Source organism: Microtus pennsylvanicus, chromosome 19 (assembly GCF_037038515.1).
Source record: "Microtus pennsylvanicus isolate mMicPen1 chromosome 19, mMicPen1.hap1, whole genome shotgun sequence".
NCBI lineage: Eukaryota > Metazoa > Chordata > Mammalia > Rodentia > Cricetidae > Microtus > Microtus pennsylvanicus.
Genome location: NC_134597.1, coordinates 516,214 through 583,876, shown reverse-complemented (window position 1 = coordinate 583,876; position 67,663 = coordinate 516,214). Strand labels below are relative to the sequence as shown.

At 40.8% G+C, this 67,663-nt stretch overlaps 2 protein-coding genes across 4 annotated transcripts; one reads left to right on the top strand and one right to left on the bottom strand.

Annotated features, from left to right (window-relative positions):
- Window positions 1-14,759: 14,759 nt before the first annotated feature.
- On the bottom strand, window positions 14,760-43,197 carry LOC142838469 (signal-regulatory protein beta-1-like). Of its 2 annotated transcripts, none has more exons than XM_075953945.1 (6): window positions 43,054-43,197; window positions 32,681-33,031; window positions 27,023-27,340; window positions 26,250-26,582; window positions 21,344-21,458; window positions 14,760-15,337 (listed from the first exon to the last, which is right to left on the bottom strand). In XM_075953945.1, the coding sequence occupies exons 1-5, from the start codon at window positions 43,124-43,126 to the stop codon at window positions 21,346-21,348; spliced, it is 1,188 nt and encodes a 395-aa protein (XP_075810060.1). In that variant the 5' UTR covers window positions 43,127-43,197; the 3' UTR covers window positions 14,760-15,337; window positions 21,344-21,345. The 2 variants fall into 2 exon arrangements, with proteins under 2 accessions (XP_075810060.1, XP_075810061.1); XM_075953946.1 differs by having other exon boundaries at window positions 14,761-15,337; window positions 26,268-26,582.
- On the top strand, window positions 41,591-63,502 carry LOC142838470 (olfactory receptor 5G29-like). Of its 2 annotated transcripts, XM_075953948.1 has the most exons (3): window positions 41,591-41,684; window positions 47,068-47,163; window positions 62,101-63,502. In XM_075953948.1, exons 2-3 carry the CDS (start codon window positions 47,127-47,129, stop codon window positions 63,051-63,053), a joined length of 990 nt encoding a protein of 329 aa, XP_075810063.1. In that variant the 5' UTR covers window positions 41,591-41,684; window positions 47,068-47,126; the 3' UTR covers window positions 63,054-63,502. The 2 variants fall into 2 exon arrangements, with proteins under 2 accessions (XP_075810063.1, XP_075810062.1); XM_075953947.1 differs by having other exon boundaries at window positions 41,591-47,163.
- Window positions 63,503-67,663: the final 4,161 nt, after the last annotated feature.

The window sequence follows — 67,663 nt, the reverse complement described above, 5'->3', positions numbered from 1 at the left end:
CTTAGCTCTAAGAGGCTGACTACATTTAGAAGTCACCAAGCAAGGGAAGGGAAGCAATGCTCATGTGTTCCATGACTGCTCTGAAGGTTGTGTGGGTTTAACAAACAACTTCTATAGTCCACAGTGTGTGTATTCATAGAAAGAGAATCCTAAAAATAATTAGAACAGAAGAAATGCCTTCCAAGAGCACTGGATTCTCAGCAACCACATGGCAGCACACAATCATCTAAAACTCCACTTTTCGGTGATCTGATGTCCTCTTCTGGCCTCTGCAGGCACTAGGCATGAATGAAGTATGCATACACACATGGAGGCAAAACATCCATACAAAGAATAAATAATTAAAAAATGAAAAAATTAAAGTGAACTGCTAGCACAGTAACTTGAAGTGATTCAATTTTGGAGCCAGTAGTGAGCAAAGGAAGGCAGGGAAGTTTTCCAATGATGAATGGAATCTGCCTCTACATAAAGTATAATACTTCATGTATAGTGCTGAAGAATAAAAGGTAATTCTTACAAAGTCTATATGTAAAAATATCTTAAACCTTACATTTTTATTTATGTGTGTGTAGGTTATATCCCACAGTGCAGTCAGAGGGCAACAACTCACGATTGAATTCAGGTACTCAGGCTTGAAGGAAGGCGCCTTGACCTGCTGAGCCATTTCTCCAGTCCTTACGGTCCACCTTTATGGAGTGTATGACACTGAACTTTTGAGGAGAGAAAAGATGATGCTTACAGTGCAAGGGATGGCTTGTTTAAATGATATGTAGAAGGACAATTAGGAATGGGGAAAATGGCTGCGTTACTTGCTTAGGGCAAGGCTTGCTCTGCCTTCTACATTTTGCTGTTTTCTACCATATGAGGAACAGGTTCTGCCATGGTCCTCAGCAGCAGAGTACCTGGCAGTGCCCATCACGCACTTTGTCTAATTCAAATGAAAAAGTACCAAATCATTCCGTCAAGGGCTACTGGTAGAACACGGGAGAGCCAGTTCTCTGCTGGTCAGAGATTAAGCTGGGACGACCTGGGAACGGATACACCAAGCTACAAGATTCAGTTAACCCAAAGAAATATGTCAAGGAGTTAGAGAGAGACAGGTGGGTCTAGCATTGCCACTACAGAAAAGTGGTTAAAATTCGGCACCTTACTGTAAAGTAATTCTGAGTCGTCTCTGTAGTTCATTGATCTGGGTAACATAAAACCAGTAAGGGTTTAAAAATATATAAAAAATTAAAAAATAAAAACAGTATATGTGCTATTTACAGTCAGTAAAAAAAATATAAAAAAATAACTGTATATGTGCTATTTATAGCCAGTTTCTATTCTTGCTAAAAGAGACAGTACAAACCAAGGAGTCTTTCATTGGTTTTCTGTTTACATTCAAACATGACTTAAGAGCTATCCTTCAAAGAAAATAAACTCACTGGAATACTGTATTTGTAAAGTACAAGATCAAAGGGGCAAGGGTTTCTGAGTGGGTAAGGTTCTAGGAGTGGGGGGAGATGATGTGGATAAATACTCTATGCTAATATAAAAAAGTCTTATCTTCACTATATTAGAAACAAAACAAAATAAAACTAAAAATGTGAAATCAAGATTTTCTAGCTTTTCTTGTCAACACAACTCACTATGGTAAAAATTTCTTCTCAGTGTAAAGCTATCCTAAAATACTCTCAGGGTACCAAACATACTTCCTTTCTCTAAGGCTCAGAAGTCAGGACACCTGGACATGGCACGGCCTTGACATCACAGTGTGTCCTCTATCCTGTGCTCTCCAGCTTTTGACCTCCTTATGCCTTGAACTGTTCTAGCCCTAACATTTTTCCTGCTGAGTTCTAGCTGTACAGAGAAGGAATTTAAAGTTACCATTTGTTGTGGGAGGTCCTTCCGCTCCTTCAGCCAATAGCTGTTGAAGTACGAGCCCATTGAGCTGCAGGAGTGCCTTCTGCTCCTTCAGCCAATAGCTGTTGAGATACCAGCCCACTGGGGCGTGGTCTATTTATCTTTAAAAAAGAGCGGCAAGCCTAGGCCCACTCCACTCTCTTGGTTTCAGCGCTTGGTTCCTGCTCCTGCTCCTGCTCCGGTGACTAGGTTCCTTTCCTGACGGTTGGTGTTTCGTGAGTTTTACCCCCCTAAATAAATATCCCTTTAAATCATAATTGGTGTGGGATTGATTTGCGCATAAACCATTATTTTATAAAATGTACAGAAATATAATGCTAAACTGTAAAAACTTCATAAGTGGGATTCCAGGGGTGGGAAAGGGAGAGGAGGAGGAGAGATCTAGGTGTGGAAATTTTGACAGTAAACTCAAAAGTTGAATATGCCACACTGAGAAAAGGTAAAAGCCACATGGCAGAATGTAGGTTAATAGAAACTGGTTAATTCAAGTTACAAGAGCTACTTAGGTTTATACTTTAAGTTATAAGAACAAGTTGGGCCTAAGCTAAGGCAAAGCTTTCCTAATTAATAATAAGCCTCCATGTCATTATTTGCAGGCTGGTGATCCCAATGAGAAATACTGCTATAGGTGAGATTTTATAATCTGCTCTGTGGAGAGAAAAAATGATTCCCACTTCATAGAGAGGCTGTGTAAGAGGAAAACCACACAGGATACACGGTTGTGCAACAGAAACTAGACAGTGAAGTCAGCTCGAGGGAGGAACTCCTCATGGTGCGTTTTCAGCTGGACTCAGATGAACGCAGCAAGAAAAGGTCTTTCTCTTTGGAGCCTACGTTAGTCCTACAGGGTTCCTCATAACATCTTGAGGTTTTAGTGACTCACCATCTGGGACCTAACTTTAGTAAGATGTGCTTCAAACCCTCAACTCTGAAATCCAAGATGAAGCAGATTTTTGACTTCTTCCATCTCTGTTAAATCCTCAACTGACTCCAGAATAGTGCTCTGAGGTCAACCTAACACTGGAGTGGGATAATCTCTGATCTTGAAATGATTCTTACTGCCATCTTCTACTGATATAGTAGTAAACAGTACAAATACTGTTTTATGGAACACTTAGTAGTAAATTTATCTGTACCTAACAAAAAATAATTTCCTGATTTCCCTAGGAGAGCTGTTCAGTGAACTTTAATAAACATCTGCTCAACTGTGGGGGTTGTATTTTGTTGGTTATACTGAAGGGGGAATACGGTAGACAGTTTGTTGGGCATGGAAGATACCATCACATTGATGACCACCTCTGTTCAGCATGGAAAGCATCTATTCATCTCCCTTGTGTACAAAGGGAATGAGAGAAAGAGAGAGAGAGAGAGAGAGAGAGAGAGAGAGAGAGAGAGAGAGAGAGGATAAATGAATGTTCTGACCTACCAAGAGTATGAGCTGAAGATTAGCACAAGGTCAGCCATCCCCCTCAAACTTTGTTTTTGTTTTCTTCTCTCCTAGCCCTGCAGGGCTGCTTCTCTGAACCAGGCCTTTAGTTTGAGGTTGAAAACATGGACAGTCCTGTGTTGAGAAAGCCAGGGATAATTAATTTCCCAGTTGTTAACTAATCATAAGAGGCACAGACACAGGCGTCCTGTGCAGGCAGAAGTGCTTGTTGGTCCTGAAGTTATGCAGATAGACAGATTAGAGGAAGGAAGGCAAATGTCCATTGTGCAGAGTTCACCATTTGTCTTGTGTGGCTGCTCATTATTAGTGAGCACCTGTGTGACAGACACTGGGCAGCACACGGATCACACATACTGTAATTGTGAATATTACTTCCTCCCAAACATTCATCAAACCTTTGAGTATAGAAGGAAGAACGGTCATTTGTAGCTATTTCCCACTCCCATAAGGATTGGTGAGCATTCTCATTTCAAAGATAAGGAAACTGAGGTTGAGCGAAACATGAATCCCTTCCTCCAACATTGTTTCCTAGAGTTCATTTTCTGGGTCCTTGAGCTTCCTTTCCCTTCAACATAGAGTCTCCCCATTTCTGAAGCACCATCTCTTATCACTCCCATACATTCAGTGAACCCGACTTTAGAATTTTACAGGAATAAAAACTCTTTGGAGCCCAGAAGACGGAAAGAGGTTCCTGTTTTTAGAGGTCTCAGGTTCTCTCCAGGAGCTGCAGAACTCCTCCGGCATGGACAGATGAGTGCATGGCAGAACTGCTTTATGGCTGATCTCAGTGACTCACCATAGTGCTGGGAAAACAGCCTATAGGCCACTGAGTATTGAGACAGGTCCCTTGGGAGTTGCAGAGAGACATTCTGTGACAGTCACAGAAACGTTTTAATTGGGGTAAAGCTCCACAGGACTTGACCAGTCTATTGTGTTTTCCATGCTTATTACTGGAGAATACACAGCACGAGGTGTCAGGAGAGGGCTGAGCATGCCTACATTTTGACAAGAATGGTGTGAGGGACAGAGAGTAGGACTGTGAGTCCCACAGCTGGGGTTGAACTGCTCACAAATCAGCATCTCTTTGAGCACCAGTGCCATTCACTGTAGAAGGCATCATGCAGTGGGTGCTGATGGTGTCAGTGCTGGCTACCTTGATGCTCTGGTTACTGCCATTCATCTTTGGAACAACCTCAAACACTTAGTGGTTAAGCACTGTTTTCCTCTCTGTGTGCCTCAAATTTAACTTCAGGTATTCTGGACATAACTAAAGTTGGAAAGTGGTGTGGTAAGTCCTTCTGTATATGTGTTTCTTTTATTGGTTAATGAATAAAGAAGCTGGCTTGGCCTATGATAGGGCAGAGTAGAGCTAGGTAGGGAAAACTAAACTGAATGCTGGGAGAAAGAAGGCAGAGGTGTGAGATGCCATGTAGTCACCCAGGACAGACCAGTCGGAACCTTGCCGGTAAGCCATAGCCATGTAGCAGTACACAGATGAATAGAAATGGATTAAATTAGGATGTAAGAGCTAGCCAATAAGAAGCTAGAACTAATAGGCCAAGCAGCAATTTAATACATTTTATGTGTGGTTATTTCTGGAGTCTGGGTGGTCAGGAAATGAGCAAACAGCCTCCTACTGCAGGAAAGTATCAATATTTTTAGAATACTAGCACAGCAGATCCTCTCATGCAACCCAAATATTAGATAATGTAATCCAGCATCCAATTCTTGGCATTCTAATTGACAGATTACTATGATCAATTTAAAAATACATATTTGTCCTTAATCTTTTCTTTTATCATTCAAACTTTTGCTCCTAGAATTTACAATGATTACTGTTTGTTTCTACTGAATAACTGCATACATTGTATATTGTCAGAATCAATTGAAATTTATTTCCTGCCTTATATCTCTTTAAGGATATCAAAAATACATTTAAAATGTTCAAAAGTGTTAGGTGGACATGAACATTCACCTTTTTAAATAAATGTGTATTTGAAGCACAATTAGAACTTGAAGCCTGCCTCTAGGACAATACTTACCCATTGTGATTTGGAAATATTTACTTACATATCTTCTCTTAAATGGTGATTGGATAATCAGGTATTATTTTTGTTTTATTTTGTTTTTATTCTTGATATCACTCATAATCTGACACACAAGCACCCAATATCATTTTCTGTATAGTAACAGTAAAAGGAGGGGCACCAAGGGACCCATTTCCCCACAATCATAAGTTAAACATATGAAATATCCTTCTTCTCTGTCCCTCCTTTCTCATCTCCTGATCCACCGGGGGTTCCCGAGAATGCACTGTCAACCTGGGAACCTTAGTGTCCTTAAAGCTGATACTTCAAAGTTAGAATGAAGCCATTCCCCCTGACTCAGTTAAAGGCAAGGAAGGACTCTTCTACAATCAGGATAAAAAAAAAACAACCTGTAAATCTCTCTAAACTGAAATAATCCACCCTCTGACCCAGCTGTTCCCCAGAGTGCTTGTGACTTCTGGACCAGGTGATGGTTATACAAGGTCACTGACTCTAGCACTGTTTCAGCAGCTAAAATGGAAACAAATGGTGTATTTCCTATCAAAGACCTTATTGTAATAATCTTTCTACTAAAGTATGGATCTGTGTTTACCTAGAGGGAAGGGCCAAAACGCTAACTTTCTAATGTTAATGATGCTAAATCACCTTGAATTCGCTGGCTTGTCACAACGAAATCCATTATAATTTAGTTTTGAAGATCAGAAATGCAAATTCTGTTTCACTAGTGTGGCAAACTGTATATAACTGACCCCCATAAGGTCACAGGGAGTGGCATTTTTTAGGAGATGTGGCTTTGTTGGAGTCAGTGTGGCCTTGTTAAAGGAAGTGTGTCAGTGTGGAGGCGGAATTTGAGGTCTCATATATGCTCAGGTCACACCCAGTGTCTCAGTTCTCTTTCTTATGACTGCAGGATCAATATATAGCTCCTTCTCCACTGTCTGCTCATTCTCCAGCACCATGTTTGCCTGCACACTGCCATTTCTCAACATGATGCTGATTGACTAAGCCTCTGAAACTGTAAGCCAGACATTAAATGTTTCCTTTATAAAAGTTGCTGTGGTCATGGTGTCTCTTTACAGCAATAGGAACCCTAGCTAAGACAACTAGGCAACCATATAGGAATCACAGAGGTTTGCTGCTCAGGAGCCTTCTGTCTTTTCTTATATTTTTGAGAGCTTGCCTGGCGTTCGTTCCCATTTTCTTCTGTCAACTCATCACTCCAGCCCTGAACTTTCTCTATTACACACTGTTCCCTACTCTTGCTCTTCTACCTCCTTTTTATGCAGATCCTTGTCAGGTATGGGGCCTATACTATGCTATGTTATGCTGTGCTGTAAGAGTTTGGGGGCAGTAGGCCACATTGTTTGTGCAGTCAGGAAGATGAGAGATAAAGGCTGGTACTCAATTTTCTTTCCTTTTTCCAGTCTGTGACTGTACCTCTCCAATGGCTTTGCTCAACTGAAGGTTGTAATTTTCCTCTGTATTTAAAATCCTTCTGGCAAAACACTAACATATCCTTATTTGTATTTCCATGGTGATTCTAAATCTAATCAAGTTAAAAATGAATATTAATTTAAGAAGACTTTAATATCTTTTTTCTTCAATAGAGCATTCATTCAGAACAAAAACTTCAGATGTAAGAGAAGCATCAGATTTAAGAAAAGATTTTACTCATTTAAAGAACACTTCTTTTACTAAAGCTGCAGAACAGACAGCAGAATTCTTTTTTACATATATATGTGTGTGATGGATTTACATTTTGCTTGCACATGTGGGATTGCATGTGCACATATATACATGTGCATGTAGAAGTTAGAGATAGACATTGTATGTATGGGATTGCATGTGCACATATATACATGTGCGTGTAGAAGCTAGAGATAGACATTGTATGTATGGGATTGCATGTGCACATATATACATGTGCGTGTAGAAGCTAGAGATAGACATTGTATGTATGGGATTGCATGTGCACATATATACATGTGCATGTAGAAGCTAGAGATAGACATTGTATTTATGGGATTACGTGTGCACATATATACATGTGCGTGTAGAAGCTAGAGATAGACATTGTATTTATGGGATTACGTGTGCACATATATACATGTGCATGTAGAAGCTAGAGATAGACATTGGCATTTTCCTCAATCACACTCTACATTATTTACTGAGCCACAGTCTCTTGATAAGTCCAGGGCTCATAATTAGGCTAATCTAGCTAGCCAATTTGCCCATGGATTACCTGTCCCTTTCTCTTATGAGCTGCCATAGCAGGCTGGTCACCAAACACATACAGCATTTATATAAATTTTGGAGATCCAAATTCTGGTTTCATTTTTGCATGGCAAATGGTTCATCCACTGAAGAATCTATCCAATATTTCATTTCTTTTTGAAATAATGTCTAACTCTTTTGTCCAGCCTAGTCTTGAACTAGTCATCCCCTGTTTTAACTCCACTAGTGATAAGATTTAGAAGCACATGTCCTTATACTTAGCTACATATTTACCCCTTTAATGCTGTAGCTTAGACATTATGAAATCACAAGCAAGCTTTAGACATTCAGAGTCACTGAAATAATATCATGTACCTCTTTGACTATTATGAAACCAAACTTAAAGTTGAGAATAATCACTACAACAACAAAATCTTCAGAGAAAAAGGCAAGCAGATCTCTGTAAATTTAAGGTTAGCCTGATCACTTTCTAATGAACACCTAGGATTGCACAGTGAGGCCTTGTTGGGAGCTCACCAAAGCCAGCTGGACTGGGACTGAATAAGCATGGGATGAGACCAGACTCTCTGAATATGGCAGACAATGAAAGCTGATGAGAAGCCAAGGACAATGGCACTAGGTTTCGATCCTAATGCATGAACTGGCTTTGTGGGAGCCTAGCCTGTTAGGATGCTCACCTTCCTGGACCTGGATAGAAGTGGGAGGACCTTGGACTTCCCACAGGGCAGGGAATCTGGACTGCTCTTCAGTCTCTCAGTCTCAAAAGGGAGGGGGAATGGAATGGGGGGAGGGGGAGGGGACGATGTGTGGGAGGAGGGGGAGGGAAATGGGAAATGGGGAGGAGACGGAAATTTTTTTCAACAACTAAAAAAACAAACAAACAAAAAACCCAAACCAAACCAAACCAAATAAAACATAACAAAACAAACAAACCTTCAGAAAATTCATGGAGATTTACCAAACTGCTACTGAATAATACATAATGGGAAATTGAGGGAATATACAGATTTATTGACATTAAAGGACATGGAAATGAAACAGCCCGACTATTAGGAGACATGGTAAAAGGCAGCACTAAAAGGGATGTTTGTATCAATAAACTTCTCCACAACAAAAACAGAGGCAGGAATAAATCCATAACGATTGGCTGAATTGCAAGAAGAAGACATACATGGAGACAGGCAGAGGAAGGAGTATATGTGAACACAGAGGGAAAGGTGTTACCTACAAGGCAGCAAGAGATGCCTAAGAAGACAACCCAGCCAACATTGCCTTCCTAGGACTCCAGGCTAAAGAACTGGGAGGTCAAGGACATGTTTGACCATTGCTTTAGCTCTTAGCCTATGGTACATTACTATGGCAACCCTAGCAACACAGGTACCATTAAACTGAAAATGTGGAACCTTTCACTGTGGTAAGACTCATTGTGGAAAGGGAGGGAGCAGGATAGAGTACACAGGGAAGAACCACACTGAGGGAAGACGGACCTGAGCAGCTCTAGAGACAATAGACCATTGCCCACATTTAACACTTGTATCTCAGACCTCACAGCCTAAGTGGGTGAGCATAGAGTGCTGAGGATGGGGTACAGCAGCCCCATCAGTTGCTTCTCAGACAGCTCAGCCTCTGAGAGGGGTTCAGATGTGAGGGATTTTAATATAATTCCTCTGAAAAGGATTTTGTCAAATGAAGCTTTAAAATGTCATTCCTGCTTGAAGCATGATCTTGTTGGATACTTCTGGCTGCCTGCTGTAGCTGAGGAACTTATGGAACCAGTGCTCACAAGGTTCACACAGAGTGCCCTTGCCTCCCCTTCTGCTGAATTTTATGGACAGGATTGTGCTACAGGTAAGGAGGATGAATACTAAAGGGACATGTGTTGTGCCTGAGTCCCAGGACCCCCAAGAAGACCACATGGGGCCACACTTCCTAATGAAAAGGAAAGGTTTCGTTTGTTAAGTACGGGCTAGCACGGGTCCTCTGCCTCACAGCCCGACACAGCAGATGGAGGGAGAAGGACTCCGTCTATTTTTGTAATGAGTTTATAAAGACAAAAAATCACAAAACAATCACAAGGTTATAGTCTCAAAACACAAAATTACTTATTGTATATCACAATTGGCTAAAGGTGAGGTTAATATCAGCTGTTAGTTCCTGATAAGCTATTAGTATCTAAAAGAGATAGCAACAGCCCCCCTCTCCTGGTTACATTCTCCAGACATCTGCTGAACCTGTGCTAACTACAGGGGCTGCTTGAAATATTGCCCAGCTGATAGGGGAAGTTGGGTCGGGGAATGGACTGCAGTCAGAAACTTTATGTAACATAGGTTTCTCTATTATCTAATACTTCTCATAAAGTGGGATCCTACAGCCTTCATCTTATTCCGGGGGCTGGCGGTGGCTTTCAGCTCTTCTACAGCCTTCAGCTTATCCTGGGGACTGGGGTGTAGTTCCTGGTCCCAAAAGGGCCCAGCACAGAAATGGAATCTTTCTCAGCCTTCCACACTCTCACCTGTGAACATCAGGAGAGTCAGCAGCAGGACACCATGAGGAGTCTCAGGCCAGGAGTCAGGGTCAGACATCCTGAGATCTGAGGAGTCTGCTCTGTCTGAAGTCTGTGCAGTAAGAGAACCTATTTTCCTTTGAAGAGAAGAGATGTCTTGGTTCTCTTGGCACACAGTGAATTTGTTGGTGTGAACAGGAACCAAGCTGATTATTTAGGAGTATTAATGAGGTGGTGTTTGGCCATGACCCAAGCACTCCAAACTTATATAAAATACATGATCTCAAATGGCTAATTCTTTGTTTTACAAGATGTGCTCAATAACTTATATATGAACTTGACACAAGCTAGTGTTTTCCAGGAAAAAAATCTCAGCTGGAAAAGTCTCTGTAATATTATCTTGTTGATAAGACTGTATTGCATTTTCTTGATTGAGAGTTGATGTGAGAGGGTCCAGCTCTTTGTGGACAGGTTGCCAAGAAATCAGGCTGAGCAAGTGATAGGTAGCAAGCCAGTAAGCAGCTTTCTCCTTGGCTTCTTCTTCAGTTCCTGTAGTTCTAGGCTTTTGCTCTGAATATTTTCCACAGTTTCCACCGATGACAAACTGCAATATAGAGGTGTAAGCCAAATAATGTACTTTACAAATGGGTTTTGTCATTATGTTCATGTAATGACAATTCATTCACATCTCCACTTGAAACTGTTAAAAGCCATTTGTCAATTCTACTGCACCTTTGTTAATAAAATCACCCCCTATGTCTATTGTCCCAGTTTAAATTCTGTTTCTGTGATAAAATTACCTGATAAAAACAACGTAGCAAAGAAAGTTTTTTTTTTTTTATCTCTCTGTTCCACCTTACAATCTGTCACTGCAGGGAAGCCAAAGTGGCAGGCATTTGAAACAACTCGTTACATAGTGTCATAGTCAAGTGCAGAGAGATAATGAATGCATATCTGGCACATCTCAGCCTACTTTCTGTATTCTTCTTATGCCTTCCAGGACCCAAGCATGGGATGGTGAACCCCACAGTGGGACGGATCTTCCCACATCAACTAATGTCATCAAAACAGTCTCCCACAGACATGACCACAGGTCAACCTGATCTAGAAACTCCTTGTGATTCCTCAGGTGATTCAAGATAGTTTCACATTTACAATGAACACCATCTTATCTCACTTATGATGCACACAAAGCATTTAGAGATTCATTAACTAATTTCTTTTTGTCCTCATTCAAAGGTATGCCAACTTTAAAAAGAGAAGTTTGTGTAACTCACATTTTCAGTGGTTGAAAGTCCAGGACCATGGTGTAAGTTCCTTCTTTGCTATGTAACACATGGCATGCTGAGGTGCATGCAGAGGGAAGTAAATGGTTCATTAAATATGAAGCCAGGCAGAGAAAGCTCAGGGACAGTCTTAGGATTTTCCAATAACACTCTTAAGATTCAATTGGTATCACTCAAGACACAACATGTGATCAATTCCAAGGGCCTAATGGACTTCATAATAATATTTCAAAAGGCCCACAATCTCCTCCCACCACCCACGAAACAAGAATGGAGATTCTAGTACAGGAACCTCAGCATCAAGGGATAGGTTAGGTCTATAGCAAGGACCCACTCACTTATGTGCTGCCAACAGTATAATCTAAGAAAGAATTACATTCTGTGTCTAAGAGAAGTCTTCTCATTGGGACAGTAAATACAAAGGAAAATGATTCATACAACAGACATTTTCCCTTTTTTTTCTGAATCACACACCGGCATTTGTTTCATTTGCTGTCTTTATAATGTGCACATTATTTACTTTAATTTCTAATATATTGTTAATTCAACCAGTAACTCTAAGTTCCCCCTGGCCTTAGATACAGTCACATTTCCCTTATATAGGACAATTTCAAACTGTGGTCACACATAAGACTTAAAAGTTTAGTCTATTGTGATCAGTCACATGCATTTAATCAAAGCACCCTCGGCTGAAAACTCACAAAGCAGATTGAGTCTCTTTTCTCTGAGTGAGCTCTGTTTTTAATCTCTGTCCTGGTAATGTGTTGTATTTGAATGGGTAGATTACAGTTCCTACATCATGACAACAGAGAAAAGTGTTTGTGATCTTTGGGACCAGGACACTTCCTCCTTCCTGTTTAAGAAATGGACTGGAAAAAGTCTAAGTTTTCTAGAGGTAAGAGTCTTTCTCTTGCCGACTTTGCTCCTTCCTATGAATCTTTCTATCTCAGGTTCTCCCAAGACTATTTGCCTTTCTTACCTAGGAGCCTCGGGGACAGGGGGTTGGGTCAGGAGCTACCAAAATATTGGAGATGCTAGACTTTCTATTTGCCATTCTCCAACTTTTTCTTTATTTCCTTATGTCCTATTGTACCTTATTTAATGACAACAGAGGAATTTATCAAACTTTACAAATTATTTGGATTCCTTTGTCTTTATCTCATTTTTAATATTCTTGTTCTGTTTTGCAATACAACCTAGGATGCCATGTTACCTTAACTTGATGTACTTGTTGAGGCTTCTGGTCAGAATTTTCTTAATTTGGATGACCGATAGTTTTGAGAAGTTAGGAAGGCATACAAGAGCATGTTCTTTTAGAATCTCCTCTATGTTTTCCTCATGACTAGAATGAGGTTGTGGTTCATGAGGAAATCTACCAGATCTCAGAAAGCAAAACAAAGGTGAATGTGACTGCCATAATATTCACATGTTGGTGTTAATTGTGACTGTTGATGAACTGTTGATCACTTAATACCTTGTAAGTTTTAACCATCATAAAATACTATAACTCCTCTACAACTATCTTAATATTCCTTCCATGATGCATTTTTGAATCAAGTCACAGTGAGCTGCCAGTACTTAAGAGTGGGGAGCTGTGTTCCTCCAATTCAGGGAGGAGTATGTGCATAAATAATCTGGAACTCTTTTGCAAAAAGACATTTGCTTCCTCTTGTTTGCTAATTTATTTAACCACTCATATGTGTCAGTATTGACTTTTACATGTATTTGATGTTATATTGCTGATTTATTTTGCTTTGTTGCTGAACATTGGCTGCTGAGAACTCTAACTGTTGCTTCTTAGCAACATGCCCTATACTGAACTAGCTGGAGGATACAAGAGATGTGAAGAAATGTTTTATATTTAAGTGCAACATTTAAGAAATCCCAGTAGAGTTAATGACATACTCATTTATTTACAGGATCACTTAATGTTTATTATATCGGTACCTGTGTTCTGGCCACTGAGGCAGGGTAGCTCTATCATGAGGAATGAGATAAAGCACACATGTCATTGTTGACTTAGTCCACAGACCAACATGTCTATTGAAAATGTTCAGTGCCATTAGTGACCAATCATAACCCTTCTTTCAGGATTTTCTGGTGAAGATCTGACCACTTTAGATTTGTTAATCTCTAATGCTGATTATCAATTTGACTTGTTCTATAATAACCTAGGAAATGATTCTCTGGGTATGTTTCTGAAGAATTCTACAGATTAGATTACTGCTTGGGTATGCCCATGAAAGATAATTTGATTAGGTTAGTTGAGGGGGGAAGATCAATCCTAAAAGTAGTTGGCAGCATTATCTTGAATACATGACTAATAAAACGGAGGAAGATGAACAGGTGTACTTACCACTCTCTTCTTTTTGACCATAGACAGTGATCTGAGTGGCTTGTACTGCCACATGGGGCCATGGTTGCCCATGTCTGGGCTGCTGTCAAGAGCCATGTCTGACTCTATGGCTCTACAGCAGCCAGTGTCTGAGTTGATGTGTATGGCTCCTGTTACCACCTGAGGATGGTACCATGAGGATGAGACCATGTTGGGCAAACCTACTGTTGTGGTTACATTGATCTGGGTGGTGTGTAGTTAATTAATATTTTGCAGGGTTTTCTTCTCAGGACGGGGGAGTTCTGCAAGGGTGATGGGCAGATATGGAGAGACTGAGAAGTGATCAGGATTAAGGTACATGATGTGAAATTCTTATATAATCAATCATGAATTATGCTAAAAAAGAAAAGAGGTTGAAACTGAACAGGATGTTTAGGGCAAAAGGACCTCTAAGAAATAACTAGTTTCTTCTTTGTCTAGAAGCCCCATATGGCCTTAGATCTCTTGGAAGCCTTGTTCTTTTCAAAGGCCAGAGATAACGAAAGTGTTTAGAGGCTCTGATCCTTATCTCATTCCCAAGTAATTTTAGGGTTACCATTTCAGGAAGATGTTAGAGTAGCTATAAAGGCTTACTAAAAAAAACTCATGGTTAAGAGAATAGAAACTGTGGCCTGGGTGGAGACCCAGTGTTCCAGGTGGGCAGGGTCCATCACCTAAGCATAGAACCCTCTAAAACCACAACAAAGGGATAAGGAGAATAATTTTTCCTTGAGAGGCATCATGGTGCAGCATAATTCAATCCCTGGACTCTGGAAGCAGAGACAAGAAAATCTTAATGAGCCTTGTCTACATAGCAATATATAGGACTCTCAAGGCTATTTAGTAAGATTCTATGTCAAAACTTTTTCTCATTAGTTTATATACTACCCATTTCATTGCTAGAATTCTCCCTACCCAGTGCAGTCCCTACATGCTATGTTGAGGTCCAGTTGGGTCTGTGTATCTCATGGTGACCAGATCAGACAAGAACAACTTTTCATTTTTTTTCTTTTGTCTCTTCCATTTGGATTTTGGATGCTCACTGAATCTAAGTATAACGTTTTGGTACTTGAAGCTCCTTTGCTTTTTCTAGAAATGCCCCCTTTATAAATGTGGCAGTTTTTTCATCATATGTCTGACCTCCATGGCTTCTTAAACAGTTTGAATATATTTCTCCCTTTACTCCTCCATTGTCTTCCTCTGTGAGATTGCTGAGTTGTATACTTGCCTGAACTTAGAACATTCCCTCATAACTTGAACAGATTATCTTTGGACTTTAACTTGAGTACATTTTAAATTTCTTTTATTAATGAGATTAAGAACCCCCCACCCCAATAGAATCCAATAACCAAAGCATTACAGCTCTGAGCTATCAATGCTAATGCAGAGGAACAACAGGGAATTCTGAGTTAGAGATGTCTTTGTAATGAAGATATTTGTGCAGATTTCCACAGCTTTTCACCACAGTCTCAGTCTCTCTAAGAAAGGTGATGTCAGATATTCAGAGTCCAATGTGGCAGAAGATGAAGAGAAGATCTGTGGAAAATGACATATTATTCATTACTCCTTTTACCACTTATGCATTGTATCTTAGTGCTGCAATATCCCTGGTACTGCTCTTCTTCTGTCCTGAGTGGATGAGATGCCCATGTCACAAAAGTGTCATCCAAGCCCAGTCTCTGAGTTGTATGGTCCTTTTGAGTCTATTCCTTATGATCACGGAGAGAACAAAGCAGAAACAGTCCTTGTTACAGGTCTCTGGAACTTCTAAAAATTGATCCATAATGTAGATTACAGTTTCCCACGGACCTTTCCTTCTGCTTTCTATGGTGACCTCCAACAGGAGCAGTGGGACCAATACCCCACATCCTACCTCAGGGCCCATGTCATTCACATCCTTTAGGCCTCTTTGGACACCTTTATTGACCCTGAGTAAATTCTTACTGTAGGAGCTTGGGATGTCTCAAAGGGTTCTAAGAGTCTCCTGAGAATACTCAGCAACATGTCATTAGCACAGATCCTAAATCTGTTTGACAAATATCTTGGCCGTCCTACTAACCCTACCTGTTCTATGTTAGTTCATAGACTGATATTACCCTGGTGCTTTGAATAAAAAAATATTCTTGCAGATTGCCGGGAGGAGGTGAGCAGTAGTGAGGGTGGCCACACCAGCCTGCTGAGGGGAAATGCTTAAACAGCAATGCTACAGGCCAGACAAGACCAGACCACAGGGAGGAGAAGTGTGAGCAGCAACTAGGTGAGCCAGGCTAGGCTGCTGGGAGGAGAAGCAGGATCAGTAGTGTGTTGAACTGGGACAGACCGCTGGGAAGAAAAGCAGGAGCAGCAATGCAGCGGGCCATGATGGTAGCAGTGGCCTCCAGACATTATCTGACCACTGGAGCTTCAGCTTCAACCCTGTCAACACCGGGAGGAATGATCATCTGAGCCTCAGGCCCATAGACACCTGGAGGAGAAATGACCAAGGGCTCTCCTCTGCCTACACCCGAAGAAGAATCAATGGAGCTACAGCCCCCAGCCATACCAATCGGAGGAAAATGGACCCTCATGAAACACAGGCTCTCTCTATTCTGATTGGAGAAAGAGATGGGTAGGCAACAGGGTAAGAATACACTCAGCGGCATAAAGAGTAAGAGAGCACCACCAGAAACTGGTTGTTTTACAACAGCAAGGCCTGAACATCCCAGTGCAGATGAAACAGAAAAAAATGACCTAAAAAATAACTTTATGAAGATGATTGGGGTTCTTAAAAAGGAAATAAAAAATGACCTTAAATAAATGGAGGAAAAGACAAACAAAAAATTGGAAGAAATCAACAAATTCCTTAAAGAAAACCAAGAAAAACAGTCAAACAAGTAAAAGAAACAGTTCATGACTTGGAAACTAAAATAGAGGGAAAACTAAAATAAACACAAACCAAGGGAAATTGGGAGATGGGAAATCTAGATAAATGATCAGGAACTACAGATGCAAGCATAAACAACAGAATACAAGAGACAAAAGAGAGAATCTCATGCCATGAAGACATGATAGAGGAAATAGATTCATCAGTCAAAGAAAATGCTAAATCCAATAAATTCTTAACACAAAATGTCCAGGAAATATTGGACACCATGAAAAGACTAAACCTAATAATAATAGGAATTAAAGAAGGAGAAGTCAAGCTCAAAGGCACAGAAAATATATCCAACAAAATCACAGGAGAAAACTTTCCCAACCTAAAGAAGGTCATGCCTATGAAAATACAAGAAGCTTACAGAACACCAAATAGACTGGACCAAAAAGAAAGTCCCCTCATCACACATAATAATCAAAACACTAAAATACAGATTAAAGAAAGAATATTAAGAGCTGCAAAGAAAAAAACTAAGTAACATATAAAGGCAGACCTATGAGAATTACACCCAACTGCTCAATAGAAACAAAAGCCAGAAGGTCCTAGTCAGGCTTATGCAGACACTAAGAGACCATGGGTGCCAGTCCAGACTACTATATCCAGCAAAGCTTTAATCAACATAGATGGAGAAAACAAGATATTTCATCACAAAATCAGATTAAGCAGTATCTATGCACAAATTCAGCCCTACAGACAGTACTAAAAGGAAAACTCCAATCCAAGGAAGTTAGCTACACCCATAAAACATAGGCACTAGATAACCTCACACCAGAAAATCCCAAAGAAGAGAAACACACACTACCACCACCAACAACAACAACAAAACAGAAACTAGCAATCCCTGGTTATTGATATCCCTTAATTTTAATAGACTCAACTCACTATAAAAGGATACATACTACCAGATTGGATGCAAAAATAGAATTCATCCTTCTGCTGTGTATAAGAAACATGCATCAGCTACAAAGACATTACCTCAGAGTAAAGGTTGGGAAAAGATTTTCCAAACAAACGGACCTAAGAAAGAAGCTGTTGTAGCTATCCTAATAGCTAACAAAATAGACTTCAAACTAAAACTAGTCAAATGAGATGAAGAAGTTCTTTTCATATACAACACAGGAAAAATCCATCAAAGATGAAGTTTCAATTCTGAACAGTTATGCCCCAAATACAAGGGTACCCTTATTTTTAAAAGGAACATTACTAATGCTTAAATCACACATCAAACTCCACACAATAAAAGTGGGAGACTTCAATATACCACTCTCACCACTGGACAGGTCTGCCAGACAGAAATTTGACAGAGAAATAAAGGATCTAACATATGTCATGACTCAAATGGGCTTAACAGACATCTACAGAACATTTCACCCAAACATAAAGGAATATACCTTCTTCTCAGCACCTCATGGATCTTTCTCTAAAAATGACCACATTCTCAGTAACAAAGCAAATATCAACAGATATTAAAAAAATGAAATAACCCACTGTGTCTTATTGGGCCTTCATGGCTTAAAGTTGGAATTCAACAAAAATACTAATTGCAGAAAGCACACAAACTCATGGAAACTTAACAATACTCAACTGAATCACCACTGGATGAAGAAAGAAATAAAGAAAGAAATTAAAGACTTTCTAAAATTCAATGAAAATGACCATATAACATATTCAAACTTATGTGATGAAAGCAGTGCTAAGAGGAGAATTCATAGCAATAAATGCTACATAAAGAAGCTGGAAAAATCCCACACTAGTGAATTAACAGAACACCTAAAAGCCCTAGAACAAAAAGAAGCAAACTCACCCAGAATTACTAGATGACAGGAAATAATCAAACTGAGAGCTGAAATCAACAAAATAAAAACAACAAAAACAATACAAAGAATCAATGAGACAAAGAGTTGGGTCTTCAAGAAAATCAAGATAATAGACAAAGCTTTATCCAAACTAATGAAAAGGCAGAGAGAGAGAGAATACCCAAATTAACAAAATCAGAAATTAAAAGGGGAACATAACAACAGACATGGAGGAACTCCAGAGAATCATCAGGTCATACTTCAAAAACCTGTACTCCACAAAACTGGAAAACTTAAAAGAAATGAAAACTTTTTGGATAAATATCACATACCAAAATTAAATCAAGACCAGTTATGCAAACTAAATAGACCTATAACCACTAAGGAAATAGAAACAGTTTTCAAAAGCCTCCCAAACAAAAAAAGCCCAGGACCAGATGAGTTCAGTGAAAAAATTCAGATTTTCAAAGAACTGACATCAATACTTAAACTTTCCAAACAATAGAAACAAAAGGTGCATTGCAAAACTCATTTTACAAGGTGACAGCTACCCTGATACCCAAACCATACAAAGATATAACTAAGAAAAAAATTACAGAACAATCTCCCTCATGAACATTGTTGCAAAAATACTCAATAAAATACTGGCAAATCGAATATGAGAACACATCAGAAAAATTATCCACCATGACCAAGTAGGCTTCAACCCAGAGACACAGGGACGGTTCAACAAATGAAAATCCCTCAATATAACCCACCATATAAACAAATTGAGAGGCAGGCAGATCTCTGTGAGTTTAAGGCCAGCCTGGTCTACAGAGTGAGTGCTAGGACAAGCTCCAAAGCTACAGAGAAACCCTGTCTCAAAATAAATAAATAAAATAAACAAACAAGCAAAATGAAAAAAAAAACCATATATCTCATTTGATGTTGATAAAGCCTTGGTCACAATTCAACACCCCTTTATAATAAAGGTCTTGGAAAGATCTGGGATACAAGGAACATACCTGAACATAATAAAGGCAATATATAAAAAATTAACAGCTAACTTTAAACTGAATGGAGAGAAACTCAAATTGATCCTACTGAAATCAGGAGCAAGACAAGGCCATCTACTCTCTCCATATCTATTAAATATAGTACTTGAAGTTCTAGCTAGAACAATAAGGCAAAAAAAAATGGAGATAAAGGGAACTCAAATTGGAAACAAAATCAAACTTTCACTCTTTGCTGATGATATGATAGTACCCATAAGTAACCCAAAAATACCACCAAGGAAATCCTACAATTGATAAACACCTTTAATCGTATATCAGGATATAAGTTTAACTAAAAAAAATCAACAGCCTTCCTATACACAGATGATAAGTTGTCTGAGAAAGAAATCAGAGAAACATCGCCTTTTACAATAGCCTCAAATGACATAACGTATCTTGAGGTCATTGTAACAAAACAAATGAAAGACCTACAGAATGGGAAAGGATCTTTTCCAACCTTACATCTGATGGAGGACTGATCTCCAAAATATGCAAAGAATTCAAGAAACTAGATATTAAAAGAACAAAAAATCCAATTAAAAATAGGGTACATACCTAAATAGAGAACGCTTAACAGAGGAATCTCAAAAAGCCAAAAGACACTTAAGGAAATGCTCAATATCTTTAGCCATCAGAGAAATGCAAACCAAAACAACTCTTATATACCATCTTACATCTGTGAGAATGGCCAAGATCAAAATGACTGATAACGACTTGTGCTGGAGAGGATGTGGAGTAAGGGCAATACTCTTCCGTTTCTGGTGGGAGTGCAAACTTGTACAGTTGCTTTGGAAATCAGTATGGCAATCTCTCAGAAAATTGGGAATCATTCTATTTCATTTGTACAATGGAGTACTACTCAGTGGTTAAAAAAAGACATCTTGAAATTTGTAGACAAATGGATAGAATTAGAAAAAAAAAACCATACTGAGTGAGATAATCCAGACACAGAAAGACAAATATAATATGTTCTCACTCACAAGTGGCTTTTAGACAAAAAGTAAAGAATAACCAGCCTACAATCTACAACCTCAGTGAACCTAGACAACAAGGAAAACTCTAAAAGAGAAATACATGGATCTGCCTAGAAAGGAGAAAAAGACAAGATTTCCTAAGCCAGCTGGGAGTGTGGGTAGGGGCAGAGGGTGAGGGTGAAAGGGAGAAAGGAGGAAGGAGAGTGGGGAATATTCCCCACTCCCCTTCCTTCATATATATATAAATAAAATATAAAAATATTTCAAAGTCAAGTGCCTATGCGCCTGAGATAGATAGTAAAGGAACAGATAACTCCAAGGTTACCATGTAGGGAAAATGGTAGAATAATACAAATTAAAAGAGTTCATGTAAAAAAAACTATTGGAATATGATCTAGCACACAAGTGGAGTTTAAAATGCACTGTTAGTGAGTATGTTATTAGAATTTTCTTTCCCTCAAAAAATATTCTCTATATTCTATGATATTTGAAAACTTGTTTTCTAGTCGGTGTTACTTTTTGGTGAGGTTTAGGTAGTACAGCCCTTTCAGAGAAAGTATGTCAAGGAGGTGAGCTTTGATATTAAAAAGACTTGTCACACTTCCAGTTTATTTTCTATATTCCTTGCTGTCCACCAAGGATGTGAGCTCTTAGCTCCCTGATCTGCTTTCCATGTTTCTCAGACTTGATGGACTCATATGCTGCTGTAACAGTAAGATCATATTACCCTTTTTTTCTATAAATTATTTTCATCGTGCTATGTTGTCACGTCAATAGATAGTAACTAATACCTGATACCCACTCCATCCCTCCTAACTTACAGTCAGGCCTTCTGCTTCTTGTACATGTAGATGGCAGAGGCACCAATCACCAGTAGCAGCTTGGGTCCAAGGATCACAGCTACAAGGATTTCAGCAGTATCTGATGTCTTCAGTTCTGGAAATCAAGTGGTAGGAGGAACATAGAGGGCACAAGGAATTTATCATCATAGACCTTTACCTGAGCTATTTGTGCATTCCCATGTCCATCAAAATTCTGAGGAATTTAAATCTCTGCCCTATCCCAGCTTCAATACTTCACAGAAGAAGATGCAGTACAGATATTTCTAGTTTCCCAATGGTCCTATCACAGGTTACTAAGTTGCCATTCTAGAGAGATTGGGTAAGAATTTGTACTCAATGCTACATAGCACTTGTTTTTATGAACAAAAGTTTCCATAAAGAAGTTGAACCTTCAAACTGTACCTTTTTAATTATTATTAACTATTTGGAATTTCATGAATTGGAGAGTTTGGCATGCTGCAAGTACAGAACCAAATTATCTGGGGCCATATTCAACCCTCTTAATAGCCATACCTTGCTTTCCTCTGTACTCGACACAACAGCTTTGTGAGAATTCAGATAATTTGAATGCACAAGCAGAATATTAGTTTTCCTTTAGAATGTGTTAACTTAGCAACTTCCACCAACCAAGATACCAAGGATGTCATCTGAAACCTCTAACAGGGTTCTCTGCTATGTTGTAACCCACCTCTTCCATATTTCTACCAATGCAATGCAAAAGTGTCTTAACTTATGGCTTCTCCTGCAAAAAATTGCTTAAAAGTTCTTCTACAATGGCCTTTAAGGTGACCTAAATCTGTGTTCCTGGGCCTTGATCACCCATATTTTGATCTAGAATGAACTATTGTGATTTAAGGATTATTATTTACTCTTCATTGTGGAAGCTGATCTATAGGTAGGCTCACAAGGTTAGTGGGATTCAGAGAAGCTCCTCACTGCTAGTCTTTAGGATGATCCCTGGGGCACTGTCCTTGGATGAGACAGGTTCAGTCTCTCAGTTGCTCAGCAATAGCTGTGACAGTACATGCACACAAAGATGGCCCCTTGGAAGAAAAATAGTTGATACAGTACCTTGTTTATAGAAAATCATCCTTAAAAAATCCAGATTTGTGGCATAATGGAGCCTGGTGAATTGGCAAACAGCCTACTCAAACCACTAGCTGAAAACATGCAGATGAAGGATCAAAACTCTATAGATGAGTCCATGAGAATAGATGTTACGGTTTGGTGCCTCAGCCATTAGACAGCCCATGTCCACCCCAGTGTAGATGCCTTCTAAAAATTTTTTTGTTTTTCAGGAAGTGGTGTTTTTAATTTAGAAATTAATCGAAGGTTAAAATTTGGTTTTAGGAATAGAAATAGGCTGATTAGGTTGTACATTGATTGTAATGATTGCCTAACATGTAAGGTTAGTTGGGTTCCTAGGTGCAATCCCTAGCACAGCACCAACTACAACAGCAGTAACAATAACAATAACAACAACAACAACAAACACTTTAGTAACCATTGCCTATAATACCAATACTAGCAGGGTGTAAATAAAAGAACCATATGTGTGAGTCTTACTAAGCCCAGGTTTCCTGTGACACTCTCTATAATAGGTAGTTGTAAATGTCCACTACCTCAAGCTAAACTTTCTTAGGAAGAACATTTCTGCTAAGGAATTGTATAGATATGGCTGACCTGTTAGTGTGTCTGTGGCAGATTACCTTGATTGTTACTTGAGATGGTAAAGACCACTATGAGTGTGCGTGGCACCATTTCATTAGACATAGGGTTCCACACCGTGTAAGAAGAGTGAAGAAAGTTAGGTGAGCATCACACAGCAAACAGATAATTATGTTTACATTTGTTTTTCTCCGCTTTTGACTGTGGGTGTGATGTTTGAGTTCTTGAATTGACTTTCCTTGTGTATCCTGGAATTGCAAGCTAAACAACACATTTCTTTACCTGAGTTTAAAATAAAACTATAACATTTCCTGAAAACACAAACAAACAATAATAAAGACAAAACAAACAAGCATGAAAATGGTCTTGATGTGGCCTTGGGAAGAAGCAGATACCCATCTTGATGCAGCAGAGTCGAATTATGAATTCTATTGCCTCTTCCCTCCTCTTCATCCCGAAAGAATTCTCAGTGGCCATCCCGTGGCTCAGCTCTCTGAGGAGTTGCTGTGTCTTTTGTTATCTCTGCACTATGATCCCATGGATCTCTCAGATACACATCCTGTTTCATACCTGTTTTTATATCTACAGTGATCTGCCTTCCTACATTCACCACAGAATATTTCCTTGGAATTCTGACATGGAAGAGTAGTCAGGATAATACACTTAAATAAGAGAATTTGGAATTTGATTACTAAACTGTCTGGCACTGAAGATCCCAACTGTAATGGCCATTGTTCCCAGGGCTTGTGGTAGAGGTATAATTATTTAAATTAAACTGGCAAGAAATAGTTATTTATAGAAAGATAATTCATTTGCTCCAAGCGTTGAAGTGAATTGCCTTGCACCTCAGTGAAATCAAAAAGACCAAATTAAATCAGGAACAAGCAGAATGAAGTAAATACTATTCTTAGAATAGCAAGAAAAGACTAAGTAAATATCACATCAAGAGAAAAGAATTTCAGCTGGGTAGTGGTGGTGCAAGCCTTTAATACTAGCACTTGGGAGGCAGAGGCAAGTAGATCTCTGTGAGTTCAAGGCTAGCCTGGTCTACAAGAGCTAGTTCCAGGACAGATTCCAAAGCTACAGAGAAACTCTATCTCAAAAAATCAAAAAAAAAAAAAAAAAAGAATAGAATCTCAACTTGGGCTCTAGGAAGGCAAGTTAAATAAAAGCATTTTTTTTTTCTACAATACAGTTTTTCCTAGTTGAGCAGCAATGTAGTTCACCTTTCTGAGACTTGACTAAGAAGGAACCACCTTTTCTTTTCCTGTTTTCATCTTTCTTTCAGGGCTTGCCAGAACCCAAGCTTGCTTTATCTGATACTATTGACTGCACTACTATTTTTTCTACAGCTCCCTCCCCATTTGTTGTTCACCATGTGATTAAATTTTGTGCTGGCTAGAATAGCATGGGATTTTTTTGTTTGACTGTTTAATTGTTTCTGGTTTTGTTTTCCCATTCTTTTCTACATTACCAAATTCTGAGAATCTTATGAGATTTAGAGTTTGCCTGCACTATGGATTTTATTATTTTTAAACTCCAATTAAATTCTCATTGGACTTCCTTTGAGTCCATTCTTAAATTAATGGCACTAAGAATCCCATGACAGGATCCCAATTTCCTATAGATCATTTGTTGACCCATAAGGTATTTCCCCAAATTTTTGTAGCAATTTTGAAGAGAGAACAGTAGAAAATCAATGAAATATAAGCTGAAAAAGTAGATATGATTACTGAAATAATTCTGTTTTGTAAAGGGTAAATGTTGGAAATCCTCCAGAAAGTCTGATGAAATAAAAGGTATATGACAAATTTTCCACATCAATACTGAGAGAGGAGCATTATCATAGTTACACGTACACTTAGACTTTAAAAGGACAATATGATCATCTAATAAATTTTATAGCAAAAGTTTGAAAACTCACATTAAATAGAAAAAAGTTCTAAACTTATTTGTTATTGGTCAAACTATGGAAGGTGATACTTTTTGAATAACTTAACTTTGTTGCACACAAAAAAGTCTATAAAGTATTTTGAAAAGACAGCTCATTTGAAATATTGTTAAGATTTATAGTTAATTTCATTGAATATGATGATGCTTTTGGATTTGAATGAAAAGATTCTTATTTACCTGAGCACTCACTGTGAACTGCACTTGTAAGTGTATGAGCATACATGACAGATCCATCAGAAGGTATAATTATGTAGCATCTATATATTTCCTACTCTAAGGGAGCTCGTATTTTCTAAACTTTACTGTTCTACTGGTGGTATAATGGTTATTTGGTTGACCTATCATTTATCCATCAGATAAAGCTCACAACAAGGGCTGTATGACAAGGAACCTGAGGTTTTAAAAGTCATGGGAGTTGATGGCCATGCCTGGTGTTTAATGAGTGGGAAATAAGACATACTTATATAAAGGTCCTCAAACCCTAAGTCCTAGAATAGTAACAAGTCAATGAGAGATACTTAACTAGAAAAAATTTGCCTTATGTACTATTTATGACCATGCTTCTAGGGGCCTTAGATTTCCCCTCATTACATAGACAAGATCACATGGTCTCAGGGTAAAAACTCAACATCCCTATTGCTTCTCCACCCCTAGATTCACTATCTATAAAACTTATGACTCATTAGGTAATTAATGAAGGGCAAAAGATGACAGAAAAATGGAAAGCTTCATGTAGTATGTGTGGATTCATGGTCTGTATACATAGATATTTGTCCTTTATAATAAAACAGGAGGAAATGAGGCTCCTGATATGATCACTCACAGTCAAGTGAGCTGCCAATTTACAGTAAAACTGCAGCTCCTCAGGAGGACTGTTGGAATTACATTCAAGAGGTAGCATAGGACACTGAGTGAGGACCCAGATATTCATGGAAAAGAGTAAAATGGAATGGAGACAGGGAAGGTACTGAAAAGGAAGAAGAAGATGAACATGAAATAACAAATGTTAGGGTAAAAAAGTCAACAGGTAAGATTCTAGGGTAGGATGATGCCTTCCTGTCCCACTTATTTAATATCTGTGAATGTTAACACATAAATGAATAGATGCATGAGACCCATGGGAGGTTGGCAATGAGAGCTTGCTTTAACTTTCTAGTTAGTTTGTAGATATTAGGATTATCACACAATAACCAAAATGCTACCTTTGACATTTGAAAAGAGGAAAAATTAGCAAACAGCCAAGAAGTTTGGGTAGAGAACTTACTAGACACGGTGCTAATACCTTGTTCCCTCTGACGTGCACTGACCATCACAGTATGAGTTTTTATTTCCAGTGGCTGTTGATCATGCTCAACTTGGCAGGTGAGTATTATGTCCTCCTCATGGGCAGATACATTCACTATGTGCCAGCTGGTCCAGTTGTAGGTCCCATCCTTGTTTACAGTGAATGTAGAAGGGTCTTCTATCTGGGATATATTTCCATTCACTAACCAAATCAACCGAAGCTTCGAAGGATAGAACTTATTCACCTGGCAGGTGACACCTATCAGATTCCATACCATTGATGGCTGCTCATTGATCTCCAGGGTGGGTGAAACTGAAACAATACAATCAGAAGCTGAAACTTCAAAGCCTAAGTAGAGAAAGACCCCAGAAGGGAAGCTGAAGTATGGAGGAACCATTCTCATTGCAAGTTCATCATGGGGACAGGTTGATTATTTGTGCCAGAGGAGAGCCCCCAAACATAGCTCCTGTCACACAGGTGCACAGGGTGTCACAATAAGTGAAGTAAATTAGCACAACTCCCAGGTGCACTGAAAAAGCAATAACAATAGTAAAATGGATGAAAATGCCAGGAATTAGTGTGTGGCTTCTAATCAGTACAACCGAAATTACTTCCGTTAAAATAAATACAGTTTCTGTTATGTGATGGTTGCAGTCTATGATTCTGTGTTGTATGCATGAATGCTTGCTGGGAACTATGGACCAAACTATTCTGAAAGGATAAGAGCTTGAGCTCGTTTCAGAGTCATTTACCTCGAATGATGTCAGATAATTTGGCAGTTCCACGAAGCGGGCCCTTTTTCAAGGTGTCATGGGCCACCTCACAGGTGATCTGAGAGTGGACATCCCCAGCACTCAGCACCACCTGTGCTGTGCTGGAGATACTGTAGGAGATGCTTTCTCCTTTGGGGTTCACAGTAGTTTGGAAGTGAGAGAGCTCATTTCTGTCTTTGAACCACTTCAATGTGATGTTCCGAGGGGAGAAACCATGGGACTTGCATGTGTAGTTCACTGTCTGCCCAGGAGCAACTCTGGCTGCAGGGCCCAAGACCACAGGAGGAGACGGTTTAGCTGCAAAGGAGCATGTAGACGAGGGTGGGATTGTGATGGTCACCACTGTTGACATAACATTGTGAGGAACCTTCATATACATTATCCCCATTGTCATTGTTTGTTGTGGGGCCTGGGATCAATACCAGAGCTTCAGCCATACTAAGAACCTGCTCTGCTCCGTGGTGATAACTGTGACACAGACATAGACATTAACTATTTATCCTCTTCGTTTCGTTGTTTGTTTGTTTGTTTTTTTGGACAGGATTTGTCCTTCTGTTGTGTCCTTTGTTCTTTGGTCTCCATAGTCTAGCAAAGATCCCCACCAGTTAATGAGGAAGGGCAAAGCCTGGTGGAATTCTCAGTCTGGACAAAGGAAGGCAATTATCAATGTATTTTATATTTTCTATCATTTGCTCTGCCGGCTTCCTCTGGAAATCTAGGGAAAGCATTTTTAGATTTACATTTATAGTAACTCAGGAAATAACATGACAGAAAGGCCACAAAGCTGGAACCCTTCCTACTTTTCCCAGTCATTTGTTTTTTCTTCTTTTACTTACACACTAATAGATCTCATCTGCGCCAAGCCTGAATGTAACACTGAGAGCTCACTAGTCTGGATCTCTAAATGGGCTTCAGTCAGACTTAGTTTGAGGTTGAAAACAGTGATTACCGTTCGTAGAAAAAGCTAAAGGTGGTTCATGTCCTCAGTGTTAATCATAAGAGACACAGACAGAAGCTTGTTGAAAAGACAGCAATGCTCCCTGGTTGAAAACATATATTTGAGTGGACTAGTGGGAGGAAGGCAGTGTGCTGTTTAGATGTCCTGTGCTGAGGTTAGTATGTGTGACAGGCTGCATTTGGAAATATCACACACATTTGTATTTCTATATATGTGGCTCCTCAAATGCACATCAAACCACGAGTGTAATCAAGTGTTGTTTGAAGTCAATCTACCTAAACATGAGCATGCCAGATGTCCCTCGAAGTTTGAGGGACCAGTCACTATTTATCAGGAGCTTCTGCCCATCTTGACATTGTTCAGTTTCCAGTGACCAACCCTTTGGTGGGATTAATACCAAATTGCATATGGGTGGACAATTTACACAGGCCAAATGACAAAACTCATCTCACCCCAATGGGTGATTAATTTGAATCTTGATCTTTATCTAATGAGCATCAATGTCCCCTTCCATAAAAACTGAACAAAAATATCACCATAAAAATGAAAATGAAGGTAGAATCCTTTGTGTAAGTATGTGTTTGCAAATCCTACATATCAAGGCAGCTGTTATTAGATGTGAGATCATATATTTATTCTTTGCCACTGTAAGCTATAGCAAAATCCATAAAGGCATAAAATGACATGCCTCTAGATTGTTCCTGCCCCTACTCTGAAAAACTTATGTAAGGAGCAGAGCCTCTATACTAGTAGTTCTCAACCTTTTTAATGCTGCAACTTTTAACATAGTTTCTTCCTCATGTGGTGGTGACCATCAACCATGAAATTATTTTTGTTACTGCTTCATAACTGTAATTTTACTACTTTTATAAATCATAATGCAAATATCTGAGATGAGACTGCTGTAAAAGTTCTTTTCAACCAGCAGATGGGTCTTGAACCACTGAGAAACACTGTTCTGTACCCTGACATCCTCCTCTTTCTTAGGGATCTTCTTACTAAGTTGGCCAGTGGCTTTTACAGCACAATCAGGACTGCAAGCACTTCCTCCAGAGGGGCTAATTATAGAGAGCAGACAGCCAGGAGATAGTTGAAGGACACAGCTCAACAATATACTGTGTCATTAAGGCAGAGTTCTCAGTGAAAGAGAGAAAAGTCAGACCTCAGAAATTGTTCTTCTGTAGTCCTGTGCAATATATGAGAGCTGCTCCCTGAGATTAGAGTTGAACAGCATTCTTCCCTGGTTGGATCTCCTCCCTGAGAAATATTCCAGGCACGTTACGTGGGCTTTTGGATATTGTGAGCAGTATGGTGGGCACTGCTATTCTGAAGCATGAGGGATGGTTCTGCCTCAGCTTGGTGATGTAACAGGTCCATCAAGGGACTAATGACAAATATCTCCTGTTGTTTTAAAAAATGTATCTGAGGAAATTTTAAACTCAAGCTGCATATTAGAACATTCTGGAGACATTTAATGTTTCAGATGGTCCCATATCAGACCAAATAAAGAAATGTGGATCTTAGATTTATCTCTGTTTCCCACATTATTCCAAAGAGAAAATGTGGCACACCATGCCCTTCTGTGTTCTATGAGCTGCCATACCATTCTTGAGCCAGGCAAGGGGCTGGAGATTGAAACACACAAAGACAGACAGAGGTGAGAGACAGAGACACAGGTCATCCTTGAAGCCAGAATGCCCAAGAATGCCCCCTTTATTGTGTCCAGAAGAAGTTTATATAGAGATAGCCACACCCCAGCCAAATGCACCAGAAACCACTCTCCTGCCATTAAGAACTCCTGGGGGTCTGGTGCTCAGAGCAGCTGTAGGTACTCAGATCAGGGGAAAACAAGTTGTTTCAGGATCTGGGGGTTCACAGCTCCCAACAAGAAAAGAGAAGCCAGGTTGAAAATCACTAACCCTCTACCCCCAAATTAGTTGATAACTAAGGCCTGGAGAGGGAAAGTAAGAATTCAAGGTCACATGACTTCTGAGTAACAAAGCTCACATTGATGAAACATTTCCTACAAGTCAGGAGTTTCTCTAAGTGTGTTATATGACTTCACTCCTTCAGTATAGCAGGCCTATATAGTGTGCTAGCAGGGAGAGTCTGCCAAGTGAGTTCTCCTCTGTGCAGGGTTGCTATGGGCACAAATGAGAGAGAAGAGTGCTGGAATGCATATTGGGATGCCTATGCAGACACTGTCTCTGTCCTCTCCCCTGCAGACCACTGTACTATAGCTGCCTTGGAATGTCACTGATAATCACTATCTAGAATGTATCTGTACCATTGACCAGGGAACATGGCTGTTGTCATCACAGAAAGTGATGACATTACCTCCTGATGCTAGTTTCTTAGTAATTCTCGGGGTAGTCATAGAAGCCTGAAAAAGTGAGTGCAGGTATCCATGTTCTACAGAAGGGGAAACTGTCATTCAAATCCAGTAAGTTATCCAAGTTGTACAATGATAATGCCACTTGGATTCTGGGGTGCTGCTTTGCCCTGTGATATACAGAGGGCCCAGCATCTCCCTCTAAAGGATCTGCGATCATCACCATGCCACAGATGAGGACCTGCTGTGTCTCAGAGGTCATTTCCCATGTCTCACTTTAATTTACCACAACATAGTAACTGTCCTCATTTCTGAGATTCTGACTCTGACTCTTCATCTCTAAGAATTTAACTTGAGGGATTCTAGCCAAATCCCTGTTCCAGGTAACTCCAGAAAGGAGGTTCTTTTCCAAGAGGCTCCTGCAGAACCTGCTTTTCTCCTTATTCCATGGATAGCCCACATTTTCAAGACTGGACACAAGAGGCAGCTATGTACTATGCTTCTGCCATTCAGAGAGAATAAACTATGTAGGAGGAATACCATGTATGCTGTGTTACTCTATGAGGCAGGGTGATTTAGTCAAACTTGACTCTTTCTCACCTGCTCACCACTCATGAGACCTCTTTGAACCTCAGAGTTTTCTTCTCTAAAGGGAAGACATGACCTCTCCCCTATAGAACACGTTTAGGTAGAAAACAAAATAACAGACATGCGGCACATAGCACACTGCTATTCCATTTCCCTCTTTCCATCTACTTTCTCATCAAGGGATTCCTGAGGGACAGTGACATGTCAGATAAATCTAGTATCAGTGGATGTCTATGGATTTCATATTGACTAATCCACTTGCTGGTTGTAGTTGTCCAGGCATTGCATTACCTATACATTAGTGTCTTCATTTATGGCCTCTATAGTTTCAGGGTAGTCACTCCTCTTGTCTTTCTCTATTGAGGGGTTGTGAGAAGACTTCTTATACCCAGGTAGGAAAATGGTAGCATCCTTATGAACTAATTCACCTTCAAACACAGCAGGTCTCCTTCAGAGGGCATGACCTTGTTGCCTAGGACTGTTGGTCTACAAGTTCCTTCACTGTAGCACTGCTTTAGTGGCAATGAATTGAGACAAATGAAGCATTCATGATCTGGGATCTTTATTAGTTTGTCTCTAGCTGCTGGACTGTGAAGCTTTGTTTACACAGGGAACAGTTCTCACTTTAATATGGAGTGATAGTATGGTTACCTTGGTGTAACTTTCCCACCACTACTATTAGCGACTGATGTGAGGAACATCTTGAAACCTTGGGGATCCGATGATAAATGGATATTATGGTTGAGTTTGAGAAATTCTGACTCAGCATTTCATATGTACCAGGCTGCTAAGTGGAGATGGTGTTCCTTGCTTGGACTGTAAGAATCTGGCCTGAAGTCAGCTGTACATTCAAGTCCAGATCCTAACATCAGCTGGCTGTGTGGACATGGGCAGGGCACTGGCAAACTGGGTTCACATCTCAAACAGGGATGGACTGGATGATCTTCATACTATAAAATTGCCAGAATCAAGACCAAGAAATAAGACTTCAGGCCTCTGTCATAAGTTCAAAGTGAATGTCCTGATGCCTATGCTGGTGATTGGAGATCATCTACATGGAGACTAACTCCGAGACTTAACTCTACATTGCTTAGAACCTTCAGTGCCTGTGCAAGTAGGATTCAAAATGTTTCCAGAGAGACGCAAGACAAAGTTGTAAACCAAGGGTGAGAGATTCCACAGTGAATGTGGGCACATACCAATGGATCTCAGTGTGCTGTGGACGAAGAGAAAATGAGAAAAGCACACCGTGCCAAGTACTTTTTACTTTTTGCCTTGACTTTATTTTCCTCTTGGGAGGGAGGATACTCACATCTTGGGGAAAGAGCTCATGCTTGCCTGCTTCTTGCTATCTGTTTTACATCTAGAATGAAACCTGGCATACACTAGGCCCAGGTTGTCTGGCAGAAAGAGAAGACTTAATTGGGTGAGGTAATACACTGTGGAGGCGGTAGGCCAGGTTTGTCCTGTCCCTGAACAAGGCATCAGCTGTCTTTATGTAGCCACTAGATGGGGACAGATCAAGAAGGGTAGCTATCGTAAGGCAGACAAGGGTATGGGTTCACCCCCATTTACCAGAAATGGCACCACTAGCACATAGCATGTCCTCTCCTCAGCTTCCTTGGCCCACAGCTGGGGAAAGTCACCCTATGAATGAGGGTCACTTACAGGCTTGCTTCTTGGTTGTTGATCACAGAATCTTGGACACATTTTGACCTTTTAGAGATATGAGGGGTGAGGAGGACAAGGCAGTACTTACCAAGGACAGACAGCACTGTGCCTCCCCCAGACAGAAACTCCTTGTCAGAGTCTGCTTTCTGGAACTTCACACAGTAGTAGGTACCAGCATCATCAGTTGTGACATTACTGATGCGGATGGAAAAGTCCAGGTTGGTTCTCTTTGTAGTATCTGTAACATTTGTGACTCTGGGAGACTTCTCTCCTGTGGAACTATATATTAGTTCCCGACTCCATCCTGTGCCCCTGAACCACATAATGGGCCCCAGAGGACGCAGAGAGGTCACAGTGCATCTCAGAGTGGCTGATTCTCCAGCACCGACAGAAACTGCTCTCTCAGGCTGAATCACCTTCAGGTCCTCTATAGCTGCTCCTGCAGGAGACATCAGTTAATACTCAGTCTCCTCTAGTCTGTCATCAAATACTGTTATAAACTAGACCTCAGCATGAAGTGATCACAGTTCCCCTCACTTGGGCCTCTTAGCAAACAAATGTAACAGATGAGGAAATGAGTCTCAGAGACAGAGTCTTTGGCAGTATTTTCATGAAACCCCAATTCTGTTTGAGATTCTCATGCCAGTATCAGCTTGGTTTTCATTTTCTGTGCACATGGCATGTTGCACTTCTTATATAATAATACTGTGTGTGATTACATGACTCTTTGAGAACAGTGAGATGTAAGCATTAAGTGTAAGGTATAGTTAGTGAGATGTACATTTGATTACAAGATTCTAGGTGAGGCCCCAAGTCAGGGGGGTTGCTTTATCAGGTGGAGTGATAATGCTGTAGATATTTCCCAACATGCAATAACATGCACATTAATTAGAGAAAGAAAACCCCGTTTTAAGTTACCAGTTTTTAAAATATGTATTATCATCACATTAATTAATTAATTTTATGTGTATTGGTATTTTTCTTCCACATAAGTCTGTGTACCAAACATATGCCAAGTGGTCAAGGAATCTAGAAGAGGGTGTCACAGACCTTGTAAGTTATACATAGTTATAAGCCACCATGTGGGTGCTCAGAGTTAAACCTGAGTCCCATGGAAGAATAGCAAGTGGTCTTAACCTCCAAACCATCTCCCTCTGACCCCAACATTATATTAAGTTCAAGAATGATATAACAGATTCCTACAAAGTTAATGGTTTGACACAACAGAAACATTTTATTTCACGCTTTGGAGGTCTAGTTTGGTGTGACATGGCAGCTATCAAGGGGTCACAGTGCCCCACCCTCCAGGAGGCCCTGTTTGTTCCCTTGCACATGATGTGGTCACCTGGGGACACTCTCTCTTGTCGCCTGTTTTCCCATCACAGCACCCTATTTACCCAGTTATTCTAAGTTCCATAGCTGACACTTCTGTCCCTTCTTGCCTGGACTTTAATGATCTTGTAGGACTACATTGTACTGCACTGTCCTATACTACTGGACCAAGACTGTGCAACATTCATTTGGGATATGAAAAGAGCAAAAGGAAAGTAAGGAAAAGTACTGAAGAAAGTGAAGAGTCTGAATAGCAAAATATAACACCAAACCGAGAGAGACTATGAGAAGAAACCAAATGATATTGAGGAGTCAACTCATGAGTCAACATACGAGGGGTTTATAATTTATTAGTCCAGTGGACAGGGTCCACAGAGGATTTAGCAGGTTACAAAAAAATCCCAAATCATGGAAATGTGTACCATAACATTACTCAGGCAGCCCTGCAGGGAAAGAGGTACAATAAAGAGAAGAAGTTGAAGAATTTGGAGTGTAGTGGCAAGATTATTGAGGAAAAAACTGCCGTATAAAACCTTCCTGGTTTATTAAAATATAAGAACTATAAATCCAACAGCTGACCTAATTTGATGTGAGATAAACTCAGAGAGATGCACACCAGCAGATGCTAGAATCCAACAGACAAAAGCGGTATAGTAAGAGAATGCTGAGAGCAGCCTAGAGCATGACTCATCTCATCCTGCAAAACGGTATGAACACAGCTCTTATCAGAAATGTTAGCATCCAGGAGGCAATGAGATAGTGTGTGTAGTCACAGTTTTAAAGGAGAAAACACATCCAGAATTTAAATGAACCCCAGGATTCCCTATATTGCAAAACTATGTGACCAACACAAGAGAGAAAACATGCTCTCCCTAGTTAAAAATCTGAGTTTATTACAATGATACCTGTTTGGAGATATTAATAACTGCCCTGCTGGAAGTAGTAGTAGGTTTCCCTTATGTTGAAATAAAGAATCCCAAAGAATAGTTCCAGTTTTAAAGACAATCCAACTCTGACTGTACTCTGAATTTTAAAATTTCATAAAGCCTCCTGAGCTCCAAAATTATACTTAGGCTGTTTGACAATGGTGACTCTAATCTTCTACCTTGTAGTTCTCATTGATAGCTTTAGGGAATACCATACACCTATAGCTGTTAGGAAGGTGGTAGACGGTCTGAGACCTCACATCACTGCCAGGTCTCGAACAAGAATATTTGATGTGGAAAATCTGCTTCCCTTGATACCTAAAACCAAAAGCAAAGGACAACTTTGTGAAATTAAAACCTTGTATAACGAGTAATGCTAAATCTAACAAACATGTTGATAGTCTTCGAATACTTACTGAATAAAAAAATGAAATATGGGAAAAATAATGGGAATAGGGGTAGAGTATATGAGCCTATATAATAATTTATATTTTGGCATAGCTATGTACAAAAATTACAAAAAAAATCTCAAAGTTCTACATTTTTTCAAACTGGAAATCCTAAATTCCTAGACCAAAATTTCTTTAGAAAATATCACAAAGATTAAAAAAGACCTAATTCGCTTTTGTACTAAGATAAGGCAAGTCCAGAATTTGAAAACTGTAACAACTCTCAAAATTTCTTGGACTGATTTATTGTATTTAAAAACAAAATTGTAATTTCAAATTTTATTGAGCAATGGTACCTAAAATGTAGAGTCAGAAATGCTTTTCCAATAGACTTACTTAAACATGACACATGAGTAGTAGCCATTCCTCTGTAACATTTCTTATTAGCAGTGAAGCTCTAACATAATTAATAGAAACTAAAATGAAATAATGTCTTTGATGCTTGCAAAGTAATTTGATTCTATAAAAATGGTAAATATAGGGAGATTTAAAAGTCAATGTCATAAGCCCCAGTACCCACCCCATCTTTCACAAAGAACTAAGGCAGTAGCCAACTGCTCCTTAGGCAACCAACTGTGAGAGAGAGAAGGAAGTCATCAAGTGAGTGACTAGGATCTTGTGTATCTGGGAGAAGAGCACAGAAAGCTAAACTAAGTCTTGATGTGCATGGAATCTGCTTTGCAGAGTGTATTTGAGAATCTCAGTTAACTCTGTTTGAATGGATGTAGATGATCACAGCTAGTAGAAGCATCCAGACTTTAGCTGATTTTAGATTCTACACAGCAGCTTTGCTTGGAAAAAACTCCATCTTCTCTGTCCCATCTCTAGAGTCCATGCTGCAGTGACTGTGTACTATCTAAGCAAGGGAGAGTTTCTGACTTCACACAGTTAGGGTTGTGGAAGGTAGATAGTTTCATACCCTTATCCGTGAGTCCACAGAAATCCCAGAACACTACCACAGGTGGCGCAGCCTCAATATTCAATATATCCAGGGGAACAGCAACAACAGCCACACTCAAGCCTGTCAAGTGCCACATGATGCAGAAGAAAAGCATTTCAGCAAAGAAGAGAAAAGTGAAGGATAGTGGATTCCTTTTGTCAACAGTCTCTGCCTCATAGTCAGGACCCAACAAATGCGTGATTTGCTCAGTGTGCATCTTCCCATGTGACTCAAACCCATTTGAAATAGCTAATTTATGTAGAAACCTTGTTTCCCATGTGAATGAATTTCCAAATAAAAACTGTTTGCATGTAAGGAGGAAGCTGAAGAGCACAGGAGCAGAGGCCCATAGACCCTGTCCTCATTTCACCAGCTAAAGCTCATGGAATAGAAGAAAGTCTCTGGGAGGAGTGATTGCTAATCCTATGACCTCAGTCAATCAGCCTGAATCCAAACCACAGCTCTAGACATTGCTGTCAGGGTTGTTTGTGCTTCTTCTTCTTCTTCTTCTTCTTCTTCTTCTTCTTCTTCTTCTTCTTCTTCTTCTTCTTCTTCTTCTTCTTCTTCTTCTTCTTCTTCTTCTTCTTCTTCTTCGTCTGTGGCAGTTTGACATGAGCATTAACCTGACATGTAGGCCCATATGAGGTAGAACAGTGGAGTACATTCTACAGTAGTTGGGACATGGCGAGTGCTCATGCTCATGACACTGAAAAGTAATTCCCCAGTTGATTTTTCTGGGTCATGGATCATTCACTGACACTTGGTATCTGCATAGTGTCGTGGACCTTGGTCCAGATTACGGAGCTGCATCTAACTCTAAATACAGATGTGGATTTGGTGATAATTATAGCTTGCTAAATTAGCTTCCTATCCATTTGAAAAAATACCCAACCAAGGGCAGTGGTACAAAGAAATAAATATTTACCTCTGTCTCCATGTTTCAGAGAGTTCAGGGATCACAGTGCTGACTGTCTCTATTGCTGTGGTCTCGGGGGGGGGGAGGGTAGAACCTCCTCATGAAGACAGAGTATAATGGGACAATATTGCTCACGTCCACCTTACCTTCTAACACCCAATCATCTCTTATAGCAGTGCCATCAGTTGAGAACAAAGGCTTTAATACATACATTTTTGGGTGTATTTCATACTCAAAGTATAACATTTGTACTAGAAAAGTCCACAATACTAAAGTAAATTCCTAAGATTAATTAGCCAATAAAAAACAAAGTTTCCCTAAATACCACATTTTAGAAATTTCAATCCATTGGCTACTCTATTGCATTGGAGACTGTAGGAAAACATGATCATGGTAGGGAGACAGCAATAATGCAAAGCAAGGCTAAAATGTGACTATAAAGACAGAGCAAGGACACACAATGTCTGTCAGTGAAATATTCACCTTTAATGCTATCATGTGTATTGGTGTTGTTCTTGTTCCAGTAACAGTGTATGGATTGAGAAAATTGTTTATTTTTATGTATTTAGGTATGTGTGTGTGTGTGTTTGAGAGACAAAAACAGAGATACATAGGAGATATGCATATAAAGAGAGTGAGGGAGAGAGTGAGAACAGTTAAAAAACAGTCATTGAATTAGAGAATGGGACTAGGGAAAAAGATGTAATTATATATTAATTTGAAAAAATTAAAAACAAAAAGTTTCAGGAAGTGCTAAAATCATCAGAAGGACCTATCAATTATTGCTAGTATCAGTTTCTAGTGAGGACATATTAAAAGTTTGACTTCTATTATTAGATGACACAATAATCAAAAAGGGAAGCCTGAGGGCTGATAAGCCCTGACCTGAAGCCATCAAGTTTTTCTCATGAACAAAGAAGGAACTGAGGACAAACAACCTTTGAGAATCATGAGCAGGGACCACTCACAGTGTCAATAATCCTTACCATGAGATGAAGGGGAAAAAAGCTCCCTGGAGAATATCAACAAGATTAGGGATGTGTGAGTACCTGGTATAGATGAACTGCTTACACTCTACATATCAAAGCCATAGCCCAGTACCTCATAATGTGACTATATTTAAACCAGGGTCTTTGAAGGAGTAAAAATCAATTTAGGTGGATCTTAACCCAATGTGACTGGTTTCATTTCAAGAAACAGAAGACCCACAGAGACAGAGTAAGATCCCGTGTGGAGAAGAGAAGGTATAATTTATAATAGAAGAGGCATCATGGAAGAAAGTATCTTAGTGGGCATCTTGACCCTGGATTTCCAGCCTCCAGAACTTTGACAAAATGAATGACTATTGTATTGATTACCAGTCTGTGGTACAATGTCATGGCAACCCTGCCAATAAAACACAAGCACTAGTAAGACAAAATAATAGTACAGCCTCTCAAAGCAGCAGCACTTGGTGAGAAGTTTGTGGTCAGATGAAGAAGGAACTGGAGGACAGAATGAGGAAACTTAGTGAGAAGGATGATGGCTGAGCATTGCCAGAGACACTTCCCTCTAACCATGGTACTGCGCTTGACTTAGGAAGTGAGCAGAGAGTGCCAAGTGTGGAGACAGGCCATCAACAGCTTTGGAACTGACATGCTGTGTCTGATAGGACTCAGAGTTACATGTGGGGTTCAACTAAAGTAAATTTGTTAGCTGTAATATTAGAAAAATTTAATTATTTTATAATTGAAAGACCCCCACTCAATATAAACAGCAGCTAGCAGCAGTAACGCCATTCTTGCAAGGCTTGAACTTTTGAGCAAACATACACAAAAACCAGGGCAGGGAAGTTCAACTTAAAAGACAAGGGCAGAGGGGCTAGGCAGGATGTCTGCGGTCAGCCACTGGGCCCCAAGCAATGAGGAACTAAGCAAGGGGAAGCAGCTCATGCCCTAGATGGAGCCAGAGTAGACAGTTTATCTGATTACTAGGTAAAACCTCAAATTGTCCTCGATGAACCTGGCCTTATATGAACTGACCAATTAAACCCCTGTAACTATGCGTCTCGCTTCTGTAGCCGTGCTTCTTGCTCCCCTACCCTATAAAAACCCACTACCCCCGCCTGAAGGCGCGCTAGTCCTTCGAGAGACTAAGTCGCCCCAGGTACCTGTGTACTGAATAAAGCCTCTTGCTGTTTGCATCCGAAGAGTGGTCTCGCTGTTCCTTGGGAGGGTCTCCCCAGTCTGAAAGGCTGCCCACCTCGGGGGTCTTTCATTTGGAGGTTCCACCGAGATTTGGAGACCCCTGCCCAGGGACCACCGACCCACCACCGGGAGGTAAGCTGGCCAGCAAGCAGATCTGCAATTTCCCCTGTCTTCTGTCTTTTATGTTTTATGTTTGCGCCTGCGACTGTACTGGTTAGCTAACCAGATCTGTATCTGGGCGGACCCGTGGAGGAGCTGACGAGCTCGTACTCCACGACCGCAGCCCTGGGAGACGTCTCAGCGGTGTCTGGGGCCCGTTTCGTGGCCCATCTGCAGTCTGTGAGTCGCACGGAACTGGGACTGTTTGGGGCTTCCCCACAGTCTGAGGGATACGTGATTCTTCTGGGAGGCGAGGAGTCCGGGTCCTCAAAGTCTCCGTCTGAATTTTTGCTTTCGGTTTTACACCGAAGCCGCGCTGTGCGTTTCTGTGTCTAAGTTGCATGTTGTTTGTCAGTCTTATTGTCACTGTCACCGCGGTTGAGAGAATGGGCCAATCTGTAACCACCCCTTTAAGTCTGACTCTACAGCACTGGAGGGACGTCCAGGACATTGCAGACAACCAGTCAGTGGACGTTCGGAAGAGACGCTGGGTAACTTTCTGTTCCTCGGAATGGCCCACGTTTAACGTGGGCTGGCCGAGGGATGGAACTTTTGACATCAATGTTATCTTACAGGTGAAGGCTAAAGTGATGGATCCTGGCCCTCACGGGCATCCAGACCAGGTCGCGTATATCGTGACTTGGGAGGCGATGGCTATGACCCACCGCCCTGGGTCAAGCCTTTCGTCACCCCGAAACTCCCTGTCCTTACCCCCTCTGCACCTACTTTACCCCAACGGGACCTCCGCCTCGCTCCTCCCTGTACCCAACCCTTACCAAGTCCCCAGTGCCCAAGCCCCCTCCTCCAAAAGTCTTGCCCCCAGGTGATGACCTACTGATGGACCTCCTCACGGAGGACCCTCCCCCATATCAGGAGCCAGCCCCACAGCCCCCAAATGAGGCTGACTCAACTAAAAGGAAAGAAGAACAAGAACAAGCAGCGCCGGCCTCCGCTGGTCCATCCCCAATGGCCGCTCGCCTGAGGGGACGGCGGGACCAGCCGCCTGCAGCAGATACAACCTCCTCACAGGCATTCCCTCTTCGAACGGGAATGAACGGCCAACTGCAGTACTGGCCATTCTCCTCCTCAGACCTATACAACTGGAAAAATAATAATCCTCCTTTTTCTGAGGACCCCTCTAGGTTAACTGCTCTGATTGAATCTATCTTGATTACCCATCAGCCTACATGGGACGACTGCCAACAGCTGTTGCAGGCTCTGCTGACCTCGGAGGAGCGGCAGAGGGTCCTCCTGGAAGCCCGGAAGGAAGTCCGGGGACCCGATGGCCGCTCCACCCAATTACCCAATGAGATAGATGCTGCCTTCCCCCTTGAACGCCCCTCTTGGGATTTCACCACGGTGGAAGGTAGGAATCACCCAGCCCTCTACCGCCAGTTGCTCATAGCGGGTCTCCACAGGGCGGCTCCACGCCCAACGAATTTGGCCCAGGTAAAGCAGGTTATACAGGGGTCAGAGGAAACTCCCTCTGCCTTCCTTGAGAGACTCAAAGAGGCTTACCGCAGATATACTCCCTATAACCCTGAAGACCCCGGACAGGAGACCAATATCTCCATGTCCTTCATTTGGCAGTCAGCTCCAGATATCAGACGCAAGCTGGAGCGTCTAGAAAATCTCAGGGAGAGTTCACTCAGGGATTTGCTAAAGGAAGCAGAAAAGATTTTCAATAAGAGGGAGACTCAGGAGGAGAGGGAGGACCGCCTCAAAAAAAAAAAAGCAGAGGAACGAGATGAGCGCCTCAGAAAAGAAGCTGAGGAGAGGGAAAAGGAAAGGGAGAAAGAGAGGGACCGCAAGAGACATAAGGAAATGAATAAACTTTTGGCCACCGTAGTGTCAGGGCAAAGACAGGATAGACAGGGGGGAGACAGAAGCCATTTCGGGCCGGTGGTGGCGCTCAATCCTGCAACCCTGCTGCCACTCCTGGAGGAGGGAGAGACGGACCAACACGACTGTCTCAAGATCCTTGCGGAAATGAACGGGACCAGACCAGACCTGACGGATCAAGGTACACTGACGGCAGCAGCTTTCTGCGGGAAGGTGAGCGAAAAGCGGGTGCAGTGGTAACTACGGAGACCGAGGTGATCTGGGCACAGCCTCTGCCTGCGGGGACATCTGCGCAGCGAGCAGAGCTTGTCGCCTTGACACAAGCTTTGAGGACGGCGGAAGGTAAGAAGCTCAATGTCTATACTGACAGCCGATATGCTTTTGCCACTGCTCATGTTCATGGGGAAATATACAGAAGAAGAGGGCTACTGACTTCAGAAGAAAAGGAAATTAAAAATAAAACAGAGATCTTAGCCTTGTTAAAAGCTCTATTTCTGCCTCGGAAACTGAGCATTATGCATTGCCCAGGACACCAGAAAGGAGATAGCCCTGAGGCCCGGGGAAACTGTTCCTTGGGAGGGTCTCCCCAGTCTGAAAGGCTGCCCACCTCGGGGGTCTTTCAATAATGATTTCCAAATAGAATGTTTCTGGTCACCTGTGGGAACCCATGGACTCACAGAGCAGTACTCCAGACACTGCCTCTAGAAAATGAACAATGTTCTGAGCTTCTCTCCTGTGGCAGTCTGTTGTTTACCTAGAACCCTTCAGTTCTATTCATAGTGAAGGGGACACTAGCCCATTGGAGCATGTGGCTCTAACAGACATTGACTTTCTCCCCAGTTCTTTCTGCCTTGCTAAAAACCATCAGATTACATTCCTGAAGCTAGTCCCCTAAGGTCTGTTCCAGTATTTGGACAATCCCTTTTCCTGAGGCTGACTGTCAATGTTCTGCTAACAATGTATTAAAATCCAGCAATCAAAACCCTTCTTAAGCTCACATAATTAACATGCCCAATTAAACTTAAGCACCCCTTTCTAACATGGGGGTTCCCATTTTTCCTTTATAAAATTACATTTTCCTGTGTGCCAAATTTGTCTCTTCTCTTTCCAGGACAAATATCCCAGTTACCCTTCCCTGGTTCTCTTCCCCTTATCCCCCTTCCTCTGTCTTCTGTCATTATCTCTTTATTTATTTATTTATTAAAAATTTCCACCTCCTCCCATTTCCCTCCCACTCCCCCTCCCTCTCCAGTCCTAACAGCAGTCAGAGTTCCCTGCCCTGTGGGAAGTCCAAGGTCCTCCCCGCTCCATCCAGGTCTAGGAAGGTGAACATCCAAACAGACTAGGCTCCCACAAAGCCAGTCCATGCAGTAGAATCAAAACCCAGCGCCATTGTCCTTGGCTTCTTAGTCAGCCCTCATTGTCAGCCACATTCAGAGAGTCTGGTTTGATCACATGCTCCATCAGTCCCAGTCCAGCTGGCCTTGGTGAACTCCCATTAGATCAGTCCCATTGTCTCAGTGGGTGGACGTACCCCTCTCAGTCCTGACTTCCTTGCTCATGTTCTCCCTCCTTCTGCTCTTCATTTGTCCCTCTGTAGTAATAAATCTTTGTCCCGAGAACTGGGTCTGAGAACTTGAACTTGGGGGTCCTGAGTCAATATTTTCCCTTTCACACAGGAGATATGGTTGTACTCCTAAGATATGCTCACCTGAGAGTCCCAGCAGTAGGGCCAGCAGCAGGACACTGTGAGGAGTGTGAGGCCAGGAGTCCAGGTCAAGCATGTTGAGAGCTAAGGAGCTTGCTCAGTTCAGGGTTTGTGCTGGCAAGATTCTGGGTGCTAATCTGCAGATACTAGGTTCTAATCTGGTATGTCTTCTTTTGCATAAGGGGTGTGACTGTATTGTGCTGAAACAGGAACCATACTGGCTATTTTGAAATAGACACACAGTCTTGCAGGCTAATGGAATAGATGAGTTATTTATCATGCATTTTAGAGGAACTGAGTGAGATATGCCTAGGAATTGCTTTCTCATTTTTATTTAATGAGTAAATGAAATTCTCATAGATGACAGTGTCTTTACTCACCTGATACTTATGCTGCTTCCATAGTTTGACTCTTTGATGAATATGAAGTACAGACTTACTTAACATCCCGGTTTTACTTTCTTTGAATATACATACAAATTGTGAGATTGCTAGATCATCTAGTAGTACTATTTTTTTAAAAAGATTTGCTTACATACTTTTAAAATTATGTGTGCATATGTGTGTCTGTGCATCTGAGTACAAATTACAGTCCAACGAGAATGTCAGTCACTTTGTAGCTAGAGTTACAGCTGTTTGTGAGTCACCCAGTGTGGGTGCTGGGCATTGAAGTTGGTAAGAACACTATGCACTCACTCTTTGCCCTGAGCCATCTCTCTTGTCCTCCTATTTTTAATTCTTGAGAAAGCTCTCTGTTGTTTTCCATAATACCTATACTAATTTACATTCTCACCAACCAATACAAGATCAACAAAATAGTCACTGTAGGATGCAGCCTTGACAAGTTCAATAGAGACCTAAATTTTATTCTACCCTAAGGCAATACCTGGTTCCAGGAAAGATCACTCAGGCACCACCCAGGAACAGACCATCCAAGAGAAAATACCTAACATTCCACAGCCCCCATGCACCCATCCCCCTTTCACCAGGACCCCATGAGTGAAATAACTGATTTAAGCCTACTGGAGAATACAGAAATGAAAGAAAGCCTTGAAAAAAAATTGAAAACTGCAAATTGAAAAAAAGGTGGGAAAACAATTAGTAGTCACATGGGTGAACCTGAACCAGCTCTACAAGGAGGAAGGGAAAGGTGAGGGCCAAAAGCAAAACAAGAACCCAAACCCTAGGAGGAAACTACCCCAGTGAAGCACTTTGTCTGAATTTCCTGTGACTTACACCAAGGCAAGGTGAGTACACAGCCTTTAAGCCGCCCCAGCCTCTGGAGACAAAACATGGGTCCTCCCATTTTCTTTGTTTTTGTTTTTCGAGACAGGGTTTCTCTGTGGCTTTGGAGCCTGTCCTGGAACTAGCTCTGTAGACCAGGCTGGTCTCGAACTCACAGAGATCCTCCTGCCTCTGCCTCCCGAGTGGGGTCCTCCCATTTTCCTAGCCAGCCCAGTGCACATGGTACCAGCAAATACCTCTGAGTTCTGTGTGTACCCCTACAAAAGGACTCAATTTCAGGCCATTCCCAGTAATATGCCTAGGGAAAGTAATCTTTTCTCCTTCTCTAGTATTGAAACTAGATCTGCATGATCAAGACATCTTGTATTAGTAACTCTTCAATTAGGATCCAGGAAAAAAGAGGTTTTCTTTCTTTTTTGGTTTTATAAGCAGTGTTTCACTCTTAAGTCATGACTGTCCTGGGACTCACTCTGCAAACCAGGCTGGCCTTAAACTGAGAGATCTATAGTCTATATATATATATATATATATATATATATATATATATATATATATATCTATATATATATATATATATATATATCTATTGTGGGATGTTTTCCTTTTTCCATGTTTACCTGGATTCCTGGACTTGAACTCAGGTCACCAAGATTATGTGGTAGCACCTTTACCCACTGAGCCATCTTGTCAACCCTGGAAACTACTTAAAATTAACTCCAGAGACTGAATCTTATCCATGGAATGGACCAGGGAAGCAGTGGGAAACTACCCAATAAATACCTTATTACACTGTGTCTTCATTAGAGTTTCTATTGCTGTGAAGAGATAACATGCCCATGGCAACTCTCATAAAGGAAAACATTAATTGGGGTGGCTCCCTTACGGTTTCAGAGCTTCAGTCCATTATTGGCACGGCAGGGAGCATGGCAACGTGCAGGCAGACATGGTGCTGTAGAAATAGCTGAGAGTCTTACATCTCACAGGCAACTGGAAGTCAACTGTCACACTCCCCAGTATTCTGAACACAGGAAGCCCACTCAGAGCCCACGCCCACAGTGGCACATTCATCAGTATTCTGAACACAGGAAGCCCACTCAGAGCCCACCCCCACAGTGGCACACTTCCTCCAACAAGGCCATATCCTATGCAACAAAGCCACACCTCCTACTTGTACCACTCCCGATGGGATTATGGGGGCCAATTACACCACACACTGCTCTGATTTAATTGTAGCCAATCAAAAAGTAAATAAAGTTCCTCAGTGCCATGTACTCACAAAGCAACTTTGAAGACGTTGTTTGAACTCAATGAGCTTCTAGTTTCCCATCTCCAAAATTAAGAAAATGTCAGTTAAGAAGACCTCCCACCGTCATAGAATTTGTCAACATTTTCTGTATTAAATTTGCCCTCGGATGTTTATATCGTTACCTCCTCCTGTTTCATCAGTCCTTGAGAACCCTGCTCTCCCTAAGGTGCAGGCTCTGAGCAAAAGGGGACCTACAGCTGCCCTGCCTCGACATTGGATAATTGCTCCTAATGATCTGCATATCTTATCAGAGAGAAAAGTCTAATTATCTTCTCCCCAGACAAGCACCCAGAGAGGAGCTTTTAGGCCTGCTTTCTTCTTTGCTTCCCAAGAAGAGTAGTGTTTTTGAACTTAGTTTCACCTTGGAGGAAAACACCCATGCACATTTGTATACACACATCCAACTTTTATGCCAATGAATTTTTAAATTCTGATTTCCTGAGTTTATAGATAAATGCTTAGATTGGCACAAGGGAGGTTGAGACTTTTTATGTACACTGAGGTGTATGTATAAATCTCTCAGTTCACTTATCACGTCTTTGAGCTCACTGATTCCACTTCCAACCTTAGAGGCCTACAGACTCCTCATTCTCATGCTTAATTTGCAAAGCAAACTTTCATCTTATATTGAGGTAAAAGTATATATACTCACGTGTGTAATTCTAGCAAAATGAGGTGGAGAGATGAGCTGTTTCCCCATTTTTTTCCCTAATGTCAGTAGCTTCCTGCCTAATTTTGGGTCCCTCAATAACATTTTCTGGCTGATTGCTTCAATTTCTCACTAGATACATATACAGATTAAAATGATGAGGCAAGCAAGCTGAGAGATATATGTAGAATATTACAAATAACTGATAAGGGAATCTTTAAAAAAAATTTCCTTACACACTGGGGCATGACAGAGATCTTCCAGTTGAGAGTCTGGGGAAAGAAACACTCTTTGAGCATTCATGTGAGCCCCTAACTCTGCCTAATAGTGTCCAACCATTTCCTGGTTGTATCTCCCACATGCTTGGTGGGTAAGGAAATATCTCTCTATGCAGGTGCTTCTGCCAAGGATCAGGGGATCCTAAATGTTGCAGTGACTCATTTCAAGAGAAGGCATCGGAGAGTAACCTTGCAATTGGCCTCAGGGAAGACATTCTTTCTCAGCATGAAATAAATGAATTTCTAAAGTTTAGGATAGATGGGTAGTTCAATGCTTAAGTTCTTACATAACACACACGAAGTCTTGGGTTCTATTCTTCAAAACTTAAAAAAAAATTGGCCACAGTCTTTTTCAGATCCATTTTCTTACTAATCCAAATGCATGTATTTCAAAGCTTATTATCCTGCTTGCCTCACTGAGGAAGAAACAGATTTAAAGAGGTTAAGGAGCAGCTCAAAGCCACAAAGCAGGTGTCAATGAATGGCTCTGAGGTTTGATGCCAGCTTTTCCGTCTCTAAACAGATTCTTTTTTTTTTTAGATGTTCTCATTCATTGTAGGACTGGAAGAAGAATGCATGCATGCATGGGTGGATGAGGAATGGGGAGAAAGCCAGGCCTATGCTCCATGCTTCAAGGTAAGCAGAGGTTCTTTGGCAACGTGGACCTAGGCAGAAGAGCCATCCAGATCTCCTTGATGAATCCAGATTGCAAATGTCAGGTGACAAATTCCAAATGATGCAGGGGACAGAGATTCTGTTCATATTTTATTCAAATGTAGAAGTAGTCTCTATTTCACTTTTGCTGTTGTATAAATTTTATTCATTGTGATTCTGTATGATCCTGCAGATGTGTATAAATTTTATTCATTATGATCCTGTATGATCCTGCTGATGTGGAGCAAGGGCCTAGAGAGTTTGTTAAATGCAACTTAACTGGTGATCTTCTGGTGACATCCTGGGCTTCTGATACTTCTTTGTCTTTCCGAAGTGTTTCTCTAGACATACTGAGAGAGTTGAAGCGCTTTTTGGAGAAAGTTGGGAGTTGTCTTTTGGATTCACATGAATCCTCTGGTTTCCCTGGTTTCTGTGATGGCCGTATTTTCAAGCTTCTTGTGTTTCCCACTACTGGACTCTCTAGCTGGCGATTTGATCTTAGGGTAGGTGGGATGCTGAGAATCTCCTATGCTGTCAAGGCCCCTTTTCTGGTCGTGCTAGTAGTAGTAGTAGATGTTACAGGAAGAACCACACAGAGTCTAGGAAGACCTGGAGATGTGTGGAATCATTGTTAATGAAAGCTAAATTGCAGTCTGGTTGTGTGGTCAAGAAGGTGGACTCTTCTGTCCACTGCCATGCCTGATACCCTCTTTCTCCCAAGTAATTTATGTTGAGAATACAAAGCTGAGGGAAAGAAAATTGAAATGTCATCTGATTAATGAAGGTTGGTCAGGAGTTCAGCTTTCATCATGACTCAAAGAAGAACCAAGGACAATACTTCACCTCTGAGCTTCTCATGATGTAGCCTTTACAGATAAGGTGACCTCTCTGTGTTAGACAAATAATAAGGCTGATGACTTTTGGTGGATGGTTACATCATTGAAATGAATAAGTGCATGCATGAATGAATAAATCTATTTTTTTTCTGCACTGGGATGAAACCTATGGTCTCTAGTGTGCTGTACCATGGACTTACATGGCAATCTCCTGCTATTGGGCAGTTATTAAGTAGTTGTGGGTTTCCACCCTAATTATTAATCTCCAAGTGTCTTGACTTGCTCACAGAAATTTATTGCAAACTCATAGTAGGAAGAGTACATTATGGGAATGTAGTTAAAGCAATTAAAATATAAATGAATACTTATTGAGCATCATGTTATGCTGCTATCCTAGGAACTTAGGCAAGAGCAATAGCTTAATAAAGGGAAATTAGGAGCTGAAAATAATAAAGAAGGGGTATCAGAAAATGAAAATAAATTGTAAGTAAGGTACAAAAGTATGGTAACTGGTGATATAGAACAAAACAAAGCAGGAAAAGATAATAAAAACTATGCACTGTATACAATTTCAGAGTGTTCGTAAAACATCCCCCCCCACAAAAAAATCATCATTAGAACAAAAGCTTGAAAGTAATGAACAAAGTAGCCATGTGCACCATGGAAGAAGAAAATCATTATTTATTAATATTTTGAAGCAAGTCTCAGATAAGAATTGTTAATATTATTTTTAATAAAAATGTTTTTCATACAATATATTCTGATCATAGATACTTCTTTTCCCACCATTCCTAGATTCTTCCTACCTCTCCATCCACCCAATTCCATACTCTCTCTTTCTTTTTTTTAAACAAACAAAACAGCAAACAAAAAAAAACCAAACAACAACTATAATGCTAATAATAATGAGAAAACTAAGAGGAAACAAAAGAAACACACAAACACACATAACAAACTCACAAAAACAGAAAATTGGAAACTACAGCGCACAAGCAAAAGATCAGAAAGACAAAAATGCCCAAACAAAACAATACGAGACTAAAGTCTACAAAAACACTGTGAGTTCATCTTGTGTTTTCTATCAGCTGTTGGGCATGGGACCTGCTTTATGTGTGGTTAATCTGCATAGTGAGACTTATTGGAGAAAACTAATTTTCCTTTGCAAGTGGAAGCCAATTGGAGACAGCCTCATGAACTTGGAACCAGCCATCATTCAGAGACAAACATTGGAATATTCATCTCTGAATGATGATTGGTTTCAAGTTCATATGTAGGACAAATACAGAAAATCACCAATAATATCTTTACAGCATTTATTTTATACCAGAATTATCTATTATCTCATAAATGTTTGAGTCATTCTAAGTAATGTTAATACAAGTTCAAGTTTTATTTATTCTAAGATATATATATATATATATATATATATATATATATTGTTTGTTTGTTTGTTTTTGTTTTGATTTTCGAGACAGCGTTTCTCTGTAGCTTTGGAGCCTGTCCTGGAACTAGCTCTTGTAGACCAGGCTGGCCTTGGACTCACGTAGATCTGCCTGCCTGTGCCTCCGGAGCGCTGGAGTTAAAGGCGTGCACCACCACCGCCCCGTGGTTTAAGATATATCTTTTTGCCATTTCAATTTACATTTCTCTTATTGTGAACATCTTTGAAGTAGTTATTGTTTTCATGTTAGACGTGGCTGTCTCCTAATTTCAGTTTGCATTTATTTATTTTACAATTTTGTGCATGCACGCATTACGTACTAACCACTCTCACCTGCCGCCTTCCTTCTCTACTCCCCTCCACCCTGTGCTCCCCACACAAACCTTTCTCATGTTCATATCTATTGGTTTTGTTTTGTGTTCCACTGTGGTTAACCAGGGCCATATGTGTCATCATGGACGTGGATCTGTGTGCTGGAGCCTGGTGAGGTGAGTTCATCCAGGAGTCCACAGCTAAAGTTACGATTTCCCCTCCTCTCAGAATCCACCAATAACCAACAGTTCGGGGTTAAAAGATAGGGTCACATGAACTCCTCCCATCTTTGACTGATTAGTGGGCTCAGTGCAGGTGAATGTAATTGTTGTGAGTATTGACTGCAATGGTTGTACGAAGAGAATGACATTTTTCAACCCATCACCCCGTATTCTGGATCTTACATACTTCCCGCCACGTCTTTTGGAATGTTCCCTAAGCTTTAGAGGCGGTGGTGCCAGTGACTTGTTTCGGACGGATTCCTGAAGGTCATTATTCTGTGTCTGGGCAGCCATGAGTCTCTGCCTTCACCCTTGGTATTGGACGGAGGCCTTTCAGACTGAAGCTGGGAGCTGCTTTTGTCTGTGGGACAGCTGTTGTGCCACATTGTTAACCATCTGAATGCACTTCCTGCATGGGCCTGCTACCCTTCCAGGTGGGAGTTGTTAGCTGGGCACTGGTACCCACCCGCTACCCTTCCAGATCGGAGTTGTTAGCCGGGCACTGGTACCCACCCGCTACCCTTCCAGATCCGAGTTGTTAGCCGGGAACTGGCACCCACCCACTACCGTGGAGTGGGAGTTGTTAGCCGGGCACTGGTACCCAGCTGTTACCATCCCCAACCCCCACCCGCGACCATGGAGTGGGTCTTCAACAGAGAGCAGCTAGTTATCTCCCCAGATGAAGCCCTGCACTCACATAGCTGGGTGTAATGCCGACTTTCAGAGGGCTTCTTTATACACCATTTATCTTTGTCAAGCCTTCCCCAACCCCATCCTGCACCATCATCTCCCTAGTTGCCCTCTCTCCCTACTTGGCATTACAGTCTTTTTTTTTTCGAGACAGGGTTTCTCTGTGGTTTTTTTGGAGCCTGTCCTGGAACTAGCTCTTGTAGACCAGGCTGGTCTCGAACTCAGAGATCCTCCTGCCTCTGCCTCCCAAGTGCTGGGATTAAAGGCGTGCGCCACCACCGCCCAGCTGGCATTACAGTCTTGAACAGAGTAGTTGCCTAGTCTGATTTCTTTTTCTTTTCTATTTTATTTTATTGATTGATTTTTATTGAGCTCTACATTTTTTTCTGCTCCCCTCCCTGCTTCTCCCCTCCCCTTCAACCCTCTCCCAAGGTCCCCATGCTCCCAATTTACTCAGGAGATCTTGTCTTTTTCTACTTCCCATGTAGATTAGATCTTTGTACGTCTCTCTTTGGTTCCTCAAGCCTACTCTGATTTCTTAAAGAATCTTTTACTGAGAGGGAGAGGTAAAATCCAGATTATTATAATTACTATATGCTTGGTGAGTAGTGGTGCTTTCAGTGAGAGAAATAGTAGTGGCTTCCACCAGATTGAGTGTGTGTACGTGTGCGTATGTATGTGTGTATGTGCGCACGTGTGTGTATGTCTGTGTGTGTGTGTGCACTGTGTGCATGTTTATATGTGTGTTCATGTACGTGTGATGACTGGAGAACATGTGATTGCACTGCACAAAGAATGAAAATAGTAAAGAAGGAAAAAGAAAAGCCCAACGTTTTGGCTTCAGCCACAGAACAAATACAGTTACTGTTAATTCACTAATTGAGATGTGTAAGGCACATTGGCTTAAGAAAGCCCCCGAGTCTGCTTTTGGACATAATGCTTTTAAGATGCCTAGAAAAACCTCAATATACTTTTTTCAGATACACCTATTTTCCTGCATATTTTATAATCTCATTTTTCTACACTGTTCAATAAAATTCCATTGTGTGTATGTGTCATATTTTCAATACCCTTTCCTCTGTTGATGGACATCTAGGATGATTTCCTGTTCCTGTGTTATAAGCAGAGCAGCACAATGCATTTGCAGAAGGCAGACTCCTTTGATACATACTCTGGATTCTCTTCAGATTATAGAAACCTTTTGCCTTTTGCTAATGCTCATTGAATTTAAGGTGAAAGACTCCACTGCGTCTCTGTTATTTTTAGTCCCCGTAACTACCAGGAGATGTTCAGCTTCCCTTTTGAGAATTTCCCTCCCCATGCTGCACCCCACCCCAGTCTCTTCTGATGTCCTCTCCTGTTCCCTGCTAGCTTTTGCCTTCCACACGATGAGTTGCTGGGATACCTTATATATAACCTCACACACTGTCCACACCATCTCCATGGAGTAAATGGTTCATCGTGATGGTTCATCGTATGCTCTGCTCTTCTTGTAAGGGTCTGTTTGCTTGTATGATTTCTGACTGTTCTCTCTGGGGAGAAGAGAAAGGAGAACATGGGCCTAGGCTGGCAGTAGCTAAGTGCCTTGCCTGAAGCAGAGAGTTGAAGAGAGGCAAGGAATCTAGACGCAGTAGCTTTCTTTCTCCATGATGCTCTCACCGTTATCTTCATGGATTGTTACAGAGGGGCATTCGTACCCAGTTTGCTTCTGCAGCACTTGAAATATCCTTACCCTTCACCATTCTAGAATTGCCGCTGGGCACAGCCTGGTTAAATCCATCACATCCTTCAAGAAAGCCTTAAACTCAAGTTCGGGTTTTTCAGATTTTACGTAATTAGAATTTAATCTCCATTTTTTTTTTACTATCAGATTCTTTGGCGGGAATAAAGGGGAACGTAGTCACCAGATTTTTATTTCACAGTATAGGGAAGTAGCGCGTGCCCTCTGGGTTTCCCAGTTAGTCAGGCGACTCTTTCCATCTCGCTCATGGCTGTCCATGCGGTTCTGGAAGGACCAGGACATGCAGTCTCAAACGTGTACTCAGGCTGGCGGTGGGGTGGGAATGTCATTTAGTTAGCTCTGCATACAAGTGCCTTCCCTGAGTGTCATTCCTCAGCTCTGCATCCTGTTGGGCACGCCACTCACTTTGTGTGTTCCAAAGTAATGCTTATATTCAACGAACAGTTGACTTTTTGACATGGGGATGATGTGAACATTGTCTAATACGTGTGGAGCATAGGTTGCTCAATCACCATCTAAAGTTATTTGCTCGCAGCCTCTGAGAGCTCGTCTTTTGTGGTTGGAGAATGGCATGTGACAGAGGCTTTTCAAGTCAGGACTCGATTTTCTAACTTGGCATTCAAAGCATTGTTATCGTCCTCCCCGGTTAACCTTGTTTCCAGATGAGTGACACACTATATTTCAGATAAGCAGTCATTTTTAATGTATCTGAGTCTATCAAGAGTCTTCAGGAGAGGTCCCTTCAAGGACAACACAGAGGCATCTTTGCACCAGTGAGGAGCTCACCATATGAATATATAAAATCTGAGTAGTTCTGAAAGCTTTGTAGGGGACCTGTTCTACCCCAGTAGCTAAGGTCCAGAGTATCCAGCCTTAACTACTGGAGAGAAAGAAAAGATGCTATCAGTAATGGGCAGGGAGACAGTAATTCTCCTTGTTCCAGAGAGGAGCAAAACCGTGGAAGTGGGAGAGAGGATCCCCCAGAAGCTGAAGAAGAGACAAGAACGATCAGCTTGAGTGTGATCTGCCAGGGTTTGTCACCCTCAAATCTGGTCTTAATGATAAGGGAGGGTATTAATACAGTTTCAGACAGGAGTAGCTAAGGAGAACTCACGAACCATCTAATCCTCCTAAGGAACTAAAAGACCAATACTGGAATAGGGTAAAGGAAGGATACAAAAACATTTCCTACTATGCCTTTAAATGCTTACGCTTTAATTGTGCTTTTCTGATTTGTAGTAGTACTGACTACATGTTTAAAGATACGAATACTCTCAGTAGGCTTACTCGTTTTTCTCTATATTTTCCTTTTATTGAAAATAGCTTTTCCCCTTCAAATATTATATCCATCACCTGGCTCATAAAGTACTTTTAAACACCCAAGTCACCTATACCTATTTCCATTAGAACAAATTAATTTTCAGTTCTCTGTAGAAAAACCACATATGCATGTCTGTGTGCATGTGCTTGTGTGTGTCTGTGCTTATGTGTGTATGTATGTGCATGTCTGTGTGCATGTGCTTGTGCGTGTCTGTGTTTATGTGTGTGTGTATGTGCATGTGTGTGTGCATGTGCTTGTGTGTGTCTGTGCTTATGTGTGTATGTATGTGCATGTGTGTGTGCATGTGCTTGTGTGTGCTTCTGTGTGTTTTTGTGCGTGTGTGCTTGTGTGTATGTGTGTGTGAATGTGCACGTGTGTATGTGCATGTACTTGTGTGTATGTATGTGCATGTGTGTATGTGTGTGTGAATGTGCACGTGTGTATGTGCATGTACTTGTGTGTGCTTCTGTGTGTTTTTGTGCGTGTGTGTTGTGTGTATGTGTGTGTGAATGTGCACGTGTGCATGTGCATGTACTTGTGTGTGTGTGTGGTGTGTGTGTGCTGTATGAGTGCACTTACGTGAGTATGGGGATGCAGATGCCCACGTGTGCATGTGTGTGTGTGCATGTGCTTGTGTGTGTCTGTGCTTATGTGTGTATGTATGTGCATGTGTGTATGTGTGTGTGCATGTGCTTGTGTGTGCGTCTGTGCTTATGTGTGTATGTATGTGCATGTGTGTGTGCATGTGCTTGTGTGTGCTTCTGTGTGTTTTTGTGCGTGTGTGTTGTGTGTATGTCTGTGTGAATGTGCACGTGTGTATGTGTGTGTGAATGTGCACGTGTGTATGTACTTGTGTGTATGTGTGGTGTGTGTGTGCTGTATGAGTGCACTTACGTGAGTATGGGGATGCAGATGCCCACGTGTGCAGGTGTGTATGTGCATGTGTGTGTGTGTGTGTGCATGTGCACATGTGCATGTACTTGTGTGTATGTGTGTGAATGTGCACGTGTGTATGTGCATGTACTTGTGTGTATGTGTGTGTGTGCATGTGCACATGTGCATGTACTTGTGTGTGTGTATGGTGTGTGAGTGCTGTATGAGTGCACTTACGTGAGTACGGGGATGCAGATGCCCACGTGTGCATGTGTGTGTGTGCATGTGCTTGTGTGTGTGTATGTGCATGTGTGTATGTCTGTGTGAATGTGCACGTGTGCATGTGCATGTACTTGTGTGTATGTGTGGTGTGTGTGTGCTGTATGAGCGCACTTACGTGAGTACGGGGATGCAGATGCCCACATGTGCAGGTGCAGATAGAGGCCTGAAGCCACAGCTGGGTACCCTGCTCTACCACATTCACCTCTGTGTTGTGCCTAGACTGGCTGACTAGTGATTTCCAGGGGTCATTCTGTCTCTGTCTTCCCTAGCCAGGATTACAGGCAGTGGCTTTTTACCTGGATACTGGGGCTCTGAATTCAGTTCCTTATCTTAGCCACTGTATCATCTACCGATCTTCCAAACACATTTCTACAAATCTACCATGATCCACCATATCCTGTTGTTTGATACATTGTGAAATGTGTAGAGACAGCCGGACTTGCCAAGCTTTCAGAAAGTCTCCAAGAAGGGCAGGCATTCATTGAACATATCATAACAGAAACCAGAAAACTAACTCTGATTATAAATAGCTCTTGATATAAGACATACTTTTACTTTGAAGAGTGACTTCAACATCGAGTGACTGGTAAAGTATCTGACAGGCACATTTGCATCCCAAATGTAACAGGTGGGTAAGAGCCCAGGTTAAGCAATGCTATTTTAAACAAGATGTCAGAAATTGCCAGGTTGGAGGTGAGTCATGTGGATCAGGTGTTTGCAGTAAACCCAGAAACCTTCACAGAAACTTCAAATGGTATATGGGATAGTTGTGACCATTGACTGACTTTGGAATCTGTTAAAACCGGTTCATACTTATCTAATGTAAGTTGGGATCCATTTTATGAGCAATGAAATCTAACTATTATTTGTATTTAGGGCATTGATACCACTTTACTAGTGTTCACTATGGCCACCTGGACCTCTCCTCCAAATGGCCATGTGACCCTGGGTCTGGAGAGTATAAGAAAACCTCGCTTCCTTGTTTATAAATTGAGAAGTTGGATTCCGTAACTTGGGGAATGCTCACTTCTTAAATGTTTCCTATGACCACGAATAAGTTAATAATCCACAAACATCTGACTAGGGAGGGACAGGGTTTGTGTGAACTTGTTACGATTAATTACTTTTCATCGTCCTACCAAATGGAAAGAGCTGTGACATGAAGGATCAACAAGTCACATTTGACTGGGGAAAATGTGTGACATTTTTAGTTGACATTTTATTTGGTGTAAAAAAAATTAGACCATTTTCTTCTTTTTGGACTACGTTTTGACCTTAATGTTTATTCCGATAACACCCAGCTGTCTAACCGTTCATATGACTGAGAAAAAGACTACTTGAAAATTACAAAGTAAAAGCCTTCATGAAGTTTGCATAGTAGGTGTGTAGTTTTGTATCTGCATTTCTGCAGAGGAAATAAAAAGGTAATATAGGCCAATAAGTGGAGTGTTCTCCAAAGCAATCGCTTGATGTTGGGAAGGTAAGTCTCACGACCTGTAGGTAACATAAAAGGAAGTTAAGTGGTTGTTAAAAGATCCCACGAAGACAATTTAGTTTGGAGAATTTTAGTCTAGGACCTAATTAGATTTTCTAATACAGAACCCCTCATCTTGTGAGTAATTGGATTCATAGGCACTGAACTGTACAAATAATATCACAAGATAATGTTGCCTCCAGCCCCCTCCTCCCTTAAAAGAGCTCCTAAGAGACTAAGTCGTAAAGGTTGATGTCAGATGTTATAAAGTGTATTGTATCCTCAGACATGAAGACAGCTTTGCTGACCTGGAAATGAGGTCTTGAGCTGTTGCTGTGATGGGTAACATCATACCCAGATAACACAGCAGGACTTCCCCTGTACTCTGACAGGCTCCTCACTCTCACCCCTTATTCTGAGGTTTAGAGTTTTAATTTCACTTTTAAATAATTTTTATGGTTTCACCTCTAGTGGATCTAGTCAGACAGCACCATACTTTGATCTCATTCCTGTCTGGTATAACAAGAGGGCTCCTTCAAGAGTGACTTGGTTTTCAATCGTTGTTTTCCTGACTAGCTACATTACAATTGGTACGATCAGACATTCCTTGTATCTTCAAAGAGTCTTGTTTGAAGAGGGCGGGGCTTGTGGTGTAAGAGACAAGCATAGCGATGAAACGAAGCATCGCGATGAAACCTCTGCAACCTTCCTGTAAACATGTGTTTTGACTTCATAAACATTCAACTATCTTAATAAGTAAATCTTACTTCTGATGGTCTTAAAAGGTGATTTAGAGCGTGCAAACCAGCTAACCATAATTTTGCTTTAGGGTGTCAGCTTTTTAGAAATATCTGGTTTTAAAGCCAGGAGCAAAATTGACAATCGGGGTATTTGGAGTTACATTGGAAAAGGAGTTCTGTGGCATGGTCTGAATAGTGGTGATTGAATTTCAGGTGTGCTGTGCTTTGAAGCTGGAGAGCTCTTTGTGTGTGCATATGTCGCCCTCTGCTGACAATTAGTTGTAATTGCATGAGCCGGGTTTCAAAGCCCGCTGCAAAGGTGGAATTCCCAGTTTTCGTTTCTTAGAGGCACAGCTGGGGATGATGATTCAAGTTTGCATAATTTGTTTAGGATGTAAATGAAGGAACAGGAGTGAGGAAATGGCAAAGGGGAAAGGTGGTCAATAAAAGGTAATTACTAGTACGTAACTGAAGTTTAGTATGAGTTGACGGTTTGAAACGCTTGTCAGAGCAAACCTACCCTCAGTAAATTGGCAGCATGTGGGGAGAAGGGAGGGTGATAGAGGAGGGGATTGAGAATATCAAGTTGGGTAAAGGACAGAGAGGAAGAGCAAGGAAAGAGATACTTTGAAAGAGGGAGCCACTGTGGGGTGAATGAAAAATCAGACACAAGAGAAACTCCCAGGAATCCACAAGGATGACCCCAGCTAAGAATCTTAGCAATAGTGGAGAGGATGCCTTAACTTCCTTCACCTGTAAGCAGATTGATGACTATCTTAATTGTCATCATAGAAACTTCATCTAGTAACTTATAGAAGCAGAGGCAGAGATCCATTGCTAAGCACTGGTCTAAACTTCTGGAGTCCAGTCACAGGGAGGCAGGAGTGAGATTACAGGCAAAGGGGTCAAGGCCATGATGGGGAAACCCACAGAAATAGCTGATTCTAGCCAGTGGGAGCTCACTGACTCCGGACTGACAGTGGGGAGAACTTACGTAGAACCGAACTAGGCCCTCTGGATGAGGGTGACAGCTGTGTGGCATGGGCAGTTGGTGAGACTAACAATGGAACCAGTATAATCCCTAGAGCATGAACTGGCTCTTTGAAAGCCCATTCCCTAAGGAGGGATACCTTCCTCAGCTTAGTTACAGGGAGGAGGGCCTTGGTCCTGCCTCAAGTGATGTGGCAGACTTTTCTGACTCCCCATGAAAGGCCTCACCCTCTCCGAGGAGTGGATGGGGGTTGGGATGGAGAGAAGGTGGGAGGAGCGGGAAGATGTGAGAGAGAGGGAACTGGGACTGGTATGTAAAATAAGATTGTTTTAAAAATAAATAAATAGAAAAGAACAAAACAAACGAAAAAAAGTACTGTTGGTGAAAATTTCCTGTCAATATTTGTGTATACGTTATTGTATACGTTCTTTGTACTCCCATTGATACTTAAGTTGAATGTTCTGTCAATTATTGAGAGAATTATAATGATATCTCCCACATCAATTGTGAGTACATTTGTTTTTTTTCTCAGATTTCTATCTATTTTCGCTTCATAATATTTCAAGGCTCTGTTTTGTATTGTGTAAACACTTAGGAGCACAACGTTTTCGTGATAATTTAGCCTCACTATGACTACAGAATTGTCTTCTTGTGCTTGATAGCTTTTTTTGGCTCAAAATATGCTTAGTCTAAAGTTAATATAGCTATATCTAAGTAAACTGTTTCCTGAGATCAATACCATTAGTAAACAAAAGAGCTGCTAATGAAATATTGTAGAACTTTATGGTAAATCTTCCTGAAACAATAAAAGTTTCAGAGACAGTGGTGATTGACATGGGTGATCTGTGCCACCCTTGCTAATTCTTTCTTCTCGTTAATGGGATCTCTTTATCCTTGCTTTCCTGTTTCTGCTAATCTGTTCCTGGTTTTTATTTCCTCTTTAATTGATCAAAACCTTCTTATCTTTCTTGACAATTTCCATTTCTGAAAGTAAATTTTCACCTGCTCCAGATTCTTTAGCAGTTCAATAGCTGTTTTTATTTTTTTTAAATAGAGAGGAGCCAATGCTGCTTTAATATGTTCTTTTATATTTACGTATAATAATAACTTGTTCAACAATGTTCCCAATCTATAATGATAATAAACAACATTAAGAAGTACCTAATTGGTATTTTATACTTAAGAAATACTTGGTAAACATGTCTAGCAATTGTATTAACTAGAGATTGTTCCCTTTATTCTGGAGAAAAAGATATGGACAGTCTTGGCTTACTTAATATGACAATAAGAAAACCTGGGTTGGGGTTTATGCTTAAATGATATGGTTTTAGAATGGACACAGAAAATGACTTCTTCCCAAATGCTTCCAGTATATCACTCTGATGATGGAAGAAAAGATGATGATAAGGAGGATAGATCAGGAACACACACACACACACACACACACACACACACACACACACACTTTGTAATGACACACAGTTAGAAAACAATACTTGGCCAAAATGCTATTGAGATCATTTAAAGTTTGTTCCTTCAGGTGTAAACCCTGGAGGCTTAAGTTCTTTGGGGATCTGGCTCTGAATTATCATATAAAGCTTGAATAAGGTCTCTTATTCTGTGCAGTCTGTGACTCAGTGTTAAGTTCAGGGATTCTTTCTTCAAGCCTAGCTCTATCAGGGCGGGAGGTTCATCATCTGTAAGTCACTTGTCTCAGACAATTGCCAGAATGAAGAAAATCAGATCTTCTGTCTTCTAAAAAATTACCACTTTTTTTTAAAATGTAGATAAAAGAGATGCAGAGAGGATATTCTTAAAGAAGTGAGTACACTGGGCTTTGATAGATAGAAGTTTTGAAACATGATGGAGAAATAGTAATGGTGTGAATGGGGGGGAGCACAGTCTTCCACCCCTAGGATATTTACTCACAGACTTATCAGCATTTACAGTTGGTCTATGAGTTTTTTCTAAACCTATTTGCATAAATATGAAATAGAGATGCTGGTAGCAATAGTATACCACATTCTTGAAAATCACCCCAGAATTTTAAATTTCCACACCATAATAAACAATATATATGTGGCATAAGACACAGTAGCTAACTTCTTTGGAAAAGATAAGCATCATCGAAGTATAATTTTCTAACATCAGAAATATATACCAATTGATTTGTCAGTTGAGACCAATTACCCACTTAATGAATTACTCCAAACAGCTTACACTCAGATAATTAATAAATAAATAATAGACTGTTTCTGAACCCGTACCGATCTGTATTACACTTTGTCTTAATACACTTATCCTAGTAAGTTGCGTGAGAGTGGACGTAAGACATGAACCAACCCTTTCTACAATGGAGAGCACTCAAAAAATCTAGATCTGTCTGTTTAACTGCATAAAATACACCCAGACAGCATCAGCATAAGGATGCCACTAAAATACTAATAAACCACACAGATTAAGTCATTTAAACTATCTGAAATGTGATGGTGCTTGGCATATCATGTGGCAAACTGCTTTTTCTTTGAATGAGCACTTTGCTGTAGAAATCAGATATTTTTGTATAGACTATCATATACAATAATCTAGGCGATTTGGATAGTTTCTACTATTGATTATCTCATATGTCACACAAAAATATAGTCTTGAAGGTTTTACCTTTATTAAACTGTGATAAATGTACCATTTTATTATTATTTGATTTGATAGTAGCAGTGATATATCATAATAACTGATTTTAAAGAAGATTGCATATATATGGGAAATCATATAAAATAATTTTATGTTATTTTAACTTTGGGGATTCTTAATTTTCTATGCAATTTCCTGATAATTTCATTGCCCCTGAAGGTTTGTCAGACACCATGATCTCTAAGAAAGCATTTCTCTTACTTTTCCATGAAAGCATTTATTGGAAGAATGCAGTTGTAAGAAATTTTGACACCCTTTCTTTCTTCTCAATCTGTCATCTTACATTCTTTTTCTTGATGCCACGTTTGACTTCGCACGAGTCATACACTGAATTTATTTTATCTGTTCATTGGAAGATCAGTATTAAATAAAAATTATATGTTTTACTATTCTTTCAAATGGCCATCCTTTTTCTTTTTGCCAAGTGTGCAGTTATATTTCCATATCTTTTTATAATTGGGATTAGAAAATAGACTGAAATACATTCATATGAAATACACCTTTGTAGTATTTTTATAGTTCTCATTATTTAGTAAGAATTTGATGCCATATTTAACATTTCTCTAATATATGATACAGGATCTTAAACTTCCAGTTGTATTTACAGAATTACCAATAAAAGTATATCCAAGTAGAATTTCTGAAATTTCTGAGTGCGTGTATGTGTGCGTGCGTGTGCGCGCATGTGTGTTTGTGTGTATGTACCAGAGGAAAACCTCAATGCCATTCCTTAGTACTGTCCACCTTGATTTTGCAGACTGGGTCTCCACTGCCTTAGTGGGATAGACCAGCTGGGGAGTCAGCCCAAGGCATCTACTGTCTACTGCCTCTGTTTCTCCAGACCTGGATTTACACTAAACACATACCATCCAATCCCCTGTTTTCATTGTGAATTCTAGGGAGCAAATTTTATTACTAATGTTTACAAGGCAAATACTTTAGAACCTGATCTATTTCCTAAACTAATTAAGAGAGCTTCATTATTCCACTATATAATAAGATGAGAAAAGGAGAGAAATTTTCATTACAAATGCAGTCTTAAAATCAAAGGAACTGTTGGATCAATGAAGTTAGATAACTCTAGATGGGAGGATGCTCATCCCAAAAAGTTCAAGGGTTTGGTTGCTGAAGTCTGCATAGGATTTTGTACAAGTGTCCAGATCTTGTAACTAGGAATATTATTACCACTCAGCTCAACCGTGCTGACCAACTGTCTATAATAGACCTATTGAGGATAATCTGCTATTGATTTCAGATATCACATGACTGATATTTTGGTAAGACATAATTCTTATTCTTTTAACAGATCCCAGCTTACTAATGGAAGAAAAGAATCAGACAACAGTGCCCGAGTTTCTCTTCCTTGGCCTCATAGATAACCTCTATCAGAAAATTTTCCTCTTTATCATATTTTTCTTTGTTTATCTTGTCACCCTGGGGGGTAATGTGGGAATGATCACTTTAATATGGGTGGATCCCAGGCTACACACCCCTATGTACTTTTTTCTTAGTCATCTGTCCTTTGTAGATGTGTGTACCTCTTCTTCCATAGCTCCCAAGATGCTGTGTGACATTTTTACCGAGATCAAAGTCATCTCTTTCATAGGCTGTGCAGCACAATTGTGGTTCTTTGGTCTCTTTGTGGCAACTGAGTGCTTCCTCCTGGCTGTCATGGCGTATGATCGCTATACAGCCATCTGTAAGCCCTTGCTGTATACACTCATTATGTCCCAGCATGTCTGTGTGCTCTTGGTCATCGGACCTTATGCCAATGCTATTATAAGTACAACGACTCACACAACCTTAACCTTTTGCTTACCATTCTGTGGGCCACGTATTATCAACCACTTCTTCTGTGACATTTCCCCATTGCTATCTCTAGCATGTGCGGATACCCAGATCAATAAGTTGGTGCTTTTTGTCTTGGCTGGAGCAGTAGGTGTGATTACTGGTCTGATCATCCTGGTCTCCTATGTCTGCATCTTGATGGCCATCTTGAAAATTAGGACAGCCAATGGGAGACGAAAAGCCTTCTCCACTTGTTCCTCTCACTTAGCAACTGTCTCTATCTTGTATGGGACTCTTTTCTTCATCTATGTCCAACCTAATGCTAGTTCCCTCCGGAATATTAATAAAATGATCTCCCTATTTTATACTGTTGTGATCCCCATGTTGAATCCCCTCATCTACAGCTTGAGGAACAAAGAGGTGAAAGATGCATTCAGGAGAACATTGGAGAGGAAGCACATAGGTGCTTAAGATAGAATTCTCTCTGTGACATGCCTAAGTTGTGGGAGCAAAATATACATTAAAGACCACTGGAGTGAGATTCAGAGGTTGCAAGGGAGTCTTTGTTCTTCTGATCACAGAATATTTCACAAACTTGTGCCATATCTGGATGGAAACTAGTTTAAAGTTTTAGCAATTTTAGTGAATTTAACTGTTCATTGAAATGGTTTGGTTAACAATGCATCTTCAAGGTGAAAACCATATTTTCAACTCAATGTTTCAAGTCATAACAGTCTTCCAAACAAAAATGAAATTATAAAAAGTTCAAATTCTAGTAAAAAAATTAGACATTTTGATATTTTGGCTAAACACAATCATAGGAACAGAAAATGCATATAGTCTTGCTTGTTTCTAAGGCCTATTTTTATGTATAAATATTTTACAACATGGATGTAAGTGTTTATATGTGTAAACATGTGTTTACAGTGTCTGAAGAGTCCAAAAGAAGGCGTTGGATTCCCTGGAACTGAAGTTACAGTTATGAGCTGACATTTATGTGCTGGAAATTGAACCAAGTTCTCCGGAAGAGTGGCCAGTGCTCTTAACTGCTGCTATCTCTTCCTTCCCCCTATTTACATTTCAAGATTTCTGGGAAAACATTTTGAAAAATTTACTACTTCTTTTCAACTATCTTAAACATTTTGCCTCCTAAAACTTTCAAATGGAATGCATTTGAGCTGTAATGTATCATTTAACTTAAAGAAAAATTTGACTATGCCTGTCTCTTTCTGCCTCTGTTTCCTTTGGTTTCTATTTCTGTCTATGTCTCTGTCCATCTGTGTGTGCGATCGCCTGTCTGTCTGTCTGTCTGTCTGTCTCGTGTGTGTGTGTGTGTGTGTGTGTGTGAGAGAGAGAGAGAGAGAGAGAGAGAGAGAGAGAGAGAGAGAGAGAGAATGTACATAAGTGCATGTGCCACGGCACACATGTAAAAGTTAGAGGACAACTTTAGATGCCAACTTTCACACTCCACCTTGTCTGAGACAGACTCTCTCATGGGCCCCTACATACACAAAGGTACCCAGCCTACCAGCTTCTAGGGAACTTTTTGCCTTTGCCTCACATCCTGTAGTAAAATCACCAGGATTATCAATGTGAGCTTCACATCCATCTTCTTGTGGGTTTTAGAGATATGAACTCAGGTGGTAAAGTTTGCATAGCAGGCACTTTAATGTTTGAACTGCCTCTGCCCCTGATAAAAATACTTCTTTAACAGGATTTTCTAGGTCCTGTCTTCCCAGAAACAATTATTCTTGATTTCAACTTTTCTTCTCTATGCCATCGCATTTTGGTAGCACCTACATTTGAGAGCAACTTCTTTTAAGAATGTAACACACTAAGCACAAATTGAAACAAAAGTATCTATAAGCCTCCAGTGATTTCACTGAAAATTGCCAATGCAATACTACCATTGAACAGATGCTAAAATGTTCATTTCATGAGAACAAATATCCCACTAGTTTGATGCTGCACTATTTTTCTTATATAATAAAAATATTTAAAATTTCATTTTACTACTTAGCTATGCTCATTTATTAGTGACCAGAAACTTGAGACCTTCTTGATAGTTACAAGTGACATTTTTGGAGGAGGAACAAATAAATGGAATTGATATCTCACAATGTTTTTGCTTATCATGTTTTGCAGATGTCGTGAAAATCATTTGTAGATTTTTTTTCTCATCAGTTTTCGCTAGTGTGTGTACACTGAGTGTGTGGCCCAAGACAATTCTATTTTGTCCAGTGTATTCCAGAGAAGCCAAAAGTTGCACACCTGATCTACAGCAGCTGCCTCAACGAGACCATTTTGTTCTGTGTAGGTAATGGAAAGCTATACTGTGCCAGGAAGGCATGGGATATGCTTTCTGTAGTGCAAGAATATTCAAGGGTGCTCTTGCACCTCATTAACACTTGAATCACTGTTTTGAGCACAGTCCCAAGGTTTTTTGTTTTGTTTTGCTTTTTGAGATACGGTCTCACTGTGTAGCTCTGGCTGTCCTCAAACCCACTTTGTAGATCACGCTGGTCTCAAACTCTGGTGTGCTGGGATTAAAGGTGTGTGCCAACATGTCTGGCTTTCTTTCTTCCCAAGTTTTGATATGAGACCTGGAGAAGTTGTGAATTCAGCTTCCTTAGCAGTGCATCTCACCATCCATTCTCAGGTTTTCCAGGTTGCCTGGTCACAGAGAGCAGGTGGTGTCTTTTAAACTTTATTCCTTATCTGGCTTAACATTAGGTTGGCTATTTTTATTTACTCATTTTACATCCCGACCCCAGTTTTCCCTCTCTTCTCTCTTCCCTGTCCATCTTTCTTCCCACCTCAAAGTAGAAATAAAAACATCATAAACTAGTAATACCACATATGGGTACATATCTAAAGGAAATGATGAAACTCATTAAGATCTTCACAATGATTCTCATTAAAAAGCTATTAACAGTTATCTACCTAGGAAATAATCATAAGTGTCCATCAGCAAACAAGATAATATTGTATATAAATACAATCAAATACTAACTATAAAAACCACTAAAGTTTTCCATTTATGACAGCATGGGTAGAGTCAAAGAACAATTAACATATTCTGATTAAAAATTAATTAAAAGTTAAAAGAAATAAAAGATAGATCTCTTGGCAAAAAGATCCCATGGAAAAAGATCCTCCCCTTTGCATAGGCATACATGTATCTACATGCATGCACACATGCACAATTTTCTCAAAAATGATTTCTTTGAAATAAGACACATTTAGAGTATTATAACCAAAAACTATTGAGGCAATGTTAATTTTGTCCTTCAGGTGTATGTAAGCCTTTGAGGTTTGAATTCTTTGGGGACCTGGCTCTGAATTGCAGCTCTCAGGATGAGGTCCCTGGTTGTGTGTGGTATCTGAATCAGGGATTCTGTCTTCATGTCCTGAATGGGAAGTTTATTTCTTCATCATCTGCTGAGACTCTCTCAAGAGAGGGTCACCTCCATGAAGGTGTTGAACCATTGCTCCTTCTAGAAAGTGGTCATAACTTTTGAATCAGTTAAAGCTGTTGCAAAATGAAGTGAGTATATCACATTTGGGGCTATTAGGAGTACTTGAAATACGGAGGAGGAACATCACGATGCTTCTAAATTTTGAAACACAAAACCCCGCTGCAGATACTCAAGATCAGACTTAGGTATTTTGTTCACATTGTTTTAAGACTAAGTCACGCAATGTGTGGAATAGACACAGAGGCTGGGCATAGCAGCTGTAAGCCATGGTGGTCTCACAGCTCTGTGGGGAGATAGGGGGCAGGCAGGAGACTCCTTGGCAGCTTATGGAGCAGCTAGCTCAGCATAAAACGTGACAATGAGACCTGGTCTCAAAACACCAACACCAGAGGTTGTCCACGGTAGAGGTGCATCTGTACTAACACACATGAACACATGTGTGTGCATGCACACACACACTACTCTTAAAAACCTTGACCAAGGGCACTAGACAGAGAGTCTAGAGTAGACAAGATCACGAAAGACCATCATGTGCCCTACAATTAATTGCAGGTTCATCCAGTTGATTGCCCCAGGAAATCAGAGAGAATAGAATCTGAGCCAGCATGACAAAGGTCTGAAAGATCAAGAAAGAATAGATGCTTGAAATGATCAAAGTGTCAAGGGATCTGGGGCACGAATGTCACAGCTGGTCAGATGCTGTGGACTAAGAGGATCTCAGCACAGAGAAATGTGCTGAGCAGTAGGATCTGGGATATGTACACACCCTTCCCCCTGTTGCACACACTTGCCATTCCAGCCACCTGGAACTCAGGTCTAGAGAAAAACTTGTGCTGGATTAAGGATGAGACAGGGACTACCCACCAGCTTGGTAAATAAGAGTGTGGTCTTTGAAGCCTTGCATACCCTTGAGGTGACATTTGAGAAGTGTCCTTCCCCTTGGGTCCTCAGTCCCTTCCCTGGTGTCCTCCGAATGTCAGGCCATCCATCTCTCTGCTAGCTAGTCAAGTTTTCCTTTCCACCACATCCCTCAAAAACAGGCTCAAGCCTTCCCTGCTTTAAAAATATCTTCCTGCCACCCCACATTTCCTGCAGTTACAGCTCTCTCTCCTCCTCAGACCCAAACTTCCCAGACAAATATTGTCCTACATTCCCCATATGCTTCCCTCCTACACACACCCCTGTGCACACCACATTGTCTTCCGCCCCCTCCGTGGGCTGGAAGAAGACATGGTGATCTCCAGGTGGCCATGCCATGACTGAAGTACTGAAGTACTGGACACTCTCAGTCCCTGTCTTACTGGAACCTCAAGTACAGGTGAGGATCACTGTCTTCCTCTGGGGTTCATCTTGGACTCCCAGGACCTGGTGATCTCCTGGTATTCCTACTGCCTGAGATGCTGTGTGATTCCCTTACCAGACTCCTCCTCACCCTCTAGAGGTTATTCTTGAAGGGACCTCTCCCCTTATGCTCCCAACCAAACATCAGCACATCTTATCATTCTGGACCACTTGATCTCTCTCTCTCTCTCTCTCTCTCTCTCTCTCTCTCTCTCTCTCTCTCTCTCTGTGTGTGTGTGTGTTTGAATGCATAAGCATATC

Bases quoted from the DNA above. Each gene is read 5' to 3' on its own strand.
- LOC142838469 (XM_075953945.1), bottom strand. From the start codon at position 43,126: ATGCTTGACCTGGACTCCTGGCCTCACACTCCTCACAGTGTCCTGCTG. The intron at 27,341-32,680 runs GTAAGTACTGCC...GCTCCTTTGCAG, and splicing joins CACAGTGCTGTCTGTCCTTG to CTAAACCGTCTCCTCCTGTG. The intron at 21,459-26,249 runs GTAAGTTCTCTA...CTTGATTTCCAG, and splicing joins AGGTATTAGCACCGTGTCTA to AACTGAAGACATCAGATACT.
- LOC142838470 (XM_075953948.1), top strand. From the start codon at position 47,127: ATGGGGAGAAAGCCAGGCCTATGCTCCATGCTTCAAG. The intron at 47,164-62,100 runs GTAAGCAGAGGT...TTCTTTTAACAG, and splicing joins CCTATGCTCCATGCTTCAAG to ATCCCAGCTTACTAATGGAA.